The following is a 72,089-nucleotide window of genomic DNA, read 5'->3' as shown; positions in this document are numbered from 1 at the left end:
TTCTTATCCTGAGTCTATTTGTATGATGAAAACAGTGGTTAACACGTGGAAAAGGTTAAGAAATGCTTTTAATGACCATTGTCTATTTCAGTGAAACGGACAACATAAGTCACTTATGTGAGAGTGAAATGGGGCCGCTCCAAGGAGACTATTGGGGCATAATTCTCTAAGCTCTTATAGAACCAAAAGGATTTTCACGATCATATAAACATACCCATGAGAACCAAAAATCTTGCTAGTGAGGTATTTGCGTAAAGAATATCATCGTTTACACAAATGGCAGAACAGTTCAAGGACATCGCGTCTATTGGTCAGCTAGTATAGTAAATATACTTTAAAAAGGAAAGGTTCAAGGGTTGATGCCTACCTATCTTATGCAAATATCGAATGTAGAATCTATCACCTCTTTGAGTCTTTGAATCTCATTGATCCATCAATTTCATTCATGTGTGGGATTGTTGGAAAATAATTATTGAGTGATGAATGATAATTGATACTCAAATTAAACAATTGTATCTCTTAGTTTAATTTTGTATTTTTCCATTTAGTTGTATCTTTTGAAAAAATGTATCTCTTGGTTTAATATTGAATTTTATCATTCATTGTCTCTATTCACTCATGTCTATTAATTTTTCAACAAATCTTTTCATTCATTTCCTCTCCTCTATATAAAGCCAAGTTAGGATATTTCAATAACATATCATCAAAACTATCAATATAAAAAATTCCTTCTAAATTCATTTCTCCTAGTAATAGAGAAAAGAAAGATTGTGTTCGATTGATCACTGTTGTTGTGCTACTACTGTGATCATTTGTTGTTGTCTCCTAGGAGACAGACGTCCAACGTTACTCAAAGCACTGAGGAGAGGATGAATCTGTCGTAAGGAAACTGTTTATATAGGTCTCGACAAAATTCTTCTTCTAATTTTTAACTTTGTCCGATTATAGGTATTCTGTTGTGTTACTGCTACTGCATTGTATTGCATTATCATTGTTACTGACATATTAATACTACATACGATATCAGTTTTTCTTACAAATTTTAATTCAATTATTGAAAATAATTAATTTTTTAAACTATAAATGTAACACCCCAAACGCAGTTTAGACGTTATGGCCAAATCTGGAAATGTTTCATAATATAGCTATAAATTTGACTTTTGCTCTTTGAAAAACATCGTGAACCTTTGCTATTTAAAAGCCCGTTTTAATTGAAAACAATTATCATACTTACTAGTTAAAACTGTTAATTGATTACATTTTCTAAACTAATCGAATAAGTTGCAGCGGAAGTTCTTAAGACGTTATATTTTAGAAAACCGAATTTGTTTTCTTAAAAACAATTGATCGCCGAAACATAGCCGTTTTTTGTAAAATTGTTTTATCGAATGTCATGCCAAGGCCCAAAATAAAAGTCCAAATCCAAAAAAGATCTCAAAATTCCAGAGAGTCCAAAATTTACAAAACTCTCAATCTATAAATTTTAAATAAATTTAATTTAAGTGAAATTAAGTTTAAGGAGGAATGAACACAACTGAGCTCCCGTCGCACCGACCCGCCTAAGTCTAAGGGTTACCTGAAATTATCAGACAAACAGATAGTGAGTTTTTATAACTTAGTGTGTAACTCATAAGCAAACAGAGTTTCAGATTTAGTTACATGGCAGTACAAATACTGACATACATCTTATACAAAATCAGAGTCATATCAGAGTAGTACATATGCAGTTATTTATAATCCTACCCTCATCCTCTACATATTAGCTCCGACCATCCCATCACACCACGTGGGGTATAAAACACCCACCCAACCCTACACACTGCATAGCATCCATACGACGCTTTCAGAATAATCGCAGCAGTGCTGCCAGTACAATGGCGAGATATCGCCTCACACAAAACACTTCCTCCACATAATATAGATTCCACCCCATAATTAGATACAAACAGAAAAATTAGATGCCCGAATACATAACATACATGCTCATATAACAGATGTAGAACATGCTTAATAAATAACAAATCATACATATTAAACGTTATTTACATCAGGTTTCATACTAACAGATTAACGTAAATCATGATTTATAGCTAATATAACCACATATCGCCCCACTGAAGACCCACAGTTGATCGAGACGACATGTACGACCCTAGAAAAAAATTCTGAATTTTGGGTCCACGCGCCCATGTGGCCTACATAGCCCAAAATGTCCTTGCCTGTGTAGGCTACACGGCCTAACACATGACCCACACATGCCCGTGTGGTCCACACGACCCAAAATTGCCTAGAACGTGTGTCACAGACAACCAATCACATGACTGTGTGGCGTCGATAGGCCCCAAATTCGGCTTTCTTCGTTTGCTATTTTTTCGGGTTTCTTGTTACACACCTAGTCAAGATTCGATACGAACGCTCCCACGAGACAACCAGAACCTAAAAGTATTGATTGAAACACAAAATTAATGACGCAATCGAACAATTTAAAGGGCAAAGTTCTCGATTTCCTAATAATGGTGTCAAACAAAACTACACGACCCCAAAATAAAATCAAACACTTACCCAAGCACGCAACAACAACTTGGGCCCCTAAATCACTAGAGGAACGCCTCCTCCCTCTTGATCCTCTCTTAAAAATGCAACAGATTAATAAGATTCTCCAATAATATGAATTTGCACTACACTACCATAATTCCAAAATTCCCAATTGCTCATATCAATTCCACAAAAGATCATAGAAATATTACCTCTATGATTTAGGCCCACAACCGAAACAATGGAACAAAATCTTATTGACAAAAATGCAAGAGAACAATGCTTGCAACCAAGAAAAATCAAAGAGTGGAAAAGAAGAACAGACTTGCAAAATTAAGGGAGAGAAAGAAAATAGAAAATAGAAAGAAAAAAAAACTCACCCACAAACTAAATGTGGGAAAAATTGAGGGAGAGAGAAAAAAACAAAATTTAAAATAAAAGAAAAATAAAAAGTTAAAATAACTATCTTATTTTCAAAAGGATTTAAATCCTATCCCCCAACTAACCAGATTTATTTCTAGAGTTTAAACTTAATCCAAACTCCTTCACCAGCTTGCTAGGGAATGAAAAAGAATAAAGTAAAATATTTTCTACACATATAGAGACTCAAACATAGAACCTTAACTAGACACACTAGGCGCTTAACCACTCAACCAAACTAAATCACACAACAACAACTTGCAAAACAAAACTTATATTTTTAGGGCGTGACAATAAACAAACACCTTTTTTCTCTTACAATTTATAATTATTTTTTTCCAGAAATTAATATTATTTTTGTCCAACCAATTTCTTTTCTTTTAAAAATAGATTAGTTTCTAGATAGTGGATTTTTTAATTTTTTCCATTTTAAATTGTTTTTTATTTCATATTATACATTTTTTTAAAAGTAAAAAAAATATTGCACTGAATCTTTAGTAACAAGACTTGTGTAAAATTTAAAATTTCTATGTTATTTGATTTTTTAATTCTAATTACTTATTTTTTAAAAAAATAAAAAACTAGAGTTGGAGAGTAGGTTGAATATGGATTGGTGTATAATAATAATTTCATGTCTTTAAAATTTGATGAGGTGGTGAAATTTTATTGTTGTCTTAAAAATATGCTTTTTAGGATGATCCTAATATAAGTTATTCCCAATTTAAAAAGTGTGTTTATTATTATTTTATTTTTTGTATGGTTAAGCATTATTGATAAGATTTTATAATTCATAAAGATCAATCTTTTAAAATTTGTAACTATCCCTTTTAGTAATATTGTCTATTAGATTTTAAGGTATTATTATTCTTTTAAAGTATTATAATTCATAAAGATCAACTCTTCAATATGGATCAAACAACCTTCTCAGCTATTCTTGTACCACGAACTGCTTCAAATGTGGGCTCGAACGATACGAATCAAATACAGAACCATAAATAGTTTTCTTTACTTTCAGTGTGAAATCAAAATCTCTTCTCAATAGAAACCGACAGAATTTTTATTCTAAAAAATAGATTTAATAGTTAGAGAATAAACTCTCATTATTTTTTGGCAGAGTTGTGTATTTAGTCTTAAAGGTGTCATCTATTTATAGGAAGAAGAAGTAAAATCCTTATTGAATTGTAGAAATTTATTTCAAATAGAAAAATTAACTCCTATTTTAACTAGAAGTATAGAGGGTGACAACCCTCGTTCATAATACTTGGGTTTGTCGTCCCTTTCATTAACATGAGGGGCTTTTGGATCTCTCTCATATGGGGTCCTATTATAAGTACTTCCTAGAATTTTAACCAATACTTTTTAATTTGATCCAACCCGGTATTTGTTTTTCTATTTTCCAAAATAAACATCTCAATTAATTTCCAATTAAATAATATTCTCAACAAAATTCTAATTTTGTTAAAATTATGATGACTTTATTGTAAAAGAATCCGTAAGAAAATATATTTAATATTTCTACATTCAATGGTTTCACTATGACCAAATGATTTATTTCCATTTCCTGTAATCTCCCCAACCTGACCTAGACATTAGGCCCGAATTCGGAAAATTACATTTGCCACCAAAATGACCAAGTAAGCTAACGGAGTTTATATAATAGTAATTTTAAATCATTTGTTTATCTTAGAAGAAAACTTAGCCTATTTTCACGAAAACTCACGAGTTGACAAAAACGGATTAAGTTTAACATTTTTCTTGTAATGGTAACTACTTTTGAAAACTTAGTTAATTTCCAATTTATCTATTACTTAATTTTTTTTATAATCTAGCAGCGAAAAAGTGATATTCAAAATAGTTTTAATTAAGTAAAATAAAAATTATTTTATGCATAATTAATTCAAAATCAATGTTTAAATATCCTAAATTCAAATTAAATATCATGCATGCTAAATAAACCCGAAAATGAAGTCCCCTACCACAATTCAAATAAAGTAATACAGTTCCAAAAAGTAAATGAAATTTTAGAAATTATATCCAAAATGTTTTTAGGTAAAATAACCCGAGTCGAGCCCTCCGTATGCCGTGTCAGCATCCTAATCTGGTGGGTTATCTGTAAAGATGGAAATAATGAGGAAGTAAGCTTAAGAAGCTAAGTGTGAGTTTCAAACACAAGTAAACTAGTGCAAAACAGTAAACAATCATATAAACTATCAGTTTTCAGAACAAAAGCAATTGTATGATAAAACAAAATTCGGCAGTTATTTTGAGCATGCATGTGAATGTTAATGCAATGCAAGAACAATATAAAAGATCTTACCCAACTCCGTTACACACCACAATAAGAGTTCTCTAGACTCATGCATCCCTACACATCACTTTTATTGATAAACCATTAGTAATTTGCAAATAAACTACTAGTAAAAATTGTGGATGAACTACCAGTATTTTCAGTTAAGGCATTTGCAGACAAGCTGCCAGTAATTTGTGGATGAACCACCAGTGTTGCATATTATTAACCTACCAATACTTGCTCCTTTCAATCATCCCACCCTATGCAATGCAATATGACATGCTTGTAACAATATCATATAGAAATAGTAGACATGCTTAACACGTATTCAGTTCAACAGTATCTATAGACATGCTTAACTTGAATTCAATTCAACAGTAATAGTAGGCATGCTAAACATGCAATCACTAATACAGTGGCAAAATTTAATAGTAGCAGTTTATAAATAATACAGAGATAGTAGTTGTGAATGATTTACATATCATGCATATAACAATAACAATTCAGTCAATCAGATCATGGATTCCAAATTCATATTATAAGGGAATTGATTAAGTAAAATAAAACTCTAAAAATAGTTCGGGGTTTATAGAATGACTAAATTGAATAATTCACAAAATTCTGGGCAAAATAATAAAATAGAAGTCATACAGTCGTGTGGTCGAGCCTTGTGAGAGGTTAAATGCCGTATGAAAATGTTACACGGCCGTGTAATAGACTGTAGCCGTGTGCTAAACGTTAAAATTACCCTACAGTAGAGACTCGACCATGTGGCAGGCCGTGTAGAAGAGTTGTGGTCATGTGATTCATGAGCTAGCGTAGGGTTTATAGAGGCACATGACCATGTGGCACACCCTTGTGAGAGATCGTATGACCCTAATCCTACACATGATCACCACCAATTCACTTGGGAAAGAACACAGCTTTCATCACGTTGTTGATCGATGTTCCTCACGCCCGATTCTGATCCGACGTTACAGAATTACGGGTTCTACTTATTAAAACGAATGCACTTATCAATCTTTAATGAAAATACAGATGCTATTGATGGCAATTTCAACAATTTGTAGAAAAACGTTTGAATGAGGAGTGATTTGATACGAACAATTAAAATAATCAACAACAAAAAGATGAAAAACAAGGTGCAAAGAAGAGGAAAGAAATGAAAAAGGAGAAGAAATAGAAAAGATGAGTGGAACTTTTACTAGGATTTGAAAAGAGGAAAACCTAATCCAATTAGGAAAATATTGGTTAATTAATTAGGGTTTCAAACCCTAGGGACGTCAATGGTAAATATCCCAAAAATTTGGCCAGAAAAATAAAAGGGATGCATTTGGAGAATGAGTGGCTCGAACCTAGGATCACTTAAATCTAACTCTTAATCATTAGGTCTAAAGCCTATTTCTTGTTTAGTTTCAACTCCTGGCTTTATATATTTTAGGTGTGGCTTTTACCCTAGGTTTTTGAAAATAAAATGAAAAGAAATGGGAGGAAAGAAGCACGAACCTAGAACTTCTAGGCTAGGAGAGTGACACTTAACCATCAAGCCTATTTCATTTCTTGTCTATCCATTGCAATTAATCCCTATATTTCGGGGCGTGCCATTTTTGAACTTCAATTTATTCAAAAAACATAAATTCATTTCCAAGTCATTTTCATTTTAAATTTGAAGAAAACCGCATTCATTTCCAAATGATTCTATTTCTCCATTTTCATTTTCATTTTGGAGAAAACCATAATCATTTCCAAATGTTTCCCTTTTCTCCATTTTCACTATTTCTATCCATTTTTATTCATTTGATTCAACATACAATTCATTTCTGGTTTCAACGAGCTGGGGGAGAGACCAATTAGACATATGAGGTTAGGGCTCAGATGAATTATAATTAAGTTCCAACTTTTTTCCGATTAATTATAAACTCATTTAATCACGAAGTCATTCTACTATAGTTTCTTTTTATTTTGTAAAAGTAGATGTTTTTTTTTTCGGCACTAAATCAAATTACAAACTTAAAAAAATTATAATAATAAGGTTTGAATATTGATTATTGAGGTGTGAATTGGTTTCCACAAACAGAGTTAGGATTGATAAATGCGTTATAGAGGTATAGTAAAATATTAAAAAAATAGATATTCTAATACCTTAACCTTTTCTCCCTTAAGTTGTTGACATATCAAAATTAATTCTAGTGTCCGCGAATAACAACCTTAAGTAAAAGTACTAAAAAAATAAGCAAATTAGTCCTTATACGTTAAATGAAAGCGCAAAAACTTAGTTAGGATTGACAAATGCGCTACAGAGGTATTTTACAATTGGAACACCATAAACCCTACCTAGACATTATGACTGGATCTTGAAGAATTACGTTAACATGTTTAAAAAACCTTTTGATTTAATCAACTTAGTGTGCGTTTCGAATGCATAAATTTTGGCAAAACTCAAACAAATGTTTAGAAAAACTCATGTTCAAAAACATTTGTTTTAAACCCGAAATTTGTTTTCAAAATCGTGTGTTTTGAATGTATTTATTTTGGAAAATCGTTCCCAGTTTTAAGGCAACTGTTTGTTATAAACTATTTATTTATTTTAAGAAAAACACTTAATTTTGCAGCAGATAATTTTCAGAGTTTTAGTCAAAAACCGAATTTCAATTTGTTAACTCGTATGATTTTGCAGTTTTATGTTTCAAAATACCAAGTACCAACAATCAAACAAAAAAACCAAGACATAATCCAAAAACAAATTTACAGTCCCAAAAGTCCAAAAAAATTAATAACAAAAACCACCATATCTAATTAACCAAGAAAAGAATCTGAGCTCCCGCACGCCATCTAATCCTAAACTTACCAGTTACTTGAAAAGTCAGAGGTAAAAGGGGTGAGATATAAAGCTCAGTGTGAACTAAACTCAATCAGAATCACAAATAACATAATAAACAGATCAAAACATAGCAGAGAAGCTCATCAAATTTGAATGGCAAAATTGTGCATGCATGATTATATCAATGCAATATTTTTAGAAAACAAAATGCAGATTTATCATAAAACTCCTACCCAACTCTACTACACACCAAATTAGAGTTCCTTAGAACTCTGCCATCCAAAAACATACCAACAGATAATTGTGGACAAAGCCACGAGAGTTGTAGTTGAAACGGCTAGATTAGATATATGTGGTCAAGCCATTATATTACAGCCAAGTTGCCAGAACAGAAGTGTAGTTATACACTAGATAGTGCAGATCATTAAACTGCCAGACTTCCTCCTTACCATATCATCCCAACCCCATGTAATGTGACATGGAATGCAAATACAAAATCTGAATGAAGAGCATGAAAAACAAGCAATCATACAGTACACGGATATTAGAAGGCATAAGAGTCCACGCTTTGCATAATAGATATATCAAATATCAACAAAAGCAAGTTAGTTTTGCCATAATGTCACATGCATGGTCGTATAGCAGGTTGAGAGATACATAGAATAACACAATTAGACATCATATGCTCAAATACAAACAGAGCAAACAAAAACATGCCATCAACCTTATTAGTATAGAAATCATGCATTTATATTTCACATACCTTCTCCACATTGCATACGGTATCATACTATCATATATCATGTTCTCAAGTCTTATTTATACAATATGGACTTTACAGAGTAGCTAAATACGCATTACAGATAAATACGACCTTAGGTGAAATTTTCAAAAAATGGGCCCAGACCGTGCAGTTCACCCAGTCTGGCACACGATCGTTTGGCTTACACAGTCTAGCACTCAGTCGTGTGACATCTACAGCGAGTTATCCAGCATCGCGATGGCCGCTATTTTTTGAGTTTTCTATTACACACCTGAATATTTCCGATAAACGAAGATCTGGCACCCTTCCAAACCCTAAAACCAATATAAAAAGCAGACTAATTGACAACGTTATTCGAAGTTAAAACAAAAATTTGTCTACCATTGCTAAACAACCATACTTGAGCACAAAGAATCAAGCCCTAATGAAGGTAGTCGAACACTTACCCCGATCAAAGTAAGCACTCCTAAGGCTCACCAAATGTTGGAGAAGGGTTTTGCACCTCTCAATTTTCACCTAACGGAAGTACAAGAATAATTAACTCAACAGAAACCTTTACAAACTGTTAACAAAAATTTCACACTTCCCCCTAACCAAATGAACAAATTTTTACTTACACTAGAATTTTGATGCCGCAGTAGAGACACTTCCAAACACCCAAGATCGAATACAAACTTTGAGCGATGAAAACACCAAAAAAAATGGCAAACATGTATACAATGATAGAAGAAGAAATAAAATTCTAAGAACAAAGAAAGAAAAGAAAAGGTATGTGAAACCAAATTAACAGAGGAGTGGGGAGAGAAATGACAGAAGGAGTGGGAGCAAAAGTAGGAGATATTTTGGGATAATTTTCAAAATGAACTACCACCTATACCCCACTAACCCCTACTAGATAACCTCCTAACGAATTTTACCCAGAACTTGAATTTGACTCAAATTCTAGCCACATGAGCGGCACAACAAAAGCAAAGAAAAAATAATTTTATTTTTGCACACAACAAGTTTTCAACATGGTAACCTCTAAGTAAACTAAAACCTAACCACTAAAACAGCAGGCTCATTATAACAATAATTGAGCGAAAATAATAGATAAGCCCGATATTCAAAGTTAGGGGTTAGGACAAAAATAGCAAAAATGCAATGAAAAGGATTTGAACCCAAAACCTCACACACTTAAAAACAACACTGAACCAAATTAATTCCCTTGACAAAATTTTCACAATTTTAACTCAAAATCAGGATGCGACCACTCTTGGTTTCACTAACCCATTTTCAAATAACTCAGTTTTTGGGATGTGACAAAAATATTAAAAATTAGATATTTTAATACCTTAACCATTTCTTCCTTAAATTATTGACATATCAAAATTAATTTCAGTGTCCGCGAATAACAACCTTAGGTAAAAGTACTATGGAAGTCCTTATACTAGGAGTCTAATTGCATTTTGCCCCTTTTACTAAAAAAAAAGTAAATTAGTCCTTATATGTCTAAAGAAAGAGCAAAGTAGTTCTTTCAATTAAATTTTTTATTCATTTAAAAATTGGCATGACTAATAGACTAACTAGATAGCTACATATGGCATGCCACGTGTACCTCATGTTGACGTACATGAACCATATTTTAATAATAGAAATGGATGAAATTTTTAGCAAAAGGACCAATGTACTATTCAATCTATTGTATATGAATTAATTTACTCATTTTTTAAGTAAAAAAGACAAAATACAATCCAACTCTTAATACAAGAGTCTTCATGATACTTTTACCAACAACCTTACCATTTTAATTGTGACTATGTTAGCTATTATTCCTTTAGTTAGTTTATCCTTTTGACTATGTTTTTCTTTTCTGCGACAAATTAACACCCGCCCTACCTGTTAAATCTAATGTCTAAAAATTAAAAAAAAATGTGTTGTTTATTATTATTTTATTTTTTGTATGGTTAAGCGTCATTCATTAGATTTTATGAACAGGTCAATCTTTTTAAAATTTATAACTATCCTTTTTAATAATATTGCCTCTTAAATTTTAAATTATTATTCTTTTAACAATGTTAATCTATGTTTCCTGTTACGTGATTGATATAACATTTATTTTAAACATAATAAAAATAAAAATAATTATAATATGATAATAACATAAATACACAAATATGTATTGAAACGTTTGTAATCACTATATATTTAACTCTGAGTGTTTCTTTTGCCTTCCAATTCTACATCTAGTTGTAAATAGTTTTATTAAATAAAAATATACTCTAAAACAAAAGTTACAAGAAGGGATTTAAGTTCAATTCATTCACCAAGTGACAACACCACTCTTATATATTAACCAGATTACTCTCTCCATTAAAATATTTTTCTTAAAAGCTTAGCTACAAAGTAAGCAAAGAAAATAATTTGTTTATAATAATGCATTAAAATATGTTCCTTACGATGAACAAGATAATTCCATCAATCTTGTAAAGGAATAACAAACGAACCTTTTATATATATAGGCGTTAAAGGCTTATAAAAATTCCAATATTCAATCTCCTTAAATTCACCTTGATCAAATCTCTGAAGGAAACCAAATACTTTTATTAGAAATAATCTTTTGTTGGAAATCATAATAGATTTTTTAGACATAAACTTCTAAGGAAACCAGATATTTTTTTTTGTTTTGGAAAAAATCCAATTTGAAAACGGTTTTCTTGGGCATCGGAAAATAAAAATTTTGAAATCTCATCCAGTTTGTGATATTTATATCAATAAACCATTTATTGAAACCTTACCTAGGTTTTTAGTTAGATGAATCCTTGTTGTTCCTAACTTTCAACCGAGTGACCTTTTCCGCTATTCTTGTACCATGAACTGCTTCAAGTGGGGGCTCGAACAAGTTGAACCAAACACAAAATTAGAAATAGTTTTCTTTACTTTAAGTGCAAAAGCAAAATCTCTCTTAGTAGAAACCGGTAGAATTGTTATTCCAGAAAATAGATTTTATACTTGGAGAATAAAATCTCTCATTATTTTCGAGAAGAGTAATAATATCTTAAAATTGTGTATTTAGCCTTAGCGATGCCATCTATTTATAGGGAAAAGAAGTAAAACCCTTAGTAAATTCTAGAAGTTTATTTCAAATAAAAAAACAACTTCTAGTTTAACTAGAAGTATAAGGGGTGGCAACCCTAGTTAATAATATTAGGGTTTGTCGTCCCTCTTATTAACATGAGAGGCTTTTGGGTATTTCTCATATCGGGTCCAATTACAAGTACTTCCTAGACTTTTAACCAACTACTTTATAATTTGATCCAACTCGATATTTTTTTTTCTATTTCCCAAAATAAACATCTCAATTAATCTCCAATTAAATAATATTCTCAACCCAATTCTTATTCTGTTAAAATCATGAAGACTTTATTGTAAAATAATCTACGAGAAAATATATTTAATGTTTCTACATTCAATGATTTCACTATGATCAAATGATTTATTTCCATTTTTGGACTTCATTTTATTCGAAAAAATATAAATTCATTTGCAGGTCAATTTAATTTTGGAGAAAACCACATTCATTTCCACATGATTACATTTCTCCATTTTTATTTTCATTTAGGAGAAAACCATAATCATCTCCAAATGTTTCCTTTTTCTCCATTTACACTATTTCTATCCATTTTTGTCCATTTGATTCAACATACAATTTATTTCTGGTATCAACAAGCTAGTGGAGGGATCGATTGGACATATGGGATTAGGGCTTAAATGATTTATAATTAAGTTCAAGATTTTCGCCTTTTAATTATAAAATCATTTAGTTACGAAGTCATTCCACTATAGTATTGTGATTGAGCTCTCCCCAACGACATACCATTAAGAAAGCAACTCGACCAGTGCTCGTCCAATGACATTGTTATAAGTGTGTTACCCTCATAGGATATCCTTAATTTCTTTGGGATAATATTCGTTCTCCCAATATGAATCTATTTTATCTCATGGGAACCATTACATCTTCCTTCATGAAAATTCAATTATTATCAAATAGTAATCAAGTTATTTATCACAAAGATGAATGACCTGTGACCACGTTTACTTTTCATTTGACATGTAATGCCAATGAGAGGATATTATTTACCCATGTCTTGGGCTATGAATTCCACTATTGTGAATGATTTTACAAATTGCAGAAGTTGTATACCCAATGCACTAGCTTTCGGTTCCTTATCTATTGGAACTCAAGCTTTTACTTAAATAAAAGAATACGAGTCACACATACATAGTTTGTCATCCACTCGGGATTTAGGTATGTCATACTAACTTCACAAGTGAATAAATTGATAAATAGATTCAAGATCTATTCTTATTGGTTCCAATTCGATGTACTATTAGTCCAGTTAGTCACATCTATGTCTCTATCTTTTAGAAGACATCTGCTTTGATACCTAAGGTAAGGCATCTCCACAATTAGACTTGATAGACAACATATTTGTTTTTCAATCGGTTTGTTCATTTCTGATTAGACTAAGCACATGTTTAGGTTCTTCTACTAATATATGCTGTTTTTCCGTATTACAATCCGACCATGCAATATTGCTTAGTATTTATTAAACATTAGACAACTAATGAAGCTTGCGATAATGCTATTACTTTGTTCTTTTGACCCCTTAGGAATCAAATGCCTAGAACAAAATTAAATTCTCCCAAGTCCTTCGTGCTAAACTGTTAGGTTAACCATAATTTAACCGATGACAATGTCTCAACATCATTTTCAATTAGTAGAATGTTATCGACATGTAGAACGAGAAAGACCACCTTTTCATCCCCAATTCGTTTATAAACACAAGGTTCATCTACATGTTGCACAAATTCAGTAGTCTTGATCGCTTGATCAAATATTTGATCCTATAAGAGGGATGCTTGCTTAAGTCCATATATGGATCTGAGCAGTTTACAAACTTTATGCTTAAGTCTATATATAGATGTTATTTAAGTAACCGTTCAAAACCACTATCTTAACATCCATGTGTTAGATCTTATAATCTAGAGTTGCTGCAATGGATAACAATATGTGAATTGCCTTGAACATTGCAATCAGAGAGAAGGTTTGTTCATAATCAATACTTTTTTTCTAAGTGGAACCTTTTAATACAAGTCTGACCTTATAAGTTTCCACTTTTCTATACGCATTTCTTGTTATAGATTCACTTACTCCCTATGGGTTTTATCCCTAAAAAGAGATTGACGGCTTCAAATAACTTAACATTGAATGAACCATGTCTAACAATGTTCAATTCCTTCTCTCTGCCACGTCATTTTGTTATGGAGTGCCCGACGCAATTAAATAGGATAGAATCCCATTCTCTATGAGGTGCCCTATGAACTAATATGATAAATATTCTCCACCTCGATCAGACAGAAGTGTCTTAATAGGTAAACCTAGTTGTTTCTCTACTTCCACACGAAACTTTTTGAATTTATCAAAGGTTTCACTCTTGCGGTGCATGAGGTATATATACTCATATTTGGAATAATTATCAATAAAAGTTAGAAGATACTCATAATCACCTCTTGCACTAACGCTCATAGGGCTACACATGTCTATGTGCACAAGTTTTAAAGGTTTCACAACCCTTGTTCCTTTTGAATTAAAAGATTGTTTAGTCATCTTACCTTTCAAGCAAGATTCACATTGTAGAATTTCAACTTCTTTAAGCGAACTTAGGGTGTCATCTTTCACAAGTCTAGTGATTCTTTATTGGTTAATATGACTAAGTCCCATATGTCAAAGGTACACCTCATTAGAGTGAGAAATTTTAATTCTTTTATTCGATATTTCAGCCTCAAGTAGAGAGTACATCTTTGGTTTGATAAAATAGAGATTATTTAACATCCATGCATTACAGATAAGTTTGCGATTTCTAAATATTGCAATACTATTATTAAAAGTCACGGTCAAACCATTTTTATATAAACATGCAATAGAAATCAAGTTTCTTTCGAAACTTAGTACATAGAAAACGCCTTTCAAAATAATCTTCCACTGTTTCAGTTGCCACAATTGTCTCATTTTCGGTCCACAGTGATAGAATCTTATCTCTAAGATCTTTCGTCTCCTCAAACCCTTGTAGAGAAACACATACGTGATTAGTGGCTCTTAAATCAATGTCCCAATAGTCTATTGAATCCTCCACTAAGCAAGCTTCTATCATAAAGAGTCCGATACATTTGCAGTTGGTGGCCATTATTCCTTCCACTCTTTACAATTTTACTTGAAGTGTCATTTCGTATTGTAGAAGAAGCCTTTAGACTTAGATAAGTCTTTAGGCTTTCTGATTCTCTTCTTTTCCACTTATAGTGGCCTATAAAACTTAGTCTTGCCTTTCTAAGTGCTTTCCCTTCCCTTATGAGGAAGAAGTGAAAGTTCAGTTTGCTTTTACTCTTCGGAATGATTGACCATTATTCAAATCAAGTCATAAGATTGCAACTCTTTCATGATTTGTGTAAGTGTTAGGGTCTTATTCCCAAGGTTATATGCGGCCCGAAAGTTGGCAAAATCCATGGACAAGTTCTTGAACACCATTTCAATCTGAATGTTCTGGTCCAAATTGGCCTCATTATTCGTGGCCTCGGTAAAGTATCCCATAAGAGTAATCATATGGTGTTTGACCGGAGTGTCGGGCTTTTGCTAGGCATTTGTCAAACTAGAATCGCATTGGCACTTTTACAGCTTTCAAGTTGCTTATAAAGGGTGCTATTCATGCATTGTAGCATATAGTAATGAGTTATCTCATGAAACTCCTCCCAACGTTATCTAGCTTTAACTTTAGTGGCTGGAAGACACTTATTATCAAGAATTGTTTTAAGTTTCTCATAGCTCAAGATAATTATGAGGCACCTTTTCCATTCTTTATAGTTATTTCCATTTAGTTTTTTTAGTGAGTATATCTAATTAATAAGGGAGTTGGTGCCATTTTTGAATTGAAAATGAAACATTCATTCACTAATATCTTTGTATTAGGAAAATATTTGGAAATGTACCATTACTAGTCAAATTATTAATTTAGCCATATATCATGCATAGTCCATTTCAACATATTTATAACAACCATGTATCTATACCAAATATTTGTGTCATGCATGCATGAAAAACCCTAAAATATCTAATAGTCCCAAACCATAGTTTAAAGAAGCTTTACAATCCAAAACTAAATAATAATAATAAAATAACCTAAAAATATAATTAAATTAAAATAATATGACAAAGTAAAGTCCGAAGTCCACCGTACATCTGCATGCCAATTCTGATCCTAATTTCGATCATTACCTGCGAAGTTGAGGTAATAGGGTGAGCTTAACAAGCTCAGTGTGAGACTAAACAAGTATTAAACATTCATGCAGGCAATTTCATAGAACTACCAATAGCACAATCAAACACTATCAATAATAATTTCAAATACACATGATCGTGAAAAATGCACATATGAGATCCTACCCATACTATCTGCTACACACCACAAGTTTCCCAGAACCCGTCTGCCAAACTCCAACGTATGTGAGCAAAGCTCGGTGTGGTAAAATCACCAATAATTAAAAATGCAGTGAAACTACCAAATAAATATTGCGATATAATCGCAAATCCCCTTGGTACTCCAAATACAGTGCACTAACTAAAAATATATGCGTACTTAATATGCCACCGGTACTCCACGGAACTCCTCCGTCAACCACAAAATCTCATCCCAATGCACATTCAATATGTCATAAAAATTCATACATAATCATATTTCAATACTTTTCACATTTATTCGACATGTTCAACATGTCCTCAATAATCACATTCTTTCAGAAAAAGGAAGCAGTGTTCCAATTTTCAAATTACCATTAAGATGGTATCTATCAATATTGTTCAATTCACATACTTTATGAATCTCATTGTGCACGAATAGCAACCTCACGTATATATATCATAGTATATATTTCATGCATTTAAATCATGCATAAATCTAATATCTTAACATTTCATACCACTCAATCAAACATTCTCATATCACATAATATAATTAAGCATAACAATCTTAATTACACATTCATACAGTCAAACTAGTAATTTTGCCAACACACCGATCTTTTAAGGCTCGAAATGTACTTGGTTCGGCGACTTGCAAAACTAATATTTTGGCTACTATGCCAAACCAATCAGCAAGCTAATTTATCAAATATAATATGACATTTATTATTATCAAACAAATTTTACAAGTTTAGGACCCACACCTTATTTTTCGCTTTCTCGCAGCACCCTAGTGAATCTTCCAATTTTCCTTAATAAACCTTTATGCGATCCTAAATAAAAATTCAGTATAAATTCAATCAATTTACCACTTAACCAAATCCCAATTATCCACTTATGGGTTCAAGCCAATTGTCAAATTAAAAACTAATTTACGAATTCAACTAGTTCGATTCCTTACATTGTATTGATGCGAACAGTACGTACGATTGTTCTTCGGCTTTACGGTTAATTTAGGGTGTTTGGGTCAGCACCTAATTCTATAATATACTAGAAAATCAGTAGCTAATAATTATTAAATCCCTTCATTTAATCAATCCATAACATTTACCCTACAACTATGTTGAAACAACAATTAATTTTACGCTTAACTGACAAGGGTTTAATAGCTGATTAGGAGGGTTCAAGAACTCAAATTAAGGCTAAAATTAATTGGGCAGGATTCAAGAAACAAAACAGCCCCTATTCTACGCATATGCGCACGCACCACCACCCATGGTGGCCGAAATTGGGACTGAATTTTAAAATGGTTTGAGACTTTATTAAAATTTTGAAAAATACCTTTAAAAACATTTAAAATCCCCTAAATTCCAGATCTGGAAATTTAGGTTTTTAATGGACAAGATTAAATAATAAATTGAAGAGAAACGAGACTTTACACAAGCTAGTCGAGAGAAACGGCAATGGCACCTCCTAGGTGATGTTTGGGATCGATCTTGGAGTTCAAAATTTCAGATTTAGGGCTGATTTAATTGAGGAAAAATTGTAGCAATATAGTAAAGGAGATGGTGCACAATCTTGATGAAAAAGAAGAAGAAGAATATGGTAAAAGGGGAGGTGTAGGCAACGACAACAATGGAGAAAAAAGGGAAAAGAAAAAAAATAAAGATGAAGAAAATGAGAGGGGATTAGGGATGGCTAAGGTAGAAGAAAAAAAGATTCAAAGGCTAGTTATTTTGATAAAAAATTGTATTTATACCTAGGTTTACTAGGCTTGGATGGCAACACATAAAAAAACAAGGGAATTTGTAAAAATTAATTTATTTTGTAAGAGTTGAGACTTGAATTAGGGATCTCCAACTAACTTTCATGCTTTCACATTAATTAACTAACCATTGGGTCAATTCCCTATTTTTGATATATTTCTAAATTTTATGGAGCTAAATTTGGGATGTTACATCTATTTTCCAACATTACCCAGTTTTGGCGTATACATATAAATGATAAGTTCATGAACAATAAATCAAGGAAATTTGGCGTACACTTTCTGAAAAAAAGGGCAATTCTTTCAAAATAGAGACAGTGTAAACAACGGGAATAATTACATAAGTTAAGTACAAAACGAATCTTTACGCAACCCATCAAAATAGCCATGCATGATACAAAAATAAACAAATGGCTCACTCGCAAGCGCAACTTTGGTGTAGTCCCCTTCAACCAATTCTTCTTCTACTATCAAATGCCTAGGAAAGAAAAGTAACGGAGCAAATTCATTTGAACTTGTGAGTTCCAAAAATGGATGCAAATAATTTACAGAAATACCACTAATCAACAAGCATCGATACCTATAAGAAAAATAGACTTATTCGTGAGACTCTGTCGTATAGACACAATACATCAATAATGCCATCTATAGTCCATTGGTGGAAACACTTTTCAAATTTAAATATAGCACACACAGTACACAAGCATTTAATGTCCACCAACTCATGTGTATCTCTCACAATCATGCATGTTTATAAACGAACCTTTCTTGTGCTAGCCTTATACCTATAATTCAGAATTCAAAATCACAAATCAATCATATTCATATTCATATCATCCTTGTTAAACTGAACATGTATTCTCCCGCAAGGTCGAGCAGTGATCTGCCAGTTCGATTTGTAATATAGCTGCCCTACCAGAGGCATCACAAATAGATTTCCTTCCCATATTTTCACATATGACAATTTATTTGGTATTGGGCTTCTACAACTAGGAGTGTAATACCCCTAACCTGTCTCCGTTACCAGATTAGGGTTACGAACTGTCACTAAACAATCACAAACATTTGCAGATTATACCTTTCAATATTATAAGCACATCATAAACCATTCATACACATGCATAATGTCCATAAATCGAGCCCTCGAGGCTCTAAAAATGATCTAGAAACTATTTGGGACCAATTTGAAACAGTTTGGAAAGTTAAGGAAAAATATGTAAAATTTTCAAAACATGGGTCACACGGCCGTGTAGCCAAGTCATGTGCCTCACATGGTTGAGAGTCACACCTGTGTCTCAGGTCGTGTAACAATCGAAATAGGGACACACGGCCGTGTCCCAGCCCGTTTTCTCACCCGTATAACTCTCTGAGTAGGGCCACACGGTCGTGTCACATGCCCATGTGTCAGGCCGTGTAACTCTCTAAGTTGCCCCAGATGATCGTGTGTCAGCCATGTGTTAGGCCGTCTAACTCACTGACTTGCACCTTAAAGAGATCATTAGATGACACATGGCCGTGTCTCACACAGCTAAGTCACACACCCGTGTCTCAGGCCGTGTGGACCCAAAATTTACTTATAAACAAGCCATTCCAAAACCATGTCATGTATAAAAATTCAACCTATTTAAGCACACTATAAAATGGACCTAAACAACATCCCAACACACACCAAAATGCCATTTAAATATCCTAAATCAACTAACCAATATGTCATTCAAAGGTACTATAATAACCTAACATTTACCAAAACATGTAAACATTACCTATTTCCATGCACAAAAACTTCACTCTATAAGTGCCCAAAACACATCATAATTAAGTATTCCCAAACCAACATCTTGTACCAAAATTCCATAGATAACAATTCCCAAAAATGACCAAAAGGAGTTACCTAACAGGCACTATAAGTCTATCAATCCTTCATAAACATTAAGATATAAACAAACCAAAATACCATTACATAACATCCTATACATGCCATTATAAACCTAGGCCAAAATATTCAAAAACTACCAAAAATAGATGGATAGTGTGACTCGAGTGCCGATCCGATCGTCCAACCTTCAAAGTATATTCAAGAATAGAAATTAACACAAGCTCATTGAAGCTTAGTAAGTTGACGTACAAAAACAATAAACCTTACCGAAGTAATACAATAAATCATTCAATAATAACTCAAATACATGTATTCCATGTTGTCCAAGATCCCAACCCGATGAATTGCATAGTTCAATTTAAAGCTCAAATACATGTTATAACTATCAAAATTCACAAAACAAGTTACAATCCAGAAATTCAAGATCTAATGAACGACTTACGGAGATGAGTAAATACATATTCCACCCGAAACACTCCAATCACTCGTAAGAGCTAAACCACCTGATAACACGCCAGATGCTCCTAACAGCTAGTCCAACCAAAAACACACAAGATGCTTATAAGAGCTAGTCCAACCGAAAACAAGTAAAAAAAATGAGTACAACACGAGAGTTCGCAACAAATTCTGAACCTTGCCTACTAGGGAAAAATATATATCACTTGGCAACAATCTCCACTCCAATCCCCTCATAACACACCATAATTTGATTATACTCTATCCCACATTCACCCGATTCAAGTATTAAAATTCATCAACGTTTCTTAAACAATTTTACATCAATGATAAAACAATTATAACATATTATAACATATTATATCATCACACATGTCATATAGATATGAAAGTGCAAACCGTTCAACTTACCTGGACTAAATTGTAGTAGTTGTAGAAGTTTAGGGACTAATCTACAATTTTTCCATTTCCACGTATATCAATAGTGTCTTGATCTAAAATGTAAAATTTCTCACTTATTAGCTTACATTTCACATTCCAATTTACTTTACATTTTATACCCTTTTGTTTTTTAAATTTACACAATTAACCTAAACTTTTATAAATTTTGCAATTTAGTCCCTTAACCCAAAAATCATCAAATTAACCATTTTTCTCAAGTCAACATTTTAGCCAATATACTAGGCCCTTAAACAGTCCCTATTAAAAATCAAATTCACTATCAAACCCTAAAATTTTAACATTTTCATAATTTAATCCTTAAATCAAAATCTAACAAAAACTACTTCACAAAATCACTAAATATCACAATCAAAGATTCAAATACATTTTCATCTTAAAAAAAATTCAATATTCATCAATGGAAACTTCCAAAATTTTTAACAGATTCAAAAACAAAGGTACGGGCTAGTTGGACCTAGTTGCAACGATCTCAAAAACATAAACATTACAAGAAACGGGTACAAAAATCACTTACATGAAATGAGTTTAACCTAGCCGATTCACCAAGCTAGACATCCATGGTATTTTCGGCTATGAAGAAGAGAAATGAAGAAGAAAGGCTTACTTCTTCCAATTTGTTTTACTTAATTTTAGTTTAATTATAATTTTGCCATTAATTACATAATATTTTTATCTTTTTCCTCACTAATGTCGTCAAATGTTAATTACTAGGGACTAATTGCTACATAGATCCCTCCTAATTTAGTAATTAAGCTATTTAATCATTTAAATGCAATAATTATTAAGTTTTGCACTTTTTACAATATAGTCCTTTATCTTTAATTAACTATCTAAATGATAAAATTTCCTAACCAAATTTTAATACGACTCTAATGACTCCGTAAATATTCTATAAATGATATTTACTAGTCGATATGATGAAAATTTGTGGTCTCAAAACTACTATTCTGTCACCACTAAAAAACGGGCTGTTAGAAGGAGGGTGTTTTTACATCAACAATGGCCATACTTGCACATGCAACACTAGTTTATTACACATGAGTCCAGATACAAAAAATCAAATCATTTGCAGTAGAGACAACTTACCGTACACAACCCACATATCATGAAAGTATCATAACTCAAAGGAAGTAAGAAGGAACTCACCAACAAGCTTTAAAACAGAATCTACTTTACTGGTCATTTTCCTCGATTACTCAGACCTTCACTAGCTTCTTGAGCTGAATAAGAAATAGTTATAACCATTAGACCATCTATCTAATTTGATGCATGCACTAATGTAATATGTAAATCCCTTCGACAACAACCTAAGGGTTTTCCAAGAATTACTACTAATCTGGTACTTCACAAGAGCATTTTGATTAGCTACTAGAACCTCCTTCGTCTTTTCTAACGAAAATACCTAAAAAATTTCCAAACACTTCAAAAAGAACACAGAGAAAAACAAAGGTGAAATAAGTCAGCTATCAACATCCTTATGTAGAATAAACAACTGGGACAAATGTTACTAGGAGGGTAAAAAAATCTCAATATAGCCCTTGAAACCTAAGAAAGACTTGCCTAAAATTTTGAAACCTAATCATCTACCAAACATAACTAATATCACTAATCAGCTTAGTGTGTAGTAAAACGTTGCTTGCACACTAAAACAAGTCAAGTAAACAAATCATTTAGCTACCTATACATATCAAGTTGTCATCTACAACACGCTAGTTCAATTCCAACTAGGTCATAACTAAAACTCACCGAGCTGTCGTTTTCATGGAAAAAAAGTCTATCCATATATGAACTAACAAGTTCTCCCAAAGTATCTGGGGTTGGCGGATTGTCTCAAAAAAGAGTTTGCCAAACCCTAAAGTGGCAAATTCCAACGAGGTGTTCGCAAGTGGGCGTACTATCAAATCCACGCAATATGTCACCCAGACACTTAACGGATAATTCACCAATATCATCCTTTTTCTACCCTGGCTTACTCAATTATATGCAAAAAAACATATTGATACGACGGGCAGGTTGTTACATATCACATCATGCACCAAAAATGAGTCATCATGGGATAATCTCATCGAGTAGTATGTTGTGACTAGTTGATCTCTTTGAAGACAGAACTTCTTGAAATATTTCATGATAATACCTACTGCGAAGGCTGATCCAAATATTATACGATCATAAAATAGTTCTACTTACTTTCAGGAAAGCTCTTCAGTGAGATCTATATGACAATCCTACTGTAGGGTAGTTAAATTGTCATGCCATCAAAAAAGACCATTTGTGGAGGCCGTCGGTCTTGTTTAGGGACCTTCTTCCACTCAATATTTTAAAAACATGCAAGGTTTTCAATGTTCAATTTCAATTATGAATCGATATATGCATGACATGTAACACCCATAACCCGTCTTTGTAGCCAAATTAGGGTTATAGAGCATTACCGTACACTCAGAACAATTAAACATCATATCATTCAACATGTTAATAATATCATAAATCATTCGTTCACATGCATATTGTCCCTAAATCGAGCCCTCAGGGCCCTAAAAATATTTTTGGAACAATTCGGGACTAATATGAAATAAAATAAGAAGTTTAGGAAAAGCATGCGAAAATTTTAAAACAGTGGTTGCACGACCGTGTGCCTCACACGACTGAGCCACACGCCTGTGTCTCATGTCGTGTAACTTTCGAACTAGGGACACACGGTCGTGTCCCAGCTCATGCCCTTACTCGTATAACTCACTAAGTAGGGTCACACGACCGTGTAACTCATTGACTTGCACCCTAAGGAAATACCAGATGACACACGGTCGTGTCACCAGGCTGTGTGCCTAACATGGTTGAGTCACGTGCCGATGTCTCAGGCCATGTGAACCCAAAAATTTACCTAAAATCAAGCCATTTCAAACCATTTCATGCATAACCTTTCAAACCATTTAAGCACACTTTAAAGGGACCTGAACACCACCCGAACATCATCAAAATGTCATTCAAGATCCTAATTCAAATAACCAATATGCCATTCAAAGGCACCACAATTAACATCCAAACATAATATGCCAAAGCAAATCAACAATTCATTATCTCAAGCATCATAACCTAGTTCAATTTCTTACCAAAACATGCCACAAAGTGATCATTATCAAACCTTTCTAAACATACCATAAAGAGCCTTAACAAGTGACCAAAATGACATAGCTTAACAAGCATTACAAATTTATCAAACAAGCATAAGCATCAAGGCACAAAACATACCAAATTTACCATTTACATAATCATCAAAACACCATTGTAAACCACCCTATACATGCCATTATAAACCTTGTCCAAAATACTTAAAAACTACCGAAAAGCTTATTAGATAGTGTGATAGATCTCCGATGAGCTTCCAACCAAATCGAGCTTCTGATAATCTATAAAACAAAGGAAAGAAACTACATAAGCAACGAGTGCTTAGTAAGCTCGTATAAACTTAAACACAACTTACCATTTCATTTGCATAATGTATATAGCATAGTGTAATATCAACTTAAACCATAAGCTTGGCATAAGCCTATACAACGTCATCACAACTCACAAGTTAGCATACTTGTTCATACATACATGAAATCAACCATGTATAAGCATAACATTTTATATCATCAACGTAACCGTAATGTCATGTTTTATAGCATAAGCATACTTACCCTTTCCTTTTCCTTTTCTTACCCGTTGAACCATCTAAAATTACATCAGATACACAGGAAAGCTCAAACAAAGTGTGCATTTACATATAATTGTAACATTTCCTTTACATCATTGCTTACAAGAGCTATGAAATGGGTCTGCTCACACGAGTTGTGAGTCGGAATGTAAGCTACACAATGCTGCTCACATGAGCTATGGAGAATACACAACAAATGTAGGACCTCAGCCATCAGTAGGACATTCAAGACCAGCACCCGAAACATGAAATCCCTAATGACATGTCATTTGTATCTTAAGAATTCTTAAGGTTCAACCGAGACTCAATATTCGTCAATTCATCATAGCTTTGATACATTTATATTTTGATTTGTTTACATCTAAAAAACATAATAAACATTCAATTTAAACAACATTTAAGTGATTACAGTTCATACGAACTTACCTCGATAATTAAGGCGTAAAAGTTAGATCAACTAATCCGAAGCTGTAGCTTTTCCTTGATCTAAGTCCGAACGTGGTTTATCTTGATCTAAATAGGTAATTTAAATCAATTAAATACTTCTAGTATTCAATTTAATCCACATTTTATATTTATGAAAAATTACTAATTTACCCCTAACATTTTAACTTTTCACAATTTAGTCATTAAGCTTATAACTTAAAATCTAACCATTTCAATCTAAATCCATATTAACCATAGATGCTAAAGACCTTGAAACAATCCATATTTACCATCATTTCAAAGTAAAATCCTTAGAATTTACACCTTTAACAAATTAGTCCCTAATTCCAAAATTCATCAAAAATCACTTAACAAAATTTGTTTATTTTTCAACAAAGATTCATAATTCATCAATGAACATCAAAACCTAACCAAAAAAATTCATGGCAAGTCTCTCAACCTTTAACATTTTTACAAAATAATCTCCCGGCTAGCTAGATTAAGCTAAAACGGTCTAAAAAACATAAAAATTATTAAAAACGGAACTGGAATCACTTACCATGCAAACTTCTAAGTTTCTGAACCTTAAAACCCTAAGTATGATTTTTATTTCTTCAAATTTCAGTGGAAAAAATCAAGTGAGGAATATGATTCAATTTTTGTTTTATTTAATTAAGGTAAATTTATCAATTTACTCTTTTAACCTTGGTTAATAACTAAGCAAAACATCAAGTCTATGTCCATAGTTGTCCAACAACCTTAAGAATGGTATAACGACCATTTAAGTCCATTTAATTTAAAGTTTCATAGCCATTTGACCTTTTAAACTAATAGAACTCAACTTTTTCACCTTTTACGATTTAGTCCTTTTTACTAATTTAACTACTTAAACATCAAAATTTCGTAACGAAATTTTAATACAACATAAATATAATCATGTAGAAATTAAAATAATAAAAAATAATTACTCGCTCGTTAAAATTATGGCTCCAAAACCACTATTTTTGACACCTCTAAAAACGAGATGTTACATGACAAGCACATGTGGCATTTTTTCCTAATCTATACATCATGCTTATCATACATATGCATGAACATACATTATCAATCAAATAAATACCCCTATTCTTATCACATATATAGTAGTATAAAATTTAAATGACTCAGACCATTCAAAATTTCCATGATTCCATCATAGAAAAATAAATAAAGAATTACAAAATTCACCCCAAAGCATACTTTGGGTTTTCTATTTTTTCAACAGAGACTTCTGTTGAGGTATCAGCTCACATTTCATCATCGTCTTTTAGCCACCATTTTTGTGTCGTCATTGCCATCGGCCATGGCTGAAACATCTCAAGTCATCGTCGGACCACTACTAGCCACCACTGAGCATCGTCGTCGACCTCTGCCATCAGCTCTTGCCATCAATCATCCCTAGTAGCCTCCTATTGCCAAACAACTATCGGTCTCTTGCTGGTTTGGTTGGATCAAATTTGCATCATCTCGAACGACTTGAATGCGTCTCGGTTCTATGATTTCGTCGAAAAATGTAGGTTACAAAAATCCTATTTCCATTTTTGACTCGAATATTTTATTTTAGGATAAAAAATTAAATCCTATGTGGAGATGATAGTCCATGATTTAGAATATACATGCACGATAAATTAAACAATTACATTTAATTATTCCAAGAATAAAAACTTTGGCAAAATTACTTTATCATGCATAATAATAAAATAATATTATACATTCATTCGCATAAATTACCCTAAACATGCATACAATTACAAGAATTTCACATCTTATCAAAATTAATCACATATGAAAAAGAGATAGCGTTGGTCTTGGTTTATACTATAAACATAACACAACCTGGCTCTAACACCAATTTTTGGAAAAAAAAATCAGATTCGAAAATGGTTTGCTTGCACAGCGGAAAATAAAAATTTTGAAAACCGAGTCGATTTATGATATTTATAGCAATAAAACCTTTACCAAAATCGAACATGTATTTTTGGCTAGACAGATCCTTGTCGTTGTTGGCTTTCAACCAAATGATTTTCTTTGATATTCTCATATCACGAACTACTTCGAGTGTAAGCTGGACTGAATCGAATCAAATATAGAACCAAAAATAGTTTTCTTCACTTTTAGTGTGAAAGCAAAATCTCTTCTCAATAGAAACCGATAGAATTTTTATTTCGAAAAATAGATTTAATAGTTAGAGAATAAACTCTTTCTATTTTCGGACAGAGTAGTAATATCTTAAACTTATATATTGAGCCCTACCGATGCCATCTATTTATAGGGAAAAGAAGTAAAACCCTTGTTAAATTGAATAAGTCGTATACCCAACCCACATACTGCAGAAGTCGTATACCTAATGCATCAGCTTTCAGTTCCTTATTTATTTGAACTCAGATTTTTACTTACATCAAAGTATACGAGTCACGTATACATAGTTTGTCATCCACCCAAGATTTAGGCATGCCACACTATGAATGTCACAACTGAATAAATTCATAAACGAATTTAGGATCCATTCTTCTTGGGTCTAGTCTGATGTACTGTCAATCACATTTATGTCACTATCTTCTGGGAGTCATCTGCTCTGATGTCCAAGAAAAGACATCTCCGCAATTGGACTTGTAGATGAAATATTATTATTTCAATCGGTTTTCTCATTTTCGATTAAACTAAGGACATGTTTAGGTTTGTCTACTAATATAAGATTTCTTTCCGTATTACGATTTAACCATGTAATACTGCTTAGCATCAGTTAAACATTAGACAACCAATGAGCTAATATTTGCTTCTATTTTGCTTTACATGCAAAAACCACATAAGGATGATATATAAAGTATTAATGTAAATCATGAATAATTTTATTAACCAATCTATTGGAAAAAATTTCAAGTGTACTTAAAAGAAAATATTACACTTAGGGCACCAGATCCAACATTCATTCCACTATAGTATTGTGGTTGAGCTCTCCCCAATGACATACTATTATGAAAGCAACTCGATCAGTACTCGTCCAATGACCTTGTCATAAGTGTGTTACGCTTATAGGATATCCTTAATCTCTTTGGGATAAACACGTTCTCCCAATATTATCATATTTTATCTCATGGTAACTATTACATCTTCCTTTATGAAAAGTCACTTACTATCAACTAGTAATCAAGTCATTCATCACAAAGACAAACGACCCATTGCCATGTTTACTTTTCATCAACCATGTAATGTCAATGAGAAGACATCATTTAACCATATCTCGGGCTATGAATTCCACTGTTGTGAATGATGCTACAAATTATAAAAGCCGTATACCCAATGCACCAGCTTTTTGTTCCTTATCTATTCGAACTCAGGTTTTTACTTATATCAAAGTATACGAGTCACACATACATAGTTTGTAATCCACTCAAGATTTAGGTATGTCACACTATGAATGTCACAAGTGCATAAATCCATAAATTGATTCAGGATCTATTCTTTTTTGGTCCAATTTGATGTACTATCAGTCTAGTCCACCATATTTATTTCTCTATCTACTAGGATTCGTCTGCTCTGATGTCCAAGACAATGAATCTGCCCAATTGGACTTGATAGACGACATTTTAGTATTTTAAGTGGTTTGTTCATTTCTGATTAGACTAAGGACATGTTTAGGTTAGTCTAGTAAAATAAGTTATCTTTTTGTATTTCAATCCAACCATGTAATACCTCTTAGTATTAGTTTAAATATTATACATCTAGTGAGCCAATATTTGGGTTGTCATTTAAATTTGTATGCAAAAACCACATGAGGACAATTATACAAAGTATATTAATGCAATCCATGAATTGTTTTATTAACTAATCTATTCAAACAAATTGCAAATTTAAAAACGAATATGCTACACTTAGGGCACCAAATCCAACAACTTTCAATTAAGGAAAATCGATCACCATGAGTCTCTAAAAAGTTTGATGCGAAAAATGAAAGCAACAATTGATTCATAAAAGATTGTTTTACTTATTGGAACAATCAATGCTTAATCTTGTCATTCATAACTTTATTTCTAGCCATTTTAAGTTTGCTCATGGCATTCATGAGGTTAAAATATGTAAAGAGGAAGCTTATTGGATAAATTTGATCGTTCTTGAAAATTTTCCATTTTAGGTAGCTGCCATTTCAAAACTTTCCATCTCCAAAATTTTATTTTTTTTTTGGAATTTTTATTCCTATTAATATTTGTCTTAGGAAACTTTATATTTTGGTCACTTTGAATTTTGGAAACTTTCTTTGCATTTTGAAAACATTTCTTTTAGTAACATTTCTAAAACGGTGAAAATGACTACCTTCCTATTTTTTAAATTTTCTTTTTTGCACTTCTTTGGCTTGCTTTGGGAAAGTGAATAGTTTTTCAAATTCGTCCAAGAAAGATATATCTACATTTTCACTCAAATGGCTAATCTGAGAAGTTTCCAAAATTAGGATTTTAGTCATCTTTATAAACTTTCCATTTTTCCTTCTTTATAATAAATACATTTTAGTTTTAGGAAAATGTAACTAGTTTGACTTATTGGGTCATTATTAGGGATGACAATAGAGCGGGTTAGGGGTGGATATTGCTAAGTCCACTACTGTTTCAGAATTGGCGTGTTCTATTCCACCAGCTACCCTGCTCCACTATGAATATATAATCTTGAAAATCAATATCGTCTTCATAGATGTTGGATGCATCCATCACTATTCCGCTTTGATTTAATTTAATTTTTTCTACATATGGTTAATTTTTTTTCCAATTTGTTTATAGTCAAGTAAATATTTAAACATAATTCATCACAAAAAAATTTAAAAACAAAATAATAATATTTTTCTATATTATGTTATTATATGTTTACCCTTTTAATAGTTTATATATACAAGGATAAAATGATAATTTTATATAGTAGAGTAGGTCAGGGAAGGACAAGCAATTACCATAACTGCTCGATACCCACTATCTAAAAGAAAAAATACACCCCGCCTCACATCCACTTTTTAAACAAAAAAATCCACTCTATTTGGAATCCATCGCGCAGTTTGGGTTTTGCCATCCCTAGTCATTATGGATAGGGTTATTGATAATTTTTCTATGTTTGATGAAGTTTTTGGTGGGTTAAAATGTTACTAAGTTTAATGCTCATTCTTTGTGTTAATGGAGTCATGTTTTGTTATGATTTTTGCAAGCCAATAAATGGATGATTGAGAGGACCAAATAGGTGACCAAAGGGCAGTATTTAAGCCTAAAACACCAAATTAAATGTCTGGCCTTATAAATTTTATAAAATTATAAGTTAGTATATTGTAAAATTGTACTTTTCCCCTCCAAAATAATAAATTTCTAATTTAATCCTTAAAAAAATATAAAGCTATAAGCTAATAAATTACATCTTAACTCTCATAAAAACATATAACTCAATTCCGCCTAAAAAATTCTGGCTTCTCCCTTAATGGCAAGACACCTATATGTTACTTAGTCATGAAGAAATTGAAAAATTTAAGATGAATTCCACTACGAGTCCCGATAGAAATCAACCTCTTCATAACCAACTAAGATTATTCAGTTTTAATTAGTTTTTATCTATTTAAAATAGCAATTATAATGTAATTTACCTATTAATCTTGAACCTCATTGGTTGTAACAAATCATAGGTGATTTTAGTGTTTTTTTATTGGTTTTTAAAGTAATATTATGAGATTTACTTAGGATTCCACCTATATAAAGGCCATTTCGCCATCCCCATTGGGCATTCAATAAAAAAATATTTTTTTCTTAGTAAAATTTTGTTATTTCTTTGTGAGATGCAAAAAACCAATTGACTCAACTCTTGCTATCTTTAAAGTTTGTTACTTTTAAGCCTTTTAGATCAAATTCCAAAGTTTTTATTCAGATTTTCAAAGTTTTCAATTTTCAAAACCCAATTATTGACGTTTCTAAGGGTCATTCTCTTAGGGGCTTCCATTTCTTTATCCCTCCCTCTTTTCTTTACTTTATTTACATTATTTTCTTTACACTTATTTCTTTTTATATGTTGAAAAATATGGAATGCATAAGATGTGCTTGAAGAAGTGCCCATTTCTTGAAGCATTAGGACAAGGCTGGACAGTTTCCATATTTGTGAGATTGGTAATTTATTATTGTGCTGATATTGTGGAATGTATCTAGCCCATCAATAAAGATCGTATAACTTTGGGAAACATTTTTGGAGAATCAGATTGGATCAAATCGAGTTTATTTAATCCCTTGGATCAAAGAAATTGGACTGGAATGTTGATATCTTAGCTGCCAAGATTCCTTGTTTACTTTGTTTATTATTTTATTGTATTAAGCTTTTTCAGTTGTTGTTTATAGGGTTTGATGTTAGCAAGTCTTGAAAAACTCTATATAATTGAGAAAAGACTTGTATAGGCATATGTAGTGATTATTGAGAGCACTTGTAATGCCCTATATCTAACTCGATTATTGGATCCAGATATAGGATGTTACAACACTTAACTACTTAACAAAAATTTTACAACTAGCGAAAATCATATTGGATGTACTTCTTATTTATTTATAATCTTTTCTAAGTTAAAAGATTTGAATGAAACATTTATTAATTATAACATACTCTTAAAAGTAATATAAAGCATTACAACTTAAATCTTTAGTAAGACAGACACATTCATTGCATAGAGGACTATTCGACACGTTCCCATCAGTGCCCCTCTGTATGCATAATATCACTCTTCGAACTGCCACCCTGGCGTATTCCTAACATGGTCCTTCCGGCCACACTGGTTCAATTCCAAGAACTTGCATTACAAATAAACAACTATAAGTGCAATAGAACTTAGCGAATCTCTACCATTGTGACCTTTAAACGATGAAGTTGAATTCCTCGACTTAAAGAATTCTGGACTTCCTTTCAGATTTTGGAGGATACTTTTCTTATTCTTAGCGGATAACCATAAATCAATCTCTAACTAGATCACCTTATACATGTTCCACTCTATTGGTGGATCACAGACTTTCCACCTTGTAGTTGATCTCATTTCGCAATCGCTTGAAGATAGAAACTGGATACATTTATCAGAATGATATACTTTTAGACACTACTCTCGGTAGATTCATATACTGGTTCTGGCGACTATTGGAATACCAGTCACGCCGTAATTTCATGTCTATCCAGACAAAGAACTTGGTTTGATGAAGGTAATATTTTAGATCACTCAATAGAGATTCAAATAACTTCAATATAAAATGGGAAACCTTCCAGATTTTGCGGACACTTACACCACCCATAATTACATATATGTCAAGCTCTCTTTCTGACCTAGCGAGTTACTATGGTGGATTCATCAGTCTAGTACACTACCGAGGACTCTTTCATAATATGCCTCAAAGGCATACCCAGATATCACCATAAAGATAGACTAGTAACTCGCTACTCAGGCGTTACAGAATTCGCCTGACAGGCTTTCCAGACATTACGCCACATAGGCTTTACAAGTAACTTACCACAAGGGCTCCCCAAATAAATCACCACAAAGGCTTTACAGGTGACTCGCCAGAAAGGCTTCCCAAATAAATTTCCACAAGGGCTTTACAGGTGACTTGCCACAAAGGCTTCCTAAATAAATTGCTACAAGAGCTTTACAGGTGACTCGCCACAAAGGCTTCCCAAGTAAATCACCACAAAAGCTTCACAAGTGACTTACTGTAAAGGCTTCCCAAATAAATCTCCACAAAGGCTTTATAGGTGACTCACCACAAAGGCTTCCCAAATAAATCACCATGAAGGCTTGGTTTGGTTTGCCACCAAGGCACCACATAAACTATCATGTTTGACGATATGGGTTTGCCTAAACTTAACATCGCCCGAGGTTTTCCCACCATCGCCACTGGGATACGCAAAAGCCCTAGTAGCCAAATGTGACTCATCCATCATTCCTAGAATATGTCACAGCCATGGACTTTACACATATTTTCCAAGCTGGCTTTAACTTGGGTTTACTATCCCTGAGGAAGTCATCAAGCACCAGTTTAGAGTCTATTGGACAGATTTACATAGACTTCACTCACACCCTTAACAGAATCATACTTCCCAACACAAAATTTCCCATACATGCTTACCACATATTGTCATTTTCATATAGTATTGTACACTTCAATACATATATACAAATGCTTCACAGAGAACACACACAACCATACATACATACAACAACTTCTCAAGAAGATATGCACATCTATATGAACATCGATTGTACAAGGAATCATCATAATATATTGAGCAAAAGTCAGATCTAGAAACTCACCAGAGACCTACGTTTACCTCGACCTGGAGTTTCTATTTCGATTGTCCTTCCCAATCTAGCAGCAACAACTTCTTACAAGATCATGGAATTTCCATTAGAATCCCCATTTATAGATAGTTTACTAACATTTCAACTACATACGACCTCTATGTAGGGCCTTTCACTCACACCCTACTGTTCTTACACCTTTTAACATCCTTACTCATCAACAATCATAACATACAGGGCTATAAGACTTACCAAAAGGTTGAGTCATCCATTGATTAAACGAGGTCTTAGCTCTATCTTAACGAAGAAGAAAAGAACATTTAGGTTAAAAATAAGGACTACAACGTAGAGTAGAAAGAGAACCATTTGGAAAGTCTTCCCCTTTCACTAGATATAAACTCTATGTCCCCTTACTGTGGACTTTGACAAGTGACGATGCTTACCTAACCCAAATCTCTTAATTTTCCCACAAAAATTCGAGGAAAGGTAAAGAGAATCTGGCGAATATCTTCGTTACTGTTTGACCAGTCATGTAGAGGGTCTAACCAATCCAATTGACTCCCAACTAATCTCGTTACGAAAACCAATTAAAACAGTTCTTGTGTAAACTGAACGTTCTATACCTTGGTGGTGACTCATGTATGGAGTGTCCTTAAAGACAATCAGATCTCCTACAACTTTCTCATACACTTGATGGGCTTTTAGTGCTCAGCCAAAACTTTGGAGCGTAATTTTTCTTAGGCATACTCTTTCCTCACTTGAAGATACTCAATAACTAAATCCTTAAATATCGCTAACGGATGGATACTTTAACACTAGTATGTGCCAATACTCTAACTCACCAACAAGTCAACAAGGCAACAGATTATACTACCATAGTGCCAAAATAGTTTACATACATACTTACTCACCATTTTGGATTCACTATTTTTGGGGTGTTACAGCAGTTAATTTGTTTAAGTGAGAAACATTATCTGTGAAAGTGCATTTGATTGTAAAATTTGTGTATTGTGGTTTTACATGCTAAGTTTACATGGGTGAACTTAGTAGTGAGAGTATCGGTTTTCTAGAATACAAAAGTGAGGAAATTATTATAGGATGTGATAAATTTAGGTTCACTTGTTGTAATTGTTGAAAATAGTGAATATATATCACTGAGTTAGGTTCCGCAAATATAGGGAAACCGAACTGCATAAACAAACTCTGTTCTCCCTTATTTTGTTCTTTATTTCGCAATGGTTGAATAAGTGTCCACTTCTACAAACACTTATTATGTGGTTTAACTTGTGTTTGCAATTGCTTTTAGGTCAACATTATATATTTATTTCATTAATTCAATCCTATTTTTTCTTTATTTTGTTTATCTTAGATATTGAGATTCCACATTAAACTCATTGCTTTAACTTGATTCTTTTTCATGTTTTACGTCAATGAATAGCTGCTAAAAATACTCAAAAATATACTTTAAAGAGTCCAAAACTTTACAATGAAAAGGATTCCAACGTATATATGGCACATTACACAATAAATCATATACAAATTAAATTAAATTACAAGTAAAGTTGCATATAAACAATTTAATTGATCCTCACAAACACCCTGGGGTCATTAGTAATAATAATAATAATAATAATAAAAGCTAGTTGACATAAACCGACCCATATATATCCTTAAAAGAGCTTTTGTATATTCGAATATGATCAATGTCTAATGTTAAAGCTGAAAAAGAGTGGAGGTGACGCAAACCTAACCTAAAACCGCGTTTAAGCGACATTTGAATCAATAATCAGGATGGATATGTAGACATTTACATAGAAATTAAGGTAAGGCTACATTTTAGATGTTGACAAGCACAATTTTTTTGTGAGGTCATTCAACTTAACTTGCAGGACTCAATGTTCAATTTATTTGTATATTTTAGATTATTATTTAATAAGTAAAATTAAATTAATTATAAATATTAATAGAAATTTTTATAGGAAATTTATATACTTGTGTGAACATATTCTATTCCTTAATTGCTATTGGTCATCGAATTTTTCATATAATATTTTTATTCACAATTCTTCATAGAATAGTGTAATAGGTTTTGGGTCCATTTGTAATAGGTCGACTTAGGCTTCTGACATCTCTATGTATTGGGAACATCAATCCTCATTTATACTTTTATATCCATACCATATAACTCACTTGACTCACTTTTAGTGTCATTTTGATTAAAGATATGAATCTATTTTGAAAAAGATTAGAACTCCAATTTTTTAATTAAAAAACAATGTTGTTTTTGTATTTTAATTGTTAACCTATTATATTTTTAAAAAAGGAAATAACTGTTTTCAATAATTAATTTTGTTCATTTATCTATACTTCTATTAAGAGGGCTATTGAATTGATGTCGCTTTAACTCAATTAAGAAATATATTTAATTGAAAAAAATGTCCTTGGAAGAAATACTTCTAAAAAGTAATAAAAGTTTTCAAAATTTAATGTTATCAAAAATATAAAATTTATAAAGAAGAAAATTACCAGAAGTAATAAGAAAATTTTCTTGAAATGAGAAGTTTTGCAAAAAAGAGAGAGTAGAAATTGTTTAAAATGAAAAGTTTTCAAAAACGGTTAATTTGTCTATGAACTTCTTCTTGTATAATTTGATCTCACAAATATCTTGATAGACTTAAAAATGGCTAGAAATTAAGTACTAGATGAAATCGTATCTTGTTTAACTCTTGTGAATCACTCATTGATGTTTCATGATTCGTATCATTTGATGCTGCTTCATTTAGTGACCTTAACTCAATTTGAAAAAAAAAGAAAAAAATTCAAAAATTTTATAAATAAATAATTTTTGTAGTTTAAATTTATATATATTATATTGTATTTTAAAAATTAACTTTGTCAAAAACTACCCACTTTCTACAGAAAATTAATTTATGTATACTATATAAACTGATGTACTAGTTTTACTTTGATGTAATTTGATTTGGTAACACTAAGTTGAAGAGATTAAAACTCAATCTTTATAAATAAATAAATAATATAATAAGGTTATTTTGGACCGGGTCATCTGTTTAGGTCCGAAGACCCGTCCCAAAAATAGATTTGAGTAAAATTTAAAAATCCTTTTTCTATATGGATCGGGTCTTGGGTAAAATTTTTAGTTTGAGCCCGGCCCGGCCTGGCCCAAATATTATGTTATAAAATAATATTATATTAATTATATATGTTAAATTATAATTATATATATATTAAATTACTAATCCAATAAAAATTAAATTTATTGCCCAAAACCTATAAAAAAACTTACCCAACTAAATAATCCAACCCAAAATATAAAATTTTACAATAAAACGTTTATTATATTTATGGTAGTGTTTTTTTAAATATAAATATTTTTTAATATATTTTTAATATAAATACAATTGTTTTAGCCTTTTTTAAGTGCATTTAGTGTATTATATTTTTTTTTAAAAATAAATTTAAATAAAATTAATCTAAAAAAATTAAATATAAGCTTACCAGGTCAGGCCTGGGTTTACTTTTCTTAAATTGGGCTGGGCTTGAGAAAAAAATAAACCTATTTTTTGAACCAATCCAAACTTTGAAAAGTGGTCTAAATACCTTGCATATGCTCGACTTGGCCATGAACCCCTTTCACCTAGTAAGTTTGATATAAATATGTTTACAATTAAATTTATTATAAATGTATTTTTAAAAATGTTTTACATAAAACTTTTATAGACAGTTTTACATAAAATTTAAAATTTCTACATAGGAGTTATTTTCATTTTTTTATAAATATATCTTTACATAATTTTTTCACTTAAATAATGACTATAGTCTATACTATACTTCAAATTTCTGATTGAGTTAGTGTCATGAGTTAGTATAAAATGATTAAAATCTCGTTATTTTAGAAAATAACAAATATTACTATGACAGTATTTTATCTTTTTATCTTTTTATATAAACTCTATAAAAAACTTAAACTGATTTGAATCAAGAAAATTCTAGTCTTGAAAGCTACAACTTTACTAACAACAACTGTTGACACCATTTTTTGGTTGAAAACGGGGTCGACTTGGATTTTGAAAATGAAAACGAAAACGGGAGTCGCCACCAATCTTTTTGATAAGGAGTGATTGGATCACCTCGAAAAGTGGTTGTTTTTAATAAAAGATTTGATTTTATTAAAACAACAAGTTTGGTCCACGAAATTCAGAAAAACGGGTTCGGGAGTCGGTTACGCACGAGGAAGGATTAGCACCCTCGATACGCCCAAAATTGGTACCTAGTTGATTACTTAATGTCTTAGTGTCGAAGATTGAAAACTTTAAAGAAATTTAAAATACGATCCTTAAAAAAAACTCGAATGGCATGGATTTAAATTCAATAGGATATTTGGCAATTTGGTTAAACGAGAAATCGAAACCCAGCACCTTAGGGCACGTCCCTCGAATTTCCAAACGCAAAACATTGCCTTATTTTGAAATTTTTAAAAAGGATATTAAGCTATTTGGTTGAACAAGAAAAATCGACACCCAGCACCTTACGGCATGTTTTCTCAAATTTCCAAACGCAAAACATTACCTATTTAAAATTTTTAAAAAGATATTAAGCCATTTCGTTGAACGAGAAAAATCGACACCCAGCGCCTTAGGGCATGTTTTCTCGAATTTCCAAACGCAAAACATTGCCTTATTTATAAAATTTTTTGTTTTTTGAAGTATGGTATTAATATGCATAATGAAATAGCAAATATGACATTGTGCATAAAATAATATGTGTAAAGAACGAAATAAATAAAATTAAAAATTAAATCAATCATGTATATACAAGTAAATAAAAAAACTAAAACATTTTAAAGAATGAACATATAAAAATAAATAAATAAATAAATGAACATTAAGTAAAACAAATAATAACAAAGAAGAAAATAGATCAAAAATTATATAAAATATATAAAAAATATTCATGCGCATATAAAGAAAATATTTAAAATTATAAAAACATGAAAACATATATGTATATATATATGTTTTAACGTTATTAAAATATAAAAGCTTATATAAGTATATGCGTATATGTATGTATGTACCTATAAAAAGGATAAAAGAAGATATATTAATATATATATTCGTAAGAGAAATATATATGGACATATGTGTATATATATAAATTATAAAGTATAAAATATATATATAGGTACACGGGTATAAAAAAATATGTATGTATATATAACAAAACTAAAAAGTTAAAAGATATGGACAAGTAAACAATAATAAAAATTGTAGTAACAAAGATAACAATAATAATACAAATATTTAGTTTAATAATAATAAAAGTCACAACAAAATAAGGATTAAATTAACAAATAAATGAAACATGGGACAAAATCGAGAGCAAAATGAAATTACAGGGTAAAACTACAATAAAACAAACAAGAAAGACTAAAATGGAAATGCGCGCAAATGTCGGGGATCGAATGAATAATAAAACCATTATTAGGACACGTGTTCGTTGTCCAGTACGTCGGAGGGCTAGGGACGAAATCGAAAAAGAAACAAAAGTTCGGGACAAAATTGAAATAAAATAAAATCGAACAAAAGGGAGCAAATTAAAAAGAAAATAAATGTGGAAGGACCGAAATCGCAAATAGACCCTCAGGTATGAAAACACGCGGACCTTCATCGGTACGGGTCGGCCGGATAGGGTCAAAGCCAAAACGGCGCCGTTTTGGTGCCTGAGAAGGCTGCCCAAAACGACGTCGTTTTGGAAGCCTATTTAAACTAATTTTTTTTCAAAATTTTCATTCTTCCCTTCTTCTCCAGAAAAAAAAACCAAAAAATTTCTCTCAAGTCTCTCTCCCATTTCCAGACGCCGGTCAGAGGTCAGGCCATCGGCCGTTACACCGGCCGTTGGTCGCCGGCACCGGCGCCGCCGTGCACGGGGACGGGGAGACCAAAAGTTTCTCCTTTTTCGCCGAATCGCCTCTCCTCGGTGAGTTTCCCTCTCTTTTTTATTATTATTATATTATATGTATATAAATAGATGAACAAAAAGAAAAAATAAAGTAAAAAAGGTTAAAATATGTAAAAACGAAAATGAAAAGGGCCAGAAATCACCTTTGATATTTGTTTCTTATTTCTGTGAAAATATTACAAAAGAAAAGGAAAAGAGAATCCAAACCCCCCCCCCTTTTACATTTATTTGATTTGGCTCTTATAGTCGATTACACTATTGTTTTCTGTTCTCTGTTGCTGTTTCTTTTGCTTTTGTTGTTGTTTGCCTAGGGTTCCCTGTGCTGTTTAGTTTTTGGGCCCCAATGGGCCGTTTTAGATTTTGGGCCTTGGGCTATTGGGTATTTGTTTTTGTAATTGGGCCCCGGGTTAATGTTTTTGGCACTAGGCCCGGGTAAAATTGGGTCTGTACAACAACCTTATTTGATTTTTGCATAAATTCTTATAAATATATATCTAAATATTTCACCCACATAAATGTGTCATAATTTAGTTATATATAAAATTTTTAATTAAGTTAATGCCATGAGTTAAATTACACCAACTCTCAAAAAATTAAAGTTATCATTTAAAATAAAAGAATGTAAAAATAATTATAACATTTAAAAATTTTAAAAAATCACTTTTTCTAAAATTACCCACTTAAATTACTAACTTTGAAACTTTTAAAAAAAATTACTCACTTTTATTCATGTAATTTCTCCAATTAAGATTAAACTTTGGTCTAATTGGTGCTGTAATTATTGTAAAAATTAACAATACATGAAGAATGTGTTTAAGCATATATTTTCCTCTCATTCAAAAGTCGAGAAAGAATTATGAATAAAAGTAGACGTCTTAAAAAAACATTTTCAATTAAATAGAAAAGAAGTATCTATTTATTAAATATCATCATTTCTCAAAATAAAATTTATATAAAATATATTTTCCTTCTAGATTATTATTTTTTGAAGATAAACTATTCTAGTGATAATATTATTAGTTCTTTATTTTATTAGGAATTTAAGTAGACTAACAGTGTTAGAAAATTAATTTTTTTTGGGTAAGAAAAAAAAAAGGAAAAAGAAGAAGGTAAAAGTAAAAAAGCAAAAAGCAGGAAAGCAGATGGAAGATAGAGGATAGAATTATTACCAAAAGAAGCAATAATGTTTGTAATTATTATTATCCAAAACTGTGCAACACAAATGAATGGAAGTGGTGGAAAATAAGGATAAGTATTGGAAGTTATTTGGCAAAGAGTGGTTGGCATGTTGCACCAGAAGGGGATGCTCTCTTTTCCTTTTACTGTCCCAGAGAAAAAGATGACTCACCTTTTAACTGTCCTTCCTTCCATTTTACTCTGCTCCTATTTCTTTTTACATATATCCATATCGTTAATTGCTCAATTTGAGTACACGCATGGTACGAGTTGCTCAAGTCCTTCTAAATTTAGGATCACATCTTTTTAAATTATGGTAAAATCTTTTTAACTGTACTTGAATAAGAATTTTTTACACAAATCACCTCAATTTGAAGTACAAAATTAGATATTTTCAAAAATAGAACACATGGTAATTAAGGATTCTTTAGGACAAACAGTGCATTTACTTATGATTAATGTAAAAATAGTAGTGATAGTGAGATTAGATATTATAACTATTGTTGACACCATTTTTTTGATGAAAAACGGGGTCGACTTGGGTTTTGAAAAAAGAAACGGGAGTCGCCACCAATCTTTTTTTATGAGGTGTGATTGGATCACCTCGAAAAGGGGTTGTTTTTAATAAACGGTTTGATTTTATTAAAACAACAAGTTTGGTCCACAAAAATCAGAAAAACGGGTTCGGGAGTCGATTACGCACGAGGAAGGATTAGCACCCTCGATACGCCCAAAATTGGTACCTAGTTGATTACTTAGTGTCTTAATGTCGAAAATTGAGAACCTTGAAGAATTTTAAAAATACGATCCTTGTATTAAAACGTTGAAAATTTTCAGGAAAAAGAGGATATTTCACGTTATTCGAGAAAGAGAATCATATCCAGTAAGTTAGGACACAATGTCTCGAATTCTCGATACGCGAATGAAAAATGCTTATTTAAAAGATATTTTATTATCTCGGGTTTAGAAAATAAATCAGGCCCAGTAAGTTAGGGTACGATCTTTTCTTAATTCTCGAGATCGTTTAAAAACTTGAGTTGGAAAAGATTCGTGTATTTAGATTTATTATGAAAATCGAAACCCAGTAAGTTAGGGTACGATTTTCTCGAATCTAAACACGAAATATTATTTATTCAAAACAAATTTGTTATATCAAATAAAATGAAATACGAAAATCGTAGGAAAAATACGAAAGCCAATAAAATCATAATGCACGCAGAAGTGTAAAAATAATACGAACAATAGGGACAATATAATAAAAATCATATTTATAATCATATAAAATAACAATATATAAACAAATAAATTAAAACATTCATTCAAAATAATAAAGAAAATGAAATAAACAAACAAACAAATCAGATAAATAAAATTAGAAAAAAAAATGTAAAAAGTTGTACATATGTATGCGGAAAATATGAATCATATATAAATGAGTATATAAATATATATATGTATATTAAGATTATAAAATGAATAATAATAAAAAATATATATACAGGTATATATGTATATAAACTAAAATATATAAAGTAATATATATGTATATGAATTTAAAAAGTATATAAAAAGGTATATTTTAAATTAAAGATTGTATGTAAGTATGTATATATATTTATAAAAATGAAAATATGTATATAGATATATGGATATGAATATAAGTTGTAAAATATATATAAAGAAAAATATGTAAGCATATATATAAGTCATAAAAAAATATATGTATATCATAAAATATATGCACATATATATATGTATATATCGAAATTTGAATTAAAAAGATAAGTATAGATAAGTAGATAATAATAATAATAATAATAATAAAATTGCCAAGATATGGATTAAATCGAAATAAAAACGAAAGTATTGGGCAAAATCTAGATAAAAAAACAAAAAGGATTAAATTGTGACGCGCCTAAAGAGAGGGGGACCAAAATGGTAAATACTCCAAAGCCTCAAAACGCTGTGCTTCGATGGGGACTAAAATGAACCAAAAATAAAATTTTGTGGCCAAATCGCAAATATGCGGAAAACTTCCATGAAAGCGCTATAAAATCAAAAGGACTAACTGCACAAATATTCTATTTGAAGAAAACACGCGGATCCTCCCCTTGGGTCGCGTCACCACGCGGGTCAGAGACCAAAACGACGCCGTTTTTGGTCTCTGAACCCTAAGCCCAAACGGCGTCGTTTTACAGGGTATTTAAACCCTTTTTTTTGCTTCACAAAAATATTTCAGCCGTTTTTCTAAAAAAACTAAAAAGGGAATCCCTTTTCTCTCAAAGAAGTCCGGCCATGTGGGGTTCCTGTTACGCCGCCGCTCGACTCGCCGCACTACCACCGCTCCGACGGCCGATGAAGCGCCAAATCTGCGCGGAAAACCCCGTCCCGGTGAGCACCTCTCCTTTTTTATTTATTATATTGTATATATGCAAATAGATAAACAAATAAAATAAAATAAAATAGGAAAAGGATTAGACTATCAAGAGAAACAGAATACAAGGACACTAGAAATCACCTTTGAAACTTAATTTTTATTTCTTTGCTAATCTTTTTTGATACATAAGATTGCTAACCGAAAAAAAGGTACATATTGGGCTTTTTATAGCCGATTTTGGCTATCGTTTCCGTTTTTTGTTTTTTCTTTGTTTTGTTGCTTCTTTGCAGGTGACGGCGCAAGTGGGCATGGCGGTGATGAACGCGGATGGGATGTCCGACGGTGATGGCGGCGACGGGCAGAAGGCCAAGAGTCAAAAGGCTAAGGGGGAGGCAACACCTAGGGTTTCAGAGGCAGATATTTTTTTAGGGAAATTGGGCCGGTGCATTTGGGCTTCGATTTGGGTTGTAATTGGGGTTTAGGTTGTATTTGGGTAGGCTTAGTTTGGGCTGGGCAAAATTGGGCTTGTACAGCTGCCCCTCTTTGCTCGTTGTCGTGTAACGAGAACAGAGCAAAGACTAAGAAAGACCAATTTTGCCCGGTCTCACCGCGTCTTGACTTCTTTTGATGCTTCTCTTCAAGTAGCTTTATTCCAGTCCACTGTGTCTTGTCTCTTCAATCCACTCCACTGCACTTCAGGGAGATTTGATTTGTAGCTGCAATCCTCTTCATAACAATTTTAGGGGGACGAGATTTGTGGTTTTAGTCTGCTCCACATCTTTGATCTGCTCCACTATTGCTTAGGGGGACAGAATCTGCAATCTTTGACCTATTCTACTACTGCTTAGGGAGATAGGACTAATGGCTTAAATCTACTTCTCCACTATCTTGGGAAGATAAGATTCATCATCTTTGATCTGCTCCACTACTGCTTAGGGAGACAGGATCCGCAATCTTTAATTTATTCCACTGTCAACCAGGGAGATAGAATTATCAGCTTCAATCCACTGTAGTCACAGGAAGGTAAAATCTGCCATCTTCAATCTGCTCCACTGTCAGTACAGGAAGGCAAGACTAGTTTCTTCGATCTGCTTCGCCGTCAGTACAAGAAGGCAAGATCTGCAACTTCGATCTACTCCGCTGCCAAATACAAGAAGACAAGATCTGCTTTCTTCGATCTACTCCGCTGCCTAATAAGGGAAGACAAGATCTATTTTTTTCGATCTACTCCGCTGCCAAAAACAGGAAGACAAGATCTACTTTCTTCGATCTACTCCGCTGCCTAATATAGGAAGACAAGATCTACTTTTTTTTATCTACTCCGCTGCCAAATACAGGAAGACAAGATCTGCTATCTTCGATTTACTCCGCTGCAAAATATAGGAAGACAAGATCTGCTATCTTCGATCTACTCCGCTGCCAAATACAGGAAGACAAGATCTGCTATCTTCGATCTACTTCGCTGCCAAATACAGGAAGACAAGATCTGCTTTCTTCGATATACTCCGCTGCCTAATACAGGAAGACAAGATCTACTATCTTCGATCTACTCCGCTGTCAAATACAGGAAGACAAGATCTGCTTTCTTCGATCTAATCCGCTGTCTAATACAGGAAGACAAGATCTACTATCTTTGATCTACTTCGCTGCCTAATACAGGAAGACAAGATCTGCTATCTTCGATCTACTCTGCTGCCAAATACAGGAAGACAAGATCTGCTTTCTTCAATCTACCCCGCTGCCTAATACAGGAAGACAAGATCTGCTTTCTTCGATCTACTTTGCTGTCTAATATAGGAAGATAAGATCTGCTATCTTCGATCTACTCCGCTGCCAAATACAGGAAGACAGGATCTACTATCTTTGATTTACTTCCCTGCCTGATACAAGAAGATAAGATTTGTTTTTTTCTAGTCCACTCCTCTGTAATTTCTAAGAGATAGGACTTGATATGAAGACTTCAATTCATCCCACTGCAACTTCAGGGGTAGGGGTAACTTCATTAATATGTTCTCTAGGGAACATGACCTGTAAAGTCCATTTTATGAACCTATTTATACCTAATGATTAGGATGTTATGATCAGAACGAATCAAATGTTCCTAACTAGGTATGTATGAATGATATTTGCTTTGAATGCAGAATGTCATGAGAATGATCCCTTTTTAATGTTAGGGTTGTCGTTGCTCGTTATTCAATAAGGTTTTATCACCAACACGTCAGAATGCTATCTTGCTCGGCTGGTAACACTCATCTCTTACTTAGCCAGATTGCCCCCTACTGTAATCTTCAGAGTCAATCCGTTGTAATATTCAAGGTTAAGTCCACGGTAATTTTGGGGACATAAAATTTGAGCCATCTTCCTCCCATTGAGTATACGACTTGGCTCTTTCTCAATCTTCTCCCACTATAACTCAAAGATACAAGATCTGAATCTCTTTGGACTCCTACATCATTCCTAAGGTGTTGTACCAAATGTTTATACACAATTGTGGAACTTTCTCTTCCAAAAACCTCTTTTTATCACTCGATGATCATTGCTCGTTTGTTCATTGAAGCTTTCTCACCAACACAACATTTTTTCGTTTCGTTCAATCCATGCTTGGACAACAAAATCTGAAAGGATAGTCTTAATTTAGACTTTTCCTTCTTAGACATTTCAACCTTTAAACTTGGTGTGCTCCAAACAATAGTCCTGTTTCAGGCTCCTGTATTTTTTTAGAAGCTTTCAGAGTAATATGCAAAACTCCTTTTGCTTGAATATTTAGTCCATTAATCGTTATTTCAATAAAAAATGCTTGAAAAAGATTATTACAATGGACAAGATGTAATTTTATTGAGAACAAAGCTGGAGATGAATAAATTAATCAAGATAGAAAATTTTGCTAAGATAAGATGAAAAAGATTATCACAATGGATAAGATGAAATTTTATTGAGAACAAAGCTCGAAATAAATAATCAAGATAGCAAATTTGCTAAGATACGAAATGAGAATAAATTAATCAAGATGGCATATTTTGCCAAAATAAAATGAATAAAATGGAAACAGGTGCCCCAGATATCATAGCATGAGCTTCTCTGCCCCACACTTCTTGAAGACCCTTTCGAACTTGATATGTGTTTAGAAGTCCTAAAAGACTTTGTTGATGCTCCAATATGTAGCATCTCTACTTCTTGTTAACTCAGAGAGGACAAGGCCACCGCATGCCCCACCTTTGATCAAAATTTGAATTGCCCATTTTTGGGTTTTCATTTCAAAACCCCTTTGGTCTCAAGACACCCTTTGTGGGTTTTCACCTTAGCCTCTCCTTTTTCTTTTTCTTTTCTTCATTTTTTTCTTTTTTTTACCTTTTTTTCTTTTGAAAATTCTTTGATTAAATTCAAACTCGTAGGATCAGGTAAGTCATTGCTATCCTTTCTGGTCAAGGTCAACACTTATCCAGATAAAGCCTTCCACATAAGGTTTTTTTTCAGTTTGATATCCTCTTTCTCCTAAAGTCCTTTTTGTATGGAGAGGATCTTCTTCGATGATAGGTCCCCCTCGTGGAACTTTCTAGGGTAAACCTTCTTTGGTGATCTCCCATCTTCTGTTTTTGGAGCATTCGACCCAGACGGATAACTTTAAACATTTCTCTTTAATTGGGATCTGATCCAACACTCGGAGAGAAAGAATCTTGACCCCAATGAGGAAAACTATGATAAGCCAATATGTTACCCCGACAATAGTTTTTTTTCTTTTTTCGCATTTGACCAAGACAGATAACTTTTAACATTTCTCTTCAATCGAGATTTGATCCAACACTCAGAGAGAAGGAATCTTAACCTTGATGAGCAAAACTGCGATAAGCCAATATGTTGCCCCGGTAGCAGTTTTTTTTTGCTCCCACTGCACCGTGCATTTTGGGGCGAAACGTATTAACCTTGAATAGACTGCAAACTTCTGACATCGTGCCGTTGTTCAATTTTTGTACATTGTCAGATATGCTCCTTTTTGGTATTTCATACTGACATATGATTTTTCAAGAATTTGCAGACTGTCGGCTTTGCGACATTGGCATAGGAAGCAGCTTCTGCCCACTTAGTGAGGTAATCGATGACCATAAAGATAACCGTAAAAAACCTTAGACGAGATCGGCCCTGTGACATATGTGCCCCACATAGAGAAAGACCATGGCTTCCATTGATTCTGTGTAAAGTAAGATCTTGTTCTCCCGTCCTTAACAATCAAGAGATAAGCTACAGTCTCAGTTATCTTCAAAGTTTTGAGGTTTAATCTAGACACATATCTTGCTCAAAAGAAAATTCTGAGTCAATAGCAGTGTCGCTCATATCATTGATATCTAGAGACCTGTTATAGGACGAAAGTAGATCCAAAGAATAAAAGAATCTGTATAGTATGACTTATGAATGAAATGGAAACAATAAAAGAATATTTGCTCGAAGTGAGAAATAAAGATGCATTTCATTGAAATAAAGATGTTGGACATAAGCCTATCTCACAAAAGGATTCTTATTGCCCCTAGGCTTAAAGTAATAAGCGTGTTTTGAACATTACTCCGAATTAGCTCTACAAAATACAGGGATCTCTTCCACAGTCCTATTGCTCAAAACACCTCTAAGTATGTAAGGGTAAATATCTAACAAGGTCCCTTCTTCAGTCATTTCTTTGCAAGGCGTTGATGTGAACGTTTCCCAATATCTTCTCATTCATCGCATTTACCCCGATTATCAATATGATTGGGTAGTAGATTTTCTGTATTGAACTTGTCAATGCCTATACTGATGAGCCTTTCAACCACCTTTTAAAGGCGATGCAATCTTCTATTGAATGCCCCGTAATTCCCACATGATAGTCACATTGCGCATTCGTGTCGTACCATTTAGGGTATGGAGGTTGTAAAGGCTTCAAGTAGAAAGGGGAGACGACATGTGCGTTAAATAAATTCTGATATAGCTCTCGGTATGACATTGGGATTAGTACAAATTTGGACTTCTCAATATTTTTCTTTGTGCCAGATTCTTGCTTTTGGGAAATCTGATGGCCAGAAGCAACTGGCCTTGTCTGGCTTGCTGTAATCGGCTTTGAATAACCCTCGTTATACCTTCTTGTATCATTCACGTCATTTTTCCGCTTTCTTGGGGCCTTCGAAGTATTGATTTGAGGGTTCCACTCTTGCCCTTTCTGTTTGTAACGATCTCCAAATGGTTTCAAGAGCTGTACTCTCACTTGTTTTGTTCCCGCTAGATCATCAAAGACACCAGGACTAGTTAGATTGCCCCTAAGATTAGAACTTGAGCCTACCCCGAAATTCACCAGTGTCGAGGTATTGGTCTGGTGTTGTGGACGGATGTTAACAGTTACCCTTTGTGGATATGCATTTGGTTGTGCTTGGATGTTTGTTGGGGTAAAGCCTAGAAAATGAGCAGGGTCTTCATCATCATCTCCAAAGTGGACCACCGGGTTTTTTTCTTTTTTCTAACCCTCTATCCAATAACTGGGTTAACTGAGTCATCAGATTTCTTTGGACTTCTAGCATCTGATCCTTCATATCTTGTTGCAATTTAGTTAATTGCTCTTGCATCTGTATTTGCATTTGCTCTAATCGTTCCAACCTCTAATCCATTCCTTTAGCTTTTGTTCGGGTACCGTGAGGGTGTTGGTTTGGTAGGTTGGTTTCCAAGGCAACTGAAATAATTTTACCTAATTAGGGTCATTTTGTGAAAATCTAATGCATATGATGCAATGCAATGCACATGCATGAAATGAATGCCTAAAGAGATATTGACTCTAATTCAATCATATTTAGAAAACTTTACTAGAAGACAAACTCGTTTACATAAAACGGATGCATGTACGGTCTCGTTCTCATACTCCAAGAGACAACATCGGTCCTTTCTTTTATCCGTATGTTTAAAATAAATCTCACAAATTTCCAATGGATGTCACTACTAGCTCCTTCTTGCTTGATCCTGGTTGCGATCCATCGTCTGTTCATCCTCGTAATGCTCATCAACTTCTTTAAGGAAGTCAGAATATCGGCGACTCTCAAATACTTAGCTTGAATCCTCAGGCCACGAAGTAAAGTCACGAACTATTCCATCGCCCTTCTTGTGTTTCTCGGAATATATTTAGGCAGCCGTATATTTTTCCACTTTATCAAGAAATCCGTATTCCACGACAAACTTTCTAATTTAGTAATCGAACTTGAATCAATATCCTTTTTCTAAGATGTAAATGCAATGCAATCAAAACAAAACGAAATGAGTTAGTACAAAGAAAAACAAAAAAGAAGAATAGAGTACCTATTCGGGTAACTACTAGAGATTTGAAGTATTTCTACCTAGGGTGGGCTCCTAAGGTGCTCTACATGTGGTTTGGTTCTAAAGCAAAGGTACCCGAACCAGCAGATTCCTCGATTCTCACCCATTATAGGCTCATGCGGACCGAGTTCGGTTCAGGGGGATACATTTCCCTATGGCCATGCGGAGAAGAAAATCTCACGAAGACATAGGTACGGATGTATCCCGGAAGCGATTCACTATCCCATGCGGAGGTGAAAACCTCACGAAGGCGTAGTTTCTCACTTCCACTTAAAAGATGTGACCAACGGTCATGCAATGCAATGTGCAGAGATATAAAAATTTAGAATACAAAACATGATGAAAACCATAACTCAAAACAAATGAAATGCAAAGAGAGGATCGTAAATTTAAATCAGATTTTCAACTTTCGACAAAAACACAAGAAATAATCAACTCGTGGCTTGACTCTCTTATTTAAAGTCCCTAGCAGAGTCACCAAGCTGTTGACACCATTTTTTTGATGAAAAACGGGGTCGACTTGGGTTTTGAAAAAAGAAACGGGAGTCGCCACCAATTTTTTTTATGAGGTGTGATTGGACCACCTTGAAAAGGGGTTGTTTTTAATAAACAATTTGATTTTATTAAAAAAAAACAAGTTTGGTCCACAAAATTCAGAAAAACGGGTTCGGGAGTCGGTTACGCACGAGGAAGGATTAGCACCCTCGATACGCCCAAAATTGGTACCTAGTTGATTACTTAATGTCGAAAATTGAGAACCTTGAATAATTTTAAAAATACGATCCTTGTATTAAAACGTTAAAAATTTTCAGGAAAAATGGGATATTTCATGTTATTCGAGAAAGAGAATCATATCCAGTAAGTTAGGACACAATGTCTTGAATTCTCGATACGCGAATGAAAAATGCTTATTTAAAAGATATTTTATTATCTCGGGTTTAGAAAATAAATCAGGCCCAGTAAGTTAGGGCACGATCTTTTCTTAATTCCCGAGATCGTTTAAAAACTTGAGTTTGAAAAGATTCGTGTATTTAGATTTATTATGAAAATCGAAACCCAGTAAGTTAGGGTACGATTTTCTCGAATCTAAACACGAAATATTATTTATTCAAAACAAATTTGTTATATCAAATAAAATGAAATACGAAAATCGTAGGAAAAATACGAAAGCCAATAAAATCATAATGCACGCAGAAGTATAAAAATAATACGAACAATAGGGACAATATAATAAAAATCATACTTATAATCATATAAAATAACAATATATAAAAAAATAAATTAAAACATTCATTCAAAATAATAAAGAAAATGAAATAAACAAACAAACAAATCAGATAAATAAAATTAGAAAAAAAAATGTAAAAAGTTGTACATATGTATGCGGAAAATATGAATCATATATAAATGAGTATATAAATATATATATATTTGTATATTAAGATTATAAAATGAATAATAATAAAATATATATATACAGGTATATATGTATATAAACTAAAATATATAAAGTAATATATATGTATATGAATTTAAAAAGTATATAAAAAGGTATATTTTAAATTAAAGATTTATGTAAGTATGTATATATATTTATAAAAATGAAAATATGTATATAGATATATGGATATGAATATAAGTTGTAAAATATATATAAAGAAAAATATGTAAGCGTATATATAAGTCATAAAAAAATATATGTATATCATAAAATATATGCACATATATATATCGAAATTTGAATTAAAAAGATAAGTATAGATAAGTAGATGATAATAATAATAATAATAATAATAATAATAATAACTAAATAATAAAATTGCCAAGATATGGACTAAATCGAAATAAAAACGAAAGTATTGGGCGAAATCGAGATAAAAAAACAAAAAGGATTAAATTGTGACGCGTCGAAAGAGAGGGGGACCAAAATGGTAAATACTCCAAAGCCTCAAAATGCTGTGCTTCGATGGGGACTAAAATGAACCAAAAATAAAATTTTGTGGCCAAATCGCAAATATGCGGAAAACTTCCATGAAAGCGCTATAAAATCAGAAGGACTAACTGCACAAATATTCCATTTGAAGAAAACACGCGGATCCTCCCCCTTGGTCGGGTCACCACGCGGGTCAGAGACCAAAACGACGCCGTTTTTGGTCTCTGAACCTTAAGCCCAAACCGCGCCGTTTTACAGGGTATTTAAACCCTTTTTTTTTGCTTCACAAAAACATTTCAGCCGTTTTTCTAAAAAACTAAAAGGGAAATCCCTTTTCTCTCAAAGAAGTCCGGCCATGTGGGGTTCCTGTTACGCTGCCACTCGACTCGCCGCACTGCCACCGCTCCGACGGCCGACGAAGCGCCAAATCTGTGCGGAAAACCCCGTCCCGGTGAGCACCTCTCCGTTTTTATTTATTATATTGTATATACACAAATAGATAAACAAAAAAATAAAATAAAATAGGAAAAGGATTAGACTATCAAGAGAAACAGAATACAAGGACACTAGAAATCACCTTTGAAACTTAAGTTTTATTTCTTTGCTAATCTTTTTTGATACATAAGATTGCTAACCGAAAAAAGGGTACATATTGGGCTTTTTATACCCGATTTTGGCTATCGTTTCCGTTGTTTGTTTTTTCTTTTTCTTTGTTTTGTTGCTTCTTTGTAGGTGACGGCGCAAGTGGGCATGGCGGTGATGGACGCGGATGGGACATCCGACGGTGGTGGCGGCAACTGGCAGAAGGCCAAGAGTCAAAAGGCTAAGGGGGAGGCGGCACCTAGGGTTTCAGTCTCTAAAACCCTAGGCAGATATTTTTTTAGGGAAATTGGGCCGGTGCATTTGGGCTTCAGTTTGAGTTGTAATTGGGGTTTAGGTTGTATTTGGGTAGGCTTAGTTTGGGCTGGGTAAAATTGGGCTTGTACAGCTATACTGAAACACGATATAAAAAAAATTAAACCCGCTACACTGTAAATAGAAACTCATTCAAAAAGACCCTAAGTCATATATTATTTGAAAAGAAAAGACTTTACCTCTATTTCACTATTTTAAAAATTTTGACACTTATTTTAACACATTCAGCAAAGTTAACCTTTATTTTATCATTTTAAAAATTAAATTTTACACGAACAAACTCTAAAAGATTCGTCTCAAATTAACCTTTATGTAATCAAAACTCACTACACCAAAATAAGTTTTTAGCGGCGCTTTTTTATGCCTTTAGCGGTGCTAAACAGGTTTTTAGCGGCGCTTTTTTATGTCTTTAACGGCATTTTTTAGTGCCGCTAAAATTATTTGCGGCGTTTTTGAAAGCGCTGCAAAAAACGCCGCCATTGTCAATGCCGCAAACGTTTGCGGCGCTTTTTCCACGAACGCCACTATAGATCATGATCTTTAGTGGCACTTTTTTACAAACGCCGCTATAGAACAAGACCTTTAGCGACGCTTTTTTCACAAACGCCGCTATAGATCAAGACCTTTAGCGGCGCTTTTCTCACAAACGCCGCTATAGATCATGATCTTTAGCGACGCTTTTTTCAAAAACGCCGCTATAGCTCAAGACCTTTAGCGACGCTTTGGTTACAAACGCCGCTAAAAGTACAGTTCTTTGGCGACGTTTATGGAAAAGCGCCACTAACTTTTAAAAATCATTTAAAAATATTAAATATTAAAATCAAACATTATTAATATAAAAAATTAATTAGTATTAAATATATACTTTTAGTCAAAAAAAACTATATTTAATCATATAAATAAATTAATTTTTTTAGTCAAAATATTGAAAAATATGTTAATAATTAAATAGAAAAATTACAAGTTCAAATAGTCCAACTAATTAATTGCAAAAAAAATAAAAATGCACAACTTCAAAATGTACAATAATAAACTTGAAAATTTATAGACTAAAATAGAAATTCAAAAACCCTTTGAAATTAGACTGAAATGGGTTTACTACATCCACTGTTTACTACATGAGTTTATTGCTTCTATAAACTCAAATTAGACATTGTTGAGGAAATCTAACACATTCTGATAAAGTAACAGGCTAATGGATATTTTACTTCTGAGTAGTGACTTAATTGATTTAATTCACTCACTGCCACTGAAGGTGGTCTCTCCTCTTCAACAGGTCTTTCATGCAAGAACCTACCTTTGAGTAATGACTGCAAAATTAAGATAAGAGTGCTACTAGTTTAGTATGGCAACATGTGAAAACAAAAGAATTTTCATAGAGCAAAACCATATATATATATTAACATCAATCATCAAAACATGTGATCACACAACAATCCAGAAGTGATTTATAAAAGCTAATTCCATCACCGGCATACTTTTAATATTTTACTTTCAGGTACAAATTCAGTGCATGACTATCCACCAAAACACTATTAGAATAAGGGAAATTTAAAAAACACTATTAGAATACCAATTTTCTTATTCTGTCAGCTAATTTCACTTTGATTCAAAGACACTTCGTAGCAAATTTCACAAAATTTCTTAATTTCTCTCTAAAGCTTTCTATTCCTTTGGTTCAAAGTAGCTTACCAGTTTTGGAGACTAAAACCCAACCTTCCTACTAATTACGACATAAAAGTGCAAAAAAGAAAAGCCCTTTAGTGCCAAAACACCATTACAATCAAGTTTCTCTATTAAGTTTTGCATTGTAAAAGCGAAGGATGGGTAAAGAACATACAGTTTTGGAGATTTCGGAGTAGTCACCGGTAAGGATATTGTGACTGGTAGACATTCAAGTATCAGCTGTTATAACACAGTAATCAGTCCCAGCGATAGCAGCGCAATATCTGTAATTTAGGAAAGCAATAGCATATCTGCAATTTGATATTAAGTTGTTAACAAATTGGGGTATCGTGTCTTATAGAATATAAATTCAAGTGGCAATTAAGTACAAAAAAATGGAACAAAGTACCTTACAACTAGGCTTGTAATGGTATGCAAATAAGCTTACCTATATGACTGTCAAACTACCAGGTTCTCTATAGAATTAGTTGAACCAGCTGGTCTGGTTTGGTTTTATCATCCATTATAAAATGTTTTTCACCCAAGCATAAAAGATTTGAAAGTGGGAAGTCAACTACACACCGTGGAGAAAGAGACGACTGAGCTTTATTTTGTCCAGAATGGTAATGTAAGGTACCCTCCTCCATTGATTCTGCCATTACCGCTCTTTTCTCCATTTCAGCAAGCGCAGCAATGGCCTTTTCATACTTTTCCTACATTAACATAAATGTTGAAGCTAATAGCAGTGATGGGACCGAGAAAATTACATATAACATCTGCTTACTTTTCACAAGAAAAAAAATTTTAAGTGCCTCAATAAGGTATGTTTGAGGGGAAAATTTATAAACAAAAAAACAAGAAATTTGAACACGATGAGTACCTGAAGCACTTCAACAGAATATCTTTTGTTTCCTTTTGATCTTGCTCAAATTGCATTAGGATCTATGAAATATTTAACAAACATCATTATCATAAAGACATACATATTGATAGAAGAAAATAATCTTCAACTGCTAAGAAAACTAGCAACTTTCAATTCATGATTCATGAAAACCAGAAACACGGGTTTTTTAGCAAGTTCTGGTAATGCATATTGACATTAAATTTCGTGAAGAAGCCTAAGGTGCCAGGTAAAAGCAAGCAAAATGAGTCGCATGATAGGAATTACATAGTTTTATAATTATCTTTAAAAACAAGTCGGCAATTGACTGTAAATTTTGGCAAATTGAATAACATATTCCAGTTTAAATAACAGATAAGTTCCTCCTTGAAATGCAAAGATTAAATAGTCACTTATATCCAATTTATAAAACATTATGACATAGCAGAGGTAAAGAGCAACCTGTAACCAAGAAAATAAATTACATTTCCTCTACAGTCTATAGAGAACTGACAATTGAAGAACCAAAAGTAATACACATAATATAAATTATTAACCTGAGAACAGCTGATCTTTTCTCTTTTATTATAACATTGCTTTTTAATGAAGCACGAATGAAAGATCTTACAGTTGTTGACTGTGAAAAAAAAACTACGAAAGCTGTTCACATGCAGTCAACTAAGCAGTTGGTATGACAACATGCACAAAGTAGATCATAAACTCTAGCCCAAACGTAATCAATCTATCCACAAAACTAATCCATTAGAGTGTAAAATTTCAAGATAAAATCATGTTCGAACTTTGACACCTAGTCTCATGTTCACTTATGGATAAAATATTGAAACTTTTTCCCAAGTAAAACTTGTCGACACATATACTTGAAACATTTACAAAATTATTTTATTTTCCAGTTATTTCAGAAGACTACAGATCAATCTCATGATTTCAGCAATAATAACTGTAATCCACATCATACTATAACTTAAAACCCCAAAATCATAATTTCTTAATCCTAAATTCATCATAAACATCATCTTGGAAGATTACCCAAAAGTTTTTCTTACACTACTTAGGGGGAAAACGAACTAAGAAATCAATATTAAGTGTTGTGTGAAGTTACATAATTCATCAGCATACCTTCCTACTGTTCACCTTTTTTCCCCCATTAAGTTCTTCAGGTTTCCTTCGGTTTCTCTGCCAATTTGCAAATATAACTTTATCTTTTAAAGCAGATGGATCTACAGATGATTTTAAATGTACAAATATGATGTCTAAGAATTAAAAAGAACAAAAGCACATTAACAGATCAATTGAGTCACACTTGCTGCAGTCAATGCCAAAACTAATAATTGAACACTTACACCAATATATCAAAACTAATAATTTGCAAACCAATTTTTCATACATAGTAAATCACATGATGCTAACCTACTCAATCTTACAAGCCTTTTATCCAACCATAAGGGGATTTACCCCATTAAGCCCCATCCAAGACTAAGTACAGTTAAATCCTTTGTTGCTCAGGCTCTTTTCTTTTACTTCATTTGTGAAGTCCCTCTGTTTGACATATACAATGGGCATGGCATTCCAACCAGACATACACCCGAGAAACATAGAACAATAACAGTTTTAGAAATTTTTAACTCTTAAAATAATAAAATAAAATTGGTGATGGCAAGCAGTCATAGTGTCATACCGTGCACTTATTGATTTGTACATCTGCTGAGCTCCATAGAAATTACCTTCATTTATAGCTTTTTCTAATTTATCAATATTCTGCATTTCATATCAAAAGCAAAAACCAAAGCAATTAGAAATCATTCTTCACCAAAAAAATAAACTCATACTTCGATATAAAACTACAATATTTATTGGTCTAATTAGAAACCATTCCTCAACATAAAAATAGAGTAAAATCATACTTAAATCTAAAGCTACACTCTTAATTGGTTTTCTCTTGAATTAAAGAAAAAAAAGCTTGTTTTTTCAAAGAACAGAACTTTCCACATGCAAATACTACAAACCCAAGATTAAAATAACAAAAAGGTTTAAAAGCTCCTCCTTTTGAATGAAACTTTCCATCCTTCCAACCTCCTACACTTCTATTTTCTTACCAACCAAACAAAAGCTTAGGGAACAAGTACATAAATGTAAAACATACAAAATTATCAATTTGTTTCTATTTTTTTTTCCAGTTTTCCACGAAAAAAAAAATGATGGGTTATTTCCAAAATTTTTTCTTTCACTGAAAATAATCTCAAAAAAAAATACTGAAAGTAATAGAAATAAAAAAGAACACCTTTTGAACAGGAGGAAGTGCGGCTCTTCTTAGTTTTTCTCTTGACATTTTCCCTTGATATCCTCTTTCACTTCTTGTTCTTCAATGGAAAGAAAGTACTGATTTTTCTTCTTCTTATTCAGAAAGATCTGATTTCTTTTTCCTTCTATTGATTTCTTATTCAATGGGAAGCTTCAGTCTCTCTTTCACCTCCTCTTCCTCCGGTTTCTTGTCATCAAGGGTTTCCGTCTCCATAGAAATCGCCAGTAAAATTAAAAGGAAACTGTATGTTTCCCTTGAAACACTAAAATTAAAAGAAACCCTAACAGATCGAGAGAAAATGAGTAGCTATGGTGAGTGAATTCAGTGCAGTGAAATGAAGAGGAAAAAGAAATGTGATTGGTGTAGGTGTATTTACTTGGTGCTGCTGAAAATGGGAAATTTGGGGGCAAATTTTGAGATTAAAAGGGAAAAAGAATTAAGTAGAAACTTTTATTTGGGAGATGAGAAAAAGAGGGAGTAACGAGCGGGTAACCAAAAAACTGAGCGGGATTTTAATTAACTTTTGCGGAGTTTTTATAAAAAAATGCCGCTATTGTGCTCTACTTGTGGCGTTTTTTATAAAAATGCCACAAAAAATGATTTTATTTTAAACAAAACGACATCGTTTTTTTGGAGTAAAATTATTCTTTGCGCTATTGCTAATTTTTTGCGGCGTTTTTTTGAAAACGTCGCAAAAAATTATTTCATTTTAAACAAAATGACACTGTTTTGCTCTGCTAAAAAAATTTTATTTTGTCTCCTAAAAATTATTAGTTAAGTAATTTTATAAAACATTTTTTATTACTATTTTTTATAAATTGATTTTTTATAAAATAAAAAAACCAAGTACTCTCAAAATAAATATTTTATATTTTAATAAGAAAACAAATGATAAAATGACTGTAATTAATTATTAAGTTAGAATTATCCAATGTAAGCAATTAATCTCTCACATATCAAATTTCTATTAAAGATTGAGACGTTAATCATGATTTTAAATTATTCTTTTCCAATCTAATCTCCATTTTATTAGAGATATTTTTTTCTAACTAAAATATAGTTACTATTATTTTGCTAGATATTCGATGTGGAATGATTTTAGTACTTGTATTTCATTTTTATTTGTTATAATTTGGTCCTATCCAAAATAGATAGTTACCTATCCACATCAATATGTTACTTTTTTTATTTATTTATCAATTTTTTTAAATCTAATATTTAAATATATCAAATGGTTTAGATTAAATATTTTTTAAATATAAATGCATTAATTATTGATTGTATAAAATTTCATCATTTAACAAATCTCAAGTAAACCTTAAATCCTAAACCATTTAATATATATAAAGTTTATCGATTATCTCTTAAATAATTTAAACTATCATCGTAATTTTAATATATTAAAATTAATATTCTCTCTTTCACAATTATATAATAAATTATTTAATATATGAATTAAAAAATACTAATTAATCTAAACCCTATCCCTTAAACCATGAATCATAAAACATAACCCCGAAACCCTAAACCCCTAACCCCTAAAATATAAATCCCAACCCTTAAACAATAAACCATAAACCATAATACTATCTCTTTTACGATTATATAAATTAAAAAACAATTAGTCATGTACCAAGAGCACTATAATCATTATTTTAATATATTAAATTATTTAATATATAAATTATTTATAAATAATTTAAACTATAATCATAATTTTAATATATCAATTTGATATTATCTCTTTTACAGTTATATAATAAATTATTTAATATATAAATTAAAAAACTAATTAATCTAAACCCTAAATCCTAAACCCCTAACTCTTAACCCTCAACCCCTAACTCCTAAACCTTAAACCCCAACCCTTAATCTATAACCTTAAATCATAAACCGTAACCCCTAAACCCTAAACCTTAAACCATAAACTATAAATCATAACCCCTAAACCCATAATCCATAAACCTTAAACTCTATACCATATAGCCTAAACCAAAAACCTTAAACTATAGAGATAATTATTTCAATATTTTAAAATTAATATTCTCTTATACTATTATATAAGAAATTATTTAATATGTAAATTAAAAAACACTCAGTAATATTGTACAAACTTTAAAATTATTTTAAATAATAGTATTTTAATATTTCCATTTTTAACAAATATTTTTCTATGTTTTTTATTTCAAATTATTTCTACGTGTCATTGTTTCAAATTTATCTATTTTTAACAAATATTCAATTAAAAATAAATTGAATTTTAATTAATAAAAATAAATAAATTAAATAGTAATTAGACATATAAAATGTTTTTGCGGCGCTTTTACAAAAACGCCGCTAAAGCCCTCAGTATTAGCGGCGTTTCTCCAAAAACGCCGTTAAAGCCCTTGAGCATTAGCGGCGCTTCTCCAAAAACGCCGCTAAAGGCCTGAGCATTAGCGGCGCTTCTACAAAAACGCCGCTAAAGCCCTAAAAGGTAAGAAAATGATGCCGTTGGGTTTAGGTTTTTTGCGGCGTTTTTACAAAAAACGCCGCTAATACTCATTATTAGCGGCATTTTCCTTAAAGCGCCGCTAATGCTCGATCTTTAGCGGCGTTTTATATAAAGCGCCGCTAATGCTCAATTTTTAGCGGCGTTTTTTATGCAAACGCCACTAAAAATGCCGTTAAAAACCTGTTTTGGTGTAGTGACTATTTGAACTAAGAATAATTAATACATATATATTTCTTAATTTATATATATATTTTGTGGGAGTAAATCTTATATAAAGAAGAGGTTTAATGCATCATTTAGTCCTTAAAATATATCGTTTTTTATATTTTGGTTTTTAATTTTTTTTTGGTCGAGATCAAGACCTAAAGTTTTTAGTTGTTCATCGTTTCAATCCCTTTAGATATTAAAAAATTGGTTGAAATATATAGTTAGTTATAAATAGACACGTATTAGATGACGACCACACATCATTATGACATTATCATTTGGAAAAAAAATTAATTTTTTTTAAATTTCTAAAATATAAATATTATAAAAATTATAAAAACATTAAAAATATTAGAAATCCTATCACACACGTATGATGTGAAAATTATATGTTTAGAACACAGATGTGTGTTTAAAAATAACATACAATAGATATTGAAAAGTATGATTTAAAACTAATTAATAATAACATATGAAATATGTATGATGTTAAAATGAAAAAATAAATTAAATTGTGAGTATAACAATATTTAAACACATTGGATTAATAATACCAAATGAATATAATTATTTATCATTGTTTTTCATCAACCTTGAGTTGGTGCCAAGTTCATTTGTGACACTAACTTTGGTTTAGTAGAAAATTTATTGTTTTGCTAACCTAATTGGCATAGGTTCAAATCCCATAATATACATATTTTTATGATTTTTTAAATAAAAAGACTAAAGGACCCTAAAATAATATACTTTATTTTAAATGAGAAGGGATATTAAAGTACTTTACCTAATTGAGTTGGGAGCCAGTTGATGGGTGATGCCAACTTAGTAAAGGGCTTTATAAATAGTATAGATATAGTAGATGTAGGTAATCAAGTATGCATAATAAAATTAAAATGTATAAGAATATTAAAATAAAACTTTGCTTGAGTGGTAAATTTAAGGTTTTGCTAACATAATGGCATGGGTTCAAATCTCATCACATACATATTTTTACTATTTTTTTTGAATAAAAAGATTAAAATACCCTCAAATAATATAATTTATTTTAAATGAGAAGAAGCATTAAAGTAACTTTTCTAATTGAGTTGAGACTCGGTTGATGGGTGACACAAACTCAGTAAAGGGCTTTATAAATAGTAAGTATAGATACACAAATTTGGTGAGAAAATATTTTATGTTAAAAGTTTTTTTTTTAATTTTACTCAAGAATTATTATTGGTGTAGTGATAAAGAATTTGTTTGTAAATCCATTAAACATGAGTTCAATTCCTAAACATATTAGTTTTAGTTTTTTATTTATTTAAAAATTATATAAAAGTATGAAAAAAAATCATCAAAATAATAATAGTAATCATTAAATAAAAGGATATATTAATTATTTCTTAACTAAATTGGTATTTGATTAACTCGTGACATTAACTTAACCAAAAATTTTATTAATATAGATATATAATTGTTTTTTTTTATGAAGTAGCAATTTATCATAAAGTTTCCAAAACCCATATTACAATAGAGAAAGTCATTTTATAATGGTGAATGACTTTTAAAACGAGTTACTAATAATTTTGACTATTAATTTTTAAAATTGTATTTGGATAATATTTTTTTATCTAGTTATGTTTCACTCTTAAAGGAAGAACGTAGGTTCAAACTTTGAAGATAGCATTGCTGAGAGTAGCAGTTGCGAACTCCGAATATAGACCATAAAACGGACATACATAGTATAAAGTAATTTAAACTATTATTTTTTAAAATTATAATCAGATAACTTTTTTATCCAGCTAAATAAATAAAAATATGTTTCTTTTATGGTGTCTGTAATTTTTAAATGATGTAAGTCAAGTCCTTAAATATTTAGTTAATGTATAAACAATTACAATTTCATTATTGAAAACCAATAGAGGATTACAAATACGGCGAGGCAGGTATCGTACCATTCCCTCTCTATTTCCTTAATTGCCAATAAGGAATCAAGTTTAAAACCTTTAATGACCAAAGGATTAAACCTGTGAATACGCTAAGTCTTGACATGAGAAAAAAATTTAAGGATCAAAATGAAAAAAGTTGAATACTTTATGGATTAAGCCTAAATTAACTATAAGATAGGCTAGGTTTGAGGGGGGAAATATTCCTTTGAAAATGTCTGCATTCAATTCAAGCATGGGATATGAAGCAAAAAAGTTAAGAAGAAGTAGAAAAAAGAAAGCCTGATTTTGAGGTGCTTTAATGTTGGTCACTCCTTAATACCGAATATGGCAAAGTAGAACATGGTTTGATGTTTTCTTAAGAAATGGACAATTCCAAGAAGAGTAAAAATTAATTAAAATTCACTAAATAATGTGGGGTTTGACTCTTCAGTCTTCACTTTCATGCTTCCAACCGAAAGTTTTTTCCTTTTCTTTCAAATAGGTTCAGAGGGGCTTCATCTAAATTCAATAATATTGGTCCACCAAAAAATTAACTCTTAAGTCTACACAAGAAAAAAAAACCAATTTCTCAAAAATTATAAATTTAAAAATACTTTAATCATGTTACGACAAAATAAACAAAAGAATCATGTTTAGGTTGAACCATGCATATGCAATTTATTTATTTCTAAAGGATTTATAGAATATATAAGTTTCTTTTGACTAAATTTGTTTTTTTTCATGGAAAAGCATGCATGCATGCAGACATTTCTTTTCCTTTATAGACTTTGACTTTTGATGAAGATTAGGATACGTAAGGCTAATTGATCATATGTATGTTGAATCTCATAATTCAGTCTCTTACTCTTTCCTCAAATCTGGATCGAAATGTCTTAAAAGATAATTATCCAAACCCAAATTTAATCAAGATCCATATATTATATTGCAAAGGGAAAAAGATTGCATGACCCATAAAATTATATTCTATAATAACTAAACCAATTCGATTGGCATAAGTATTACTACCAATACAAGAGGACATAGATTTAATTCATCGCGATTTCTTGTATACATTAAATCAGTAGATTGTGTGCTAGGTTCCAAATATTTTGTGATTAAAGTTTGAAAAATATACCTTAATATAACATCACTTGGTAAAAAGATATTAGTTTGTTACGATGATGTTTAATCAGATGGTAAGAATTTTGCAGCTTACGAAGGTATAACTCCATTTGGACAACATTATAAATCTTTTTAACGAAAAGTCATAATATTAGTTTTAGGGTTTTTAGCGAGAACTGAAATTATCTTTTTCAATTTCCACATTGTTGGTCAAAGAGATGCCATTGGATTCCTAATCTTAATGCTTTCCCCCCTTTACTCATTGCCTTAACCGACACTAACTACTTTCCCACTTTCTTTTTTAATCTTTTGATTTGTATTTAAATAATTTCTTTATTTTTAATATTAAATTATGGTATGTAAAGAATTATATGAAATGGTAAATTTGAGTGTAGGAAGAAATCCCATATTTTTGCTAAATTATTGGTAAAAAGCATAAAATACCTTCAAAATTATATTTATTGCTTTCTAAAAATATTGAGTTTATTGTAATTTTACAATTAAATTAGTACCAAATTGAGGGTGGCACCAACTTAATCAAAACTTTAAATAATAGTAAGTATAGATTAAAAATTTATTTAGGTATAATTAAGTTAAACATTACGAACTTATTCAATTACAATCTTAAAGTTTAAAGACTAATCCTATGTAGTGGTATTCATGGGTCGAGTTTTGATTGGATTTATGCTTTATTTTAATATCATACATAATTATCCAAAATAGGTACAACCTGAAATATGAGTATCAAATTTGATCCAATGCTACCTATATTTATAAAAACTTAACCCAATTTATTTAAGTCCATCCATATTATTTTTTTATTAATATTTATTAACTATATATCTTTTACTAGTATTATATGTTTTTCCTTTCATTAAAATTTTGAACATAAGAAACTTAAGTTTTTTAATATTTACATTAAAATATAGTGTATTTATTTTTTATAATATAAATCAATATATAATATAAATAATAACATATTATAAATTTGAAAATGGATTAGACTTTTATATTAAAAACCTGAACTTGACTCATATTTTAAACAAACATTTTGTTTTCTAAATTCATTATTTAGATCTAATATTTTGTTCAAATTCTCTTATATTTCAAACAAGTCTTTAAAATTGGATCAACAACCCAACCTTTAAACAAGTTAAATCTTTGCTAATAAAATAATATCTTTAAGGTTTTTTGTTATTATTTTAACATTCTTTTTCTTAATTTCATATTTTGCTTACCCAAAAAAGCATTTTGGGTAGGGTAATGAACAAAAAGGTTCATCCTAAAGGATCTATCATCATTTAGCCATGCCTAAAAGCAATCGCCATGCCATGTAATTAAGTTGCAATAAAATTAATATTAAAATAAAAAAAGGAGAAAACTAAATATAAGAGGACAAAATGATTTTAAGCACATAGAAATATGGGATTAATGTCTGACTAGGTTTTCGGGTCCCATTGTCATCTCCTCTTTCACTCGTCTTTATTAAAGTAACGAATTTTATCATTTTTAAATACAATATAAATACACTAAAAAGGTGAATTTATAGAATGCAAATAAATGGAATTATTAATATTTATATAAACAATAATACAAACTTAATAAATATAAATTATTTCCGACCTTGAGAGGAAGATGGGTTGAGAGTTGGTTCTTGAGTTGGTTTAAGTTTCAAATTTGCAAGAAAAAGGGAAGAACTAAGAGTGCGTCCGGAACATTCTCTAATACTTAAGTTAATACTTAAGTTAATGACGAAAGGTTGTGAAAGATTAGAAGAATATCCTTTGGTTTTCTTGATAATAGTGATCATACTTTTCTTTTCCTTTTTTTTTTTTTATGAAACCACTCCTCTTGATCCTTCAGCTTTTGTAGTTTTTATTGATGTTGTTCTTGAGGATGCGTGGAACCGATGTGTGGTTGGCTAGAGTGATCAAATAGGACTGTGCCTTCAGCCTTTTTGTTGGCTCAATTAACTTTTTATCATTAAGTGTTGTTGTTGGGTTTTTGACAATTACATGTTGTCTCGTTGTTTCATGCAATTTGTGCATTTGTAGGAATAAGATGTTTTAGGATGCTTTCTACCTTGGGATTGGAGCCTAAGTTTTCAACAGGTATAACAATATGTCCCCCATTAAGTCTAAGGTAGGTTATAAAGTGTCTTGGCAAAGAGTTGACATAGGCAAGTATAAGGTTTGTTGGTTTTGTTGTGGTCATTGAGGGGTTTAGCTTTAAGAGAATAGTTGTTAAAAGTCAAATTATTTGATCGTGTTGCATCCTTTGAGGGAATGTATAATACCCTATACTCGACTCGAATTATCGAATCCGAATATTTTATGTTATCAGACTTAAAAACTTAGTAAAATTTTTTCAATAGGCGTAAAACCAATTTAAAACGTACTTCTTATTTATTCATATATTGTTTTTAAAACAAAAGATTAATAAAAGAGAATGTTTAATAATTACATCACATTTTCAAAAGCAACATATGACGTTACAAGTTAAAACCTTGTTAAAGACAATTTTTTTCATGGCGTGAGTACTAAGCGCCATATCCCTATGGTGTATTCTGTGTGCATAATATCGCAACTCAAACTACCACACTACCAAACTTGTTAAAAGACAAGTTTGTACATATAATGTGTTTAATATTTAACAATTAAATTAAATTAATACAACAATTAATTTAATTCATGTTACAACTAAATACAATACCAAATGTATTTGGATTCTGTTCGTTTCAACTATAGGGTGTGACCCTATAGGCTCTTGTAACATTGGTAGTAATACTAGAACGTGTAACACCCATATCCCGTTTCCATTGCCGGAATAGGATATCGAATGTTACCAGTCAAGTTGGAACAATTAATACGATTTACATTCAATAATCAATTCAATTCCATAATTACAAGTAATATTCAATATAAAAGAGATCATCAGTCTTGGGTCTTAAATCGAGCTTTCAGAGCACTAAAAATAAGTTACAAGCATTCAAGGACCAAATCGGAACAAATCATAACTTTCAGGAAAAATTCAAAAATTTTCAAGTCATGGGTCACATGGCTGTGTGTCCAAGCCGTGTGACAGAGTCCAAGCCGTGTGGCTCCAAACATGGCCGTATGGTTAACCTATATGCCCGTGTGGATGAACCGTGTAACTCTCTGATTTGGATCACACGGTCGTGTCGCAGGTCGTTTGTCTGCCTGTGTGAGATCTGCACATATATTGTTTAAAAACACGCTCTGGGCACACGCCTGTGTGGATTGCCCGTGTGCTTCACATGGCCGCGTGACAGTCCGTGCCCCAGGTTGTGTGAGCCCAAAAATGACCCATTTCATGCACAAGTTTCATCCATTTGCTTAGGTACATTAAACATTTTCAAACATACAATTTTATAGGTCATTAGACATCCCTAGTGGCATCCAAAACATATAATAGAATCAATTCAGATGCCTAACCAATGTGCAATCATTGACAACTCAATACTTCATGACAAAACACTTCCATACTAACGTATACGAAGCACACATACATAATGAAGTTTACTTCCATTTCATCACTTACCACAATTCAATATAGGGTCATTGATTTCACTTAAATCATTCATTTCAACTTAAGCAAACAAGTATACTTTCTTAGTTATTCAACCCAGCAACATAAGTTTAAAGATATCACTTGCACAATTAGGATTCAATATTACACAAACAAAAGAGTCCTATTACATACCATATATACCAATAAAACAAAGTCTACAAAAGACCTCCTAGATAGTGTGATTTCTTATGTTGATTCAATCTTCTAAACCTTCAAAACGTAAATCTACAAAATGAAACAAATACAAGTAAGCTTGATTAAAGCTTAGTAAGTTCAATTGTATATATTGATAAACCTTTCCAATTAAACATAGTAACCAGTTAAAATTAAATGTTGAAATTCCATAAAACGCAAATTTTATCATAAATTAACAATCAATACAGTAGTTCAGTATATTTAGTGGATAATGCTCGTTTGAGCTTTACTCAATATACCAATAGATTTCTTTTACTCGATAGAGCATTCTTTTCAGTAGATTTAATAGGTATGGCTTGAAAGTGCATACATTTCAGTAGATTCAGTAGGTGTGGCTCAAAAGTGCATACTTTCCAATAGATTCAATAAGTATGGCTCGAAAGTGCATACGTTTTAGTAGATTCAGTAGGTAAGGCTTGTCTGAGCACCAATCAATATATCAATGAGTAACGCTTGCTGATCTCATTTGGTATATAATATAAAATTCAATAACATTATATTAAAAAGGAATATAAGGACTATTAGAATCATAATTAAATCCATGAACTTAAAGGATTAAATTGCAGTAACGACTCATAGTATCTTAATCAGTGATCAATGTCATTTTAATTCCTTATTTCCATTTCCAATTACACATATCAATATAATCCAATATTATGCAATTAAGTTCCTATAATACATTTAAAAATGTACTAAAATTAAACCATATGAACTTACATGACTAAATTGCAGCAATGACACAGGTACAAGGACTATTCGGTAATTTCTCTTTCCCTTGGTTTTCCATTCGTTCATGATCTAAAATAATATTTCCACTCAATTAAATAATTCCAAGAGTAAAATCACCTCATTTTATGCAATTAAGTCCTTTTTGGCATTTTTACAAAATTACCCCAACATTTTATTTTTATTCAATTTAGTCCCTAAGCCCTAATCAAGCAAATTAACCATTTTTATTTAAAAAAATCCATGGCCGAATATTCAAGGACCTCAATACAGCCCATATTTGAAATTATTTCTCATCAAGTCCTTGTAACTTTATCACTTTAACAATTTAGTCCTTAAATCTTAAAATCATCAAAAACTACTTTACAAAATAGTCCTATCTAACAACCAAAATCAATATTCTTTCAGAAAGGTTCAAGAATAACTCATACTCAACAATGAAACAATCCAAAACATTTAACATTTTCACAAATTGGTCCTCAAGTTAGCTAGATTAAGCTAATACGAGCTCGGAAACATAAAAATTACTAAAAACGGGTACGTTTTCACCTTCCTATTATGGAACCAAGCATGGCCGAATGGTTTTCTCCTCTTACACTAGGGTTTCAACTAAAAATGGAGAGAATAAAGTGAAGAATATGATTAAATTTCATCTTATTTAATGAAATTTAACTTATTTATATAATTATAATTTTACCCTTTAATTTCACTTAATATTTTAGCAAAAAGGAAACCAAAACCTTCCACTATCCCTTGAAATGGTATATTTACCAATTAAGGGCCTTGCCTTAAATTCCCATTATCATTTGATGCCTTTAATCTATAGAACTCCACTTTTAAAGTTTTTATGATTAAATACTTTTCACTTAATTAACCATCTAAATGATAAAATTTCATAACCAATTTTTAAAATGACATTAATAACCCTGTAAATATTAAATAATTAATATTTACAGGCTGAAACATCAAAATTTGTGGCCCTGAAACCACCATTTTCGACCATACTAGAAAACAGATTAATTGGTAAATCCTCAATTAATTAGGAATTCATTACAGTTTACCAAAATCTTGAGAATTTCATATCATTTCTATTATTAGGTCATTTAAGGACAGTCCAACTACACCATTAGCCCTTCAATTTTTTTAAATTTTTACTAAACAAGTTTATTTTCAATTTAATCCTAAACTAAGTAGGACTAAATGAGCAAATAGCCCAAAAGTTAATGGATTTAATCAGGCCACCACCGCTTGGACTTTTTAACCATGGTTTAATTACCAATTTGGTCCTTTTACTATTTTAAATCTATTGAAATTAACTTTCACCTCTTTTACAATTTAATCTTTTACCTCAATTAAGCAATAAATCATCAAAATTATCGAACCCAACTTCAATTCACATATAATACGACTCTGTAAACCTTTAATAAAAATATTTACAGCTTTATATTATGGAAATGAGGTCGTAATACGTCATTTTCAATAACTACTTGACTTTTGAACCCAATCACTTACACTAACTTTTAATTTAATTGTTTAAAATCATCAAATCAAAATACAATATAAAAATTACTACTACCTCATATAATTTTAATACTAATTATACGAACTTACTCCTCGGATTTATGGTCCTGAAACCACTGTTTTCGACACCACTGAAAAACGGACTGTTACAAAACGTTTCTAACATTACAAGTAATGAGTGGCATCTAGCAATGCATCATTGCCACCCAAGTTAGAAGAAGTCGTGATTCGACAAACCTTTCTGTGATAATATTTTCATGTATTATATCCTTTTATCCTTAATATCTTGATTAGACACAAGTTATGGAATATTTACACTTGTATAGTCCAATATCATAGTTCTTGATTTTTTGAGCAGACTACAATAAACAAATAAGTGTGATATTTCATATAAACTTATTCAAGCATGGCCATGCGTTTCTAGTCTTACTCCATTAGGAGGCCTAAGATATTGCTTCCATTATGTAGGAGGGATGAATCATATCTTGATCAACCATATCCCACTACATAGATTGAGGTATATCCAACATCATTATTTATGATACAAATTGTTACGATAAACATTTTAACTATATCAAAATATACGACTCACGATGTTAAGACAATGATGATCTCAAATTTGATGATCATATACATAGTTATCACTATAAGTAATATTGTGACTTACATAATAATCCAAGAAACATACTCATAGCGGGTCAGTCTAATATATTTTTCTCTAACACATACTCATGTATTGATTTTGACATCCCTACTATTCTGGCAGTATATTTGTGATTCTGATGGCTTGTCCACGTATTTTTCTATTCTGGCAGCTTGTCTACATTATCTGGTGGCTTGTCCACAATTTTGGTTTGTTATTGGATGGATGAGTTCTAGGGAAGTCTTTTATGGTGTGTAGCGGAGTTGGGTCGAAACGTTTTCTGAAAATTCTACACTAATTTCTGAAAAAATTTACATCGATACCATCATGCATACAGATATCTGTGAAATTAGAATACTTATATATTTTCTGTCATTTTCTGAAATGTATGTTTAAATTACAATTTGTTATAAGACCCAAACTGAACTCTTTAACTCACCCCTTTAGTTTATTGTTTTTACAGATAACCTCAAGGTTAGTACTTGGGCACGATTTTTTGAGGAGCTTCTCAGATGTTTTCATATTCAAGTATTTTAAATTAAAATTTAATTATTATTGTGGGACTGTAATAAGTTTGCTTACAGATTATGGCATGGGACATTATTTTGGGGATTATTATTCTGATTTGCATGACCGCATGGCACTAGAATTTTAAAAACTGCTCAATGAGTATTTTAAATTATTTCGCTTGAAACTCGGTTTTTAAATTTAAATTTTTCAACACCAAATTTTTTCGCTGCTTATACCGAAAAATGAGTTTTTAATAAAATTCGAAATAGTTTTGAATAATGATTGAATTTTTACAAATGAAATACTAAATATATTGATTTCTAAAATTATCAGGTTTTTGTAAAATTACTATAAATGTTGGATTTCGTTTTTTTTGAATTGATAAGTCAATGGTTTTAAAATATGTTCAAAATTATGAAAATTTAATTTAGGCCATTTTTTCGATTTCAATATAATTGAACAATTACGCAAATGGTTTAAAAATTACATTTGAAGTTTTGAAAGTTTACTTTGGCCATTTCAAAGGCCAATGTAGCTCTCCAAATTTGGCCATAACATTTGGGTCGAGTTTGGGACGTTACATGGGTCCTTCAATGGTATTGGTTAAGAGTCAACTAAATGGACTTGACTAGTCAAATAGTATTTGCATCCGGATTTCCTTTTATAATTTTCCCAATTTTGGTAGGGCATTTAAAGGACAATTTTAGTATGCATTTGACACTTGTCAAGATCCACTAAAGGGGAAACTAAGTATATATAGTAGGAAGGGAACATTTCCGATGGTCTTTTCTTTCCTTTTACTCTATGTTCTGGTTCTTATTCCTAAACCTAAGTAAAATCTTCTTCTTTAGGAGTGGAAGTTAAGATTTTTTGTTTAATCAGTGAATGTTTCAATCTCTTGTTGTTGTTGCCAGTTTGGGTAGGAGTATCAGAACAGGAACTCTGAGTTGAAGTAAATGTGAGTCTCTACATGATATGATGTTACGTGATATAAGATGTTTTTCCTGGCGTGTGTGTGGTCATTGCCTAACACTTTCCTATTATATGGTTCCTAAGTATATATAAAATGGATCACGTGGCAAAGGCCAATTTGGGTTGAGTGGGCCATATGGGCGTGTGAGCCCGTTTTTTTGAAAAGTTTTGTAAGGTTGCACGGGTTGCACAAGTCGACTGTGGACCTATTGTAGGGTCGGTAAGCTTTACTTAGACCCCTATATGTGTGATCTGTCTGTCTGATTTCCATACCGAGCATGACTTATGATATCTAAATGTATGTACTATTAATTGCATAATGGCAGGACATAGTTTGTATGTTGCATTGCATTGGGGTGGGTTGCTGATATTTGGAGGAAGTGTCAGAAAAGTTATTAAGCCTGTTATCTGGCAGCTCAACTGCAACCTTCTGATTATGTGCCGCATTTCGGTACAACATGGTGTGTAGGGATGGGTGGGTTGATTTCAGCCCCACATGTTGTGTTGGGTTGGACGGAGATGGTGTGTAGAGGCTGGTGGGTAGGATTCTGATTTACTGTATCTGTATTCTGTATCTGATATGGGCCAAGGCCCAAACTGATGTATTTCTGAGACTGTATCTGAATGGGCTAAGGCCCAAACTGATTCTGTGATGGGCATAGGACCCAAACTATATCTAACTCAATTCTATTGATTATCTGTATGCATGTTTTCTGTGGGGATTACACATTAAGTTTGTGAAAACTCACCCTTTCACTATTTAACCTATACAGGTAATCCCCAGACTTGACGGGTCGGCGCAGCGGAGGACTCGATGGTGGCCACACGTAAATTTTAGATCGTTTTCCGTTAATGGCTAGAATTTATTACTTATTTTGGATTTTTGATGTATCTTTTGGACTATGGACTGATTGACTTTAAATTTGGGACTTTATACTGCTTTTTATGGATTTTTTAAAAAACTTCAACTCCACAAAACACAGTTTTTTTCTAAAAACTATGGTTTTTCGTAAATAAAATGATTTTTCCTAAATTAATTGGTTACAAAAGCTTCCGCTAAGAGACAAGTTTTAAAGCAAATCAACTAGTTTTTTTTCGAATTAAATAAAAGCTAACTTACTGTAATGGTTTTTAAACTTGACAATCTTGTCATCAAATCCCTTTCCATGTGACATCGCCAGATTCAGCCATAATGTCTAGGCCAAGTTTAGGGTGTTTCAAACTGACTTTAAGTTGATTAATTGGAATCTCTTTCTAATTAAAACCCCTATCGTCGCATTAATTCAATCTATGGATTCCCCTATTAGAT

General features: G+C 31.9%; 1 long non-coding RNA gene across 6 annotated transcripts; it reads right to left on the bottom strand.

Moving 5' to 3' along the window:
• Positions 1-53,084: 53,084 nt before the first annotated feature.
• Positions 53,085-57,398, bottom strand: LOC107899640 (uncharacterized). Of its 6 annotated transcripts, XR_001684758.2 has the most exons (8): positions 56,872-57,386; positions 56,269-56,348; positions 56,001-56,129; positions 55,710-55,766; positions 54,573-54,634; positions 54,275-54,405; positions 53,868-54,003; positions 53,085-53,337 (listed from the first exon to the last, which is right to left on the bottom strand). It is a non-coding gene; the product is annotated as an uncharacterized lncRNA (long non-coding RNA). The 6 variants fall into 6 exon arrangements; XR_005912021.1 differs by lacking the exon at positions 56,001-56,129 and having other exon boundaries at positions 56,872-57,397; XR_005912022.1 differs by lacking the exon at positions 56,001-56,129 and having other exon boundaries at positions 54,141-54,405; positions 56,872-57,387.
• Positions 57,399-72,089: the final 14,691 nt, after the last annotated feature.

This window comes from Gossypium hirsutum, chromosome D04, assembly GCF_007990345.1.
Source record: "Gossypium hirsutum isolate 1008001.06 chromosome D04, Gossypium_hirsutum_v2.1, whole genome shotgun sequence".
In the NCBI taxonomy this organism is placed as follows: Eukaryota; Viridiplantae; Streptophyta; class Magnoliopsida; order Malvales; family Malvaceae; genus Gossypium; species Gossypium hirsutum.
Note: the sequence above shows the minus strand (reverse complement) of the source record. Positions and strands in the feature narration are given on the sequence as shown.